The sequence below is a fragment of the Myotis yumanensis genome, unplaced genomic scaffold (assembly GCF_028538775.1).
Source record: "Myotis yumanensis isolate MYYU_CA2020_CCGP unplaced genomic scaffold, mMyoYum1.0.hap1 SCAF_2, whole genome shotgun sequence".
Classification (NCBI taxonomy): domain Eukaryota; kingdom Metazoa; phylum Chordata; class Mammalia; order Chiroptera; family Vespertilionidae; genus Myotis; species Myotis yumanensis.
In genome coordinates, this window is record NW_027223753.1 from 2,102,196 (window position 1) to 2,169,594 (window position 67,399).

The 67,399-nt window shown below is 59.6% G+C and overlaps 4 protein-coding genes and 1 long non-coding RNA gene across 9 annotated transcripts in view; 2 read left to right on the plus strand and 3 right to left on the minus strand.

Annotated features, from left to right (window-relative positions):
• Positions 1-4,051, minus strand: part of LRRC47 (leucine rich repeat containing 47) — a 6,591-nt gene extending 2,540 nt beyond the window's left edge. Inside the window, exons 1-3 of the mRNA XM_070403943.1 lie at positions 3,437-4,051; positions 987-1,427; positions 1-106 (exon numbers count right to left, since the gene is read on the minus strand). The exon at positions 1-106 is cut by the window's left edge and continues 11 nt beyond it. Coding sequence (XP_070260044.1) covers positions 1-106; positions 987-1,427; positions 3,437-4,051 — 1,162 coding nt within the window. The remainder of the gene's footprint in view (positions 107-986; positions 1,428-3,436) is intronic.
• A 3,135-nt stretch (positions 4,052-7,186) lies between these two features.
• CEP104 (centrosomal protein 104) lies at positions 7,187-28,872 on the minus strand. Of its 4 annotated transcripts, none has more exons than XM_070403945.1 (22): positions 28,723-28,872; positions 27,126-27,252; positions 22,848-23,021; positions 22,461-22,599; positions 21,469-21,531; positions 21,130-21,206; positions 18,958-19,126; positions 18,364-18,519; positions 17,051-17,275; positions 16,271-16,465; positions 15,041-15,208; positions 14,294-14,467; positions 12,450-12,626; positions 11,713-11,919; positions 11,253-11,381; positions 10,926-10,962; positions 10,649-10,715; positions 10,102-10,210; positions 9,708-9,846; positions 9,509-9,576; positions 8,466-8,556; positions 7,187-7,786 (listed from the first exon to the last, which is right to left on the minus strand). In XM_070403945.1, the coding sequence occupies exons 2-22, from the start codon at positions 27,236-27,238 to the stop codon at positions 7,671-7,673; spliced, it is 2,793 nt and encodes a 930-aa protein (XP_070260046.1). In that variant the 5' UTR covers positions 27,239-27,252; positions 28,723-28,872; the 3' UTR covers positions 7,187-7,670. The 4 variants fall into 4 exon arrangements, with proteins under 4 accessions (XP_070260046.1, XP_070260047.1, XP_070260045.1 ...); XM_070403946.1 differs by having other exon boundaries at positions 11,274-11,381; positions 27,126-27,255; XM_070403944.1 differs by having other exon boundaries at positions 27,126-27,255.
• Positions 28,873-29,069: 197 nt separating this feature from the next.
• DFFB (DNA fragmentation factor subunit beta) lies at positions 29,070-36,875 on the plus strand. Of its 2 annotated transcripts, XM_070403950.1 has the most exons (8): positions 29,070-29,237; positions 31,177-31,337; positions 31,796-31,809; positions 32,561-32,788; positions 33,644-33,723; positions 34,230-34,400; positions 35,056-35,156; positions 35,540-36,875. In XM_070403950.1, exons 1-8 carry the CDS (start codon positions 29,118-29,120, stop codon positions 35,769-35,771), a joined length of 1,107 nt encoding a protein of 368 aa, XP_070260051.1. In that variant the 5' UTR covers positions 29,070-29,117; the 3' UTR covers positions 35,772-36,875. The 2 variants fall into 2 exon arrangements, with proteins under 2 accessions (XP_070260051.1, XP_070260050.1); XM_070403949.1 differs by lacking the exon at positions 31,796-31,809 and having other exon boundaries at positions 31,177-31,303; positions 32,600-32,788.
• A 1,018-nt stretch (positions 36,876-37,893) lies between these two features.
• CUNH1orf174 (chromosome unknown C1orf174 homolog) lies at positions 37,894-46,578 on the minus strand. The gene is made up of 4 exons (XM_070403951.1): positions 46,472-46,578; positions 40,341-40,451; positions 38,942-39,385; positions 37,894-38,601 (listed from the first exon to the last, which is right to left on the minus strand). The coding sequence occupies exons 1-4, from the start codon at positions 46,484-46,486 to the stop codon at positions 38,494-38,496; spliced, it is 678 nt and encodes a 225-aa protein (XP_070260052.1). The 5' UTR covers positions 46,487-46,578; the 3' UTR covers positions 37,894-38,493.
• Positions 46,579-49,345: 2,767 nt separating this feature from the next.
• LOC139001598 (uncharacterized) lies at positions 49,346-53,839 on the plus strand. Its single transcript, XR_011470073.1, has 3 exons — positions 49,346-49,591; positions 50,402-50,635; positions 53,326-53,839. It is a non-coding gene; the product is annotated as an uncharacterized lncRNA (long non-coding RNA).
• The last annotated feature ends 13,560 nt before the right edge of the window (positions 53,840-67,399 follow it).

Consider the following 67,399-nt stretch of genomic DNA (forward strand, 5'->3'; position numbering starts at 1 on the left):
CCGGCGGGCGGGCGGTGTACAGCAGCGGCCTGCGGATGGCACGGAGGTCGTGGGTCGCGATGGTGGCCGCCGTCCGCTTCTCGCAGAGGTCCTCGTGCAGCTTCGTCTGCAACGCGAGATCGCGGGCGCTCAGAGCCAGGTGTGCGCAGGCAGGAGCTGCCCACCCACTCGTCACTGCCGCCTCCCGCCTCCCGCCAGAAGCATCCGGTGAAACCGCCCCCGGCAAACAGCTTCTTCCCATCACCAGGGCTTTCCTCGTCCCTGACGCTAGAGCACAATGTGGGAGGCGTCCGTCCGAGAAGCCACGGGAACGACACTCCTGGCTGAGCTCACAGCAGCACGACTCAAACAGGACCCCACGACGTTCCCCTGAACGCCAGCTCCGCGCTGGACGCCTGGCCCTGCCTCTGCCCCTCCCAGGGCAGGACTCCTGACCCGCGGGAGCCTCCGGAAGCCGCCTGTCCCCGGGCCACCCCAGGGCCTCCTCATGTCAGAGACGCGCCTGCTATTTTAAAAGAGGGGCACACGGCACGGGGCAACCCATCGGGACGTTTGTCTCGCTAAACCCTAAACAAACAGCACAACTGGCGTGGGACTGTGCTGGTGAGAGCTGCTGACTCCGACACCACCTTATGTGGAACCGAGTGTGATTCATTACGGAAACCAGAAACTCCAGCAACTCGGGAACTGGAGGAACACTCCGGCCCCAGGGCAACAAGGCGGCCCGCAGAAGCGCGGCTCACTGTGAGCTGTGGGCGAGGAGCAGGAGGAGCCTCCACCCGGAGCCGCCAGGCACACTGGTTGTGTGTGTGTGAGGCGCCCTCCATGTGCCCAGCACACCTGGCTGCCCACGGCCCACACGCTGCTCACCAATACCCAGGGCAGGGCCGCTGCGTTCCCATTTCCCAGGAGAGGAAACTGAGGCACGCAGAGGTGGTGTCTCCTCACCCCCCCCCCCCGCCCCCCCGCTGGCCGCCTGCACCCACCTGAGAGGTGAGGAAGCGCTTGAGTGCGTTGCCAGTCTGCAGGTCCATGCCCCTCACGACAGCCCCCACGAGGAACGGCCGCACGCCCTTGACCTCGGGGCCGGCCGTGATGGTCAGCGGGGCCGGGTTCTCTGAGACGTGCAGCACGCGGAGCAGCAGCCGGCTGGCCTCGGCCACCTCCTCCTCCTCGCCCTCCCTCTTCCTCCGCTCCCTCCTCTGGCGCCGGCTCTCCTCCTTCTCGGGGTCGGCCCTGCCCTTGGCCCGGCCTCGGCCCCCTGCCCGCAGGTACTCCAGGATGGACTTGGTCTGGCAGCTGCCCAGCATCTTCTCCAGGCGCCTGTCCTTCAGCTGGTTCCCGTGGAGGTTGAGCTCCCTGAGCTTGGGGCAGTCGGCCAGCTCCGCGGGGACCTCGCTCAGCTGGTTGTTGGCGAGGTCCAGCGTCTGCAGGGCAGAGAGCGCATCAGGCACGGAGCACCCCACGCGCCGGCGACGCGGCCAGGGGTCTCCATAAAACACCTGCCCTGACCCTCAGGCTCCTCGGGTCCCAGCTACAGCAACGTTTCAGGTGGACGGTTAGTGAGAGGACAAGGCAGCAAGGGGCAGGGGAAGGCGCAATCTACTGTGACACGTGGTGCTTCAGGGGACAACATGCCCCGCACAATGGCGCTGACGGATCTCTCCCCACACTGACACCCAGCACAGGACGCACTCACATCCGCGGGCACGGGGAACAGGGCTGACACTGCAGGGCCGTTGTCTGCCTGTAGAGCAGGGGCAGATCCTGCCCTCAAAACAGGAATCAAACGAAGAAATGGGGCCAAGGAAGCCAGACCGATCTTCAGTTCCCACGGCCCGAGCAGCGGAGGGGCCTCTGCTGGTCACCCTGCCACAGGCTGTCCCCACGTGGACGCCAGGCCTTTCTCCACTCAGCCTGGACTGGACCGGGTGGGGCGAGGCAGTCTCTGGCCCCAGGTGACCTGACAGCTCCTCCAATCAAGAGGCAGGGCCTGCACCGAGCCAGGAACCCCTATGCCCAGTGAAGGTGACAGTGGCTGTCCTGAGCCAGGCTGCATACCCCCCGCAGAAGCCAGCCCGGCCACCTAGACCAGCTGTCCCAGAAGCCTGGAGAGCAGGGCAGGGCTGATGTACCAGGTCAGGGTGGCTCTGAGTCCCTGGGCTGTCCAAAGGGGCAGTAGTTGGCCAGCTGCACCTGCGTCACCCTCATCCTGGCACCAAAACACGCTGGCTGGGTGGCTGGGACGTGTCTGCCTCCAGCATGAAGAGCTGGCAGGAGAGGGGGTGAGGGAGGGGCCCTGTAGAGCAGGGCAGAATGGAGGCACCCTCAGGACCCGCAAACGGTGCTGGGGCAGGAGGCTGAGCAAGGCTCTCCCAGGGGAAGCTGCGCCCCAACCAGAGGACGTGAAACCCACATTCCCTCAAAGAGGGATGAACGCGTGGGAGTGGCCCCCAGCAACAGCCTGGACCTGACACACGGGGAGGGGACGGGAGGGGACGGGATGGGACGGGATGGGATGGGATGGGACTCAAGTTGCTCCCTGCTCGCAGGTAACAACCCCCATGGGCAAAGCAGGCCAGTCTCTGAGCCCAGGCGGCGCCCTGTTCCCGCTCGGGACCTGCTGCTGGGAAAGGACCCTGAGCTCCTGGTGTGCGACCGAGAGCCCCCCCCCCCCCCCCCCCCCAGGGGTGCAAGGACCGGTCTTGGTTGCAACAGACGACTGAGGGCACCTGGGCCCCACCGAGTGAGCCCCACCTCCGGCAGCAGCTCAGGAAAAAAACCCACAAAAAAACAGAGGCAGGATTTTCTTTTAACTTCCATTTCTCTTATCACTGGACAGAGGGTTTCACTTCGGAGCTTAACTTCTCTCTGAAACCTGCCGTGGGGAGTCCCACACATGAGTCGCACTGGGTGACAGATCGACAGGGCTCCTGGCAGGAAGGCGGAGCCTGGATGAGTGGTCCTGGCTAAGGAACTGCGGCTGGTCCTCTGCCCGCCCCTCCCTGCATCAGTCCCAGGTGGGCAGCACCTGGGGTCCGGATAAGAGTCACTAGGAGCGCAGGCAGCCAGAGCCATGAGGGTGCCACCCCTCCTTGGCCTGCTGTGGCCCTGGCAGTGGGGCCCGTGACAGGGCAGAGAAGCCCATGCCACACTCTCAGGTCTCCCCGGGGGCAGCCAAGCTGATGGGTCAGAGGCCGGGGGATGGCAGAGCCCGGTGCCCCAGAGGGAAAGAGGTCAACAGCGCCCCTCTCAGCGTCCCGCCCCAGGCCTGGAGTGCGGGGCAGGGTCTGGGCCACCTCCTGGGCTCTCCCCGCTCTGGGGAGGGGAGTGGAAGAAGCCGAGGCTGGGGTTACTTGGAGCGGGGGTGGGGGGACGGATCGCTTCCCAGGCCCGGGCCCAGCCCGCCGCCCGCCCGCCCGGTCGCCCTGCTGACCTTGAGCGAGGCCAGGTGGGCGATGTCGGGGCTGAGCTCCCGCAGGCAGTTGTCGGCGGCCGCCAGCTCGCTGAGCAGGGGCAGCGCGCCGGGGCGGAAGAGCTCGGCGGGGAAGGAGTGCAGGCAGTTGCCGGTGAGGTTGAGGGTCTGCAGGCGCGGGGCGCAGCGCGCCAGGTCGGCGGGCAGCTCGCGCAGCCGGTTGCCGCTGAGGTTGAGGGTCTGCAGCTGCGGGAGGCCCGGCGGCTCGGCGGGGCCCAGGCCCTGGCCCGGCGGCAGCGCCTCCAGCGCGTTGCCCGACAGGTCGAGCACGCGCAGCGCGGGCAGCGGGCCGAGCTCGGGGCTGAGGCCGGGGCCCAGCGCGTTGCGCCGGAGCACGAGGCTCTGCAGCTGCGGGAGGCCCCGCGCCAGGCCCGGGCCCGGCTCGCGCAGGCTGCCGCAGCCGCTCACCTCCAGGTAGTGCAGCAGCGAGAGCGAGAAGAGCCGCGGCGGCAGCCGCCCGCCCGCCGCCCGCACCCGCTCCTCCAGCGCCGGCCCCGTCAGCAGCAGCTCCCGCCGCCGCTGCTGCTCCGCCAGCTCCAGCTCGGGCCAGGCCTCGGACACCGCCGCCGCCGCCATCGCGCTGCCGCTCCCGCAGCCCGCGGGGCGCTTCCGGGGCACGTGGCGTCACTTCCGGCGCGGACCGGAAAGAGCCACGCGGCCAGCGCTCCGGCGCCTGGACCACCTGGGCGCCCGAGGTTCCGGCCGCGCCTCTGGTCGGAGAGTCCGCCCCCGGGCCGAGCGCCTCCTGGCCCGCCTGGCGGGGTCCGCACCGCGGAGTCGCCCTCGCAGAGACTGGGGAGCAACAGGGACCGCCCCGCCGCCGGGGCTGTGGCTGGGACCCTGTGACAAAGGCAGCGTGACCTGCCCATCGATACGTGCCCCTCCCGACCCATCGGCGATGCCCGCGGAGAAGGAGTGGCCCTAGGAGGCTTAGAATCCGGGCTTCGCCGCGGTCAGGGGCGGGCGGGAGGGCGGCCCGGTGGCGCCCGTGCCCTTTAGTGAAGGGGCGACAGTCTGTCGGGTGTGCTGTCACCTCGAGTTTCCTCCCGACCAGAGCGCCCCCTCCTGGCCCCGACACTGGGAGGGGCTGGTGGCAGTGGCTCCTTTAGGGGGAAGTGGGGGCAGCGGGGTGCCGAGAAGGCGCCCCCCGCATCGGCGGGTTTCCCAGAGCCCACGGGTCAGAAGAACCCGTACACAACCCGGCAAATTTGGGGGGTCCTGTCGCGCTTCCCTCCAACGCGGTCAACAGGACATGGAGGAGGCCACTGCCGGATAGAACGGCTGCTGTTTACAGAAGCTTTAAAAGCGGGTGCCAAGAGCACACTCCAAAAAGGCGACGGAAGTACAGCAAACACATGCCAGCAGCAGTCGCCGTGGGCATCATGCGGTGGGTGGCACCCGCGTCCCCACAAGCCGCGGGGGGTGTGCGGTGCTCTCCGGGCACCGAGGCTATGACGTCACTGCCCTGCGGGCACCAAGGCTATGGCGTCACTGGAGACAGGCGTGTTTCCTTCCATCACGCTCTCCTGGGACCACCGTCCGCCAGTCCTCCCGAGAGGCCATTGCGGCACCCCTCCCCCCAAAGTAGGATAAGACATTGGAAGCCATACCCCAAGTTTCAAGTTGGTACCCATTTGTGTAAAGGAAAAAGCTGTACATAAGTTAAAATAGAGACAATTGTAAACTTAGCGACGCTGATGGAAGCTTAAACCCGCTGCCATGTTCCCCATTTGAAAAGCTAAGGGCTCACTGACTGGCTGGAGGGAAACAGGAGACTAGAGGGAAACCCGGCCCGGCCGCGCACCCCCCGGACACCCCGGTTCTATTCCACAGGGTAGACGTGGCTGGTAACTCCCTCTAATTCACCTGCAGTTTAACATCTTCGCTTCTTCAGCAGTAAATCCATTTTGACAGATAACTTATTTTAGGGCCAAACTCTCTCCTGGCAACTTACCATTCAGAGCCCTGGTCAGCCCCCGGCTGCCCTCTGAGGTGCCTGCCCGGCCTTACCCCCGTGTTTACAGATGGAAATAGAACCTACAAACTGCTTTTGAATTATCAAAATAAAAGTGAAATGTTCAGTGACCTTTTTATTATATGAATATTCTTGGGGTGAATTAACTAAGTCCTGAATAGCAACAAAAATATATTACTCAGATATTTTATAATTCTGATACCTGAAATAAAGATAAATAGAAAACTATGCTAAAACATTAAAAAATTGCAAATTTTCATTAAAAGTATTTACATTTGTATTCTAATGCCAATTTATACATATAATTCTTTTAAATTAGATTGATAGGCTATTCCGAAATATGAAAATAACAAATATTGTTAAATACCCACAACATACTCATAAATAAAAATTCAACTATTAATTACTGTTCCAAATTCAGATGCTTACGTAAGGCTGACAGAGCTCACAGTTCCTTTTACATTTTCACCCTGATTCTTGGTTCAATAGTACATAACTCTGTAAAGCTTTCATGGCCACGAACCACTGCCACGGATCATTTCACCACAAATGCATGAAGCTTCTGTAACCAGCAAGACTAACCTTATTATTTTTATTTTAAAAACATTTTTATTGATTTTTAGAGAGGGAGGACAGAGAGAAACATCTATTTGAGAGCAGAACATCAATCAGGTGCCTTCTGCACGCCCCCTACTGGGGATGGAGCCAGCAGCCTGGGCATGTGCCCTTACGGGGAATTGAACCGGCAAACTTTGGTGAATGGGACAACGCCCAACCAACTGAGCCACACCGGCCAGGGCAAGACTGATTTGTTTTAAATGCAACTAATTTTGTCAATCATTAAAAACTAAACATTTTTACAAATATTTCTAGGTTATAATATATAGAAAACATACCTATTTCTTAAAAGTTTTGATTGGAGAGAAAATAATTGCTTAGTTAACTTTTCTCATTATTGTTCTGCTTAAAAAAATGTTTTATCTGTATTTCAAAAATGGATTAGAAAACGGTCAATATCTTTTTGAAGCCGAAAAGGATCGTTTAGTGATCATTGCGGCAGCTGTACTCCGCTTGGTCGAGGAGCATTTTACCTCGTCTCCCACATTTCAGTATTTTTTTAAAGGTAATTCCGTTGGTCAGTCTCAGTATTTCCAGTCAACCATACGAGACGGTGTTAATTTACCAAAAATGGTGATAGATTAGTGCAAACTCATGGTTGCTAACGTGGCCGGGGAGTATACTGCTCAAATAGCTATTAGTTGACGTGTTCTTGTTCCCCAGGCTGGGAACTAGAAATAGCGATACACTAGCTGTGTGGTACAAATGTCATCCCTTCCGGCGGCATTCTGACAGCCTGCCGTACGCTCGGCAGTGGGCGTCGGGCCCCTGGCCACAGAAGGGGACGGAGGGGGCCACCGCTGGGGTGCTGTGGGGCACCCCCTGGACGGGAAGACCTGGGCGTGGCCTAGCAGGTCTCAGACACTGGCTTCCCCGGGGCGCCCTGCAGATGAGGCCGGTGGAACCACTGGTGGGGGAGGGGTTGGGCAGGAGCTGGGAGGAGACTGGGTTTGGAGGCTTGGTTGCGTCACTGTGAGTGATGTTTTGGGTTTAGGTATCTGGAGTGTTTGAGAAAAGTGCCTTCAACTCCAATTCCAGCCTGGCTTTGAGAGGGATGGGGACGGGGACAGGCCAGCCCAGATGTGAGTGCTGGAGGGACCAGTTCTCGGTGACCGCCATTGCCTTTAATTAACCTTTATTCTGTCACAGAGGAAAACACAGGCTCTGCAGCCGCTGCCTACGGAGAAGGCACGGGAGAAGGCCCGGGGGAGCTCGAGCCACCCCGCTCTCCTGTCCTGTGACCCGCAGTGACCACAGCTCTGTGGCCGAGACAGACCACAAGCGAGGTTACTGTGAAGGAAGAGGGTGCTGTGCCTGCTGACCCGACCCGGCACCTGCTTCCAGGTGCTTCCTCGGCACCGGTTTTGGGGTCTCTTCCAATAGCACGGCTACGTGTATGGCTCCCGGCCCGAGAAAGTCAGACCTGCCAGCTGGACACGGGAGGGAGCGCCGGCTGTTGGGGCCACCGCCTCGGCCAACCCCACACACACGTGAGGACAGTGGGCGGAGCATGGCCGCCGGCTGCAGATGGCTGTTAGGAGACGTGTGCACGACCGGGAACTGGCTCGGTCCGCTGGCACCAAGGGGCCTGGGCCCGTCGGGTCATCGCTTCCTGTAGGTCCTGCCAGAGCACCTGCTCAGGCCCCCCTTGGGGGTGGGGATCTTGCTTCCAGCCTTCAGCCCCGAGGTCCCTGGCTTGGCTGTGTCTGGGCCTTTGCCTGCGATGGACACGGAACATAAAGCACAGGCACCATGTCAGGAGGAAAGTGCCGCATGAGGGGAGCGCACAGCACCTGACGCTATGGAGGCGGCGTCAGCAGACACGGGGAGGACAGCAGGAGGACTGGGACCCCGGGCACTTGTCACAGGAGCTGGCCTGACCGTGTGAGGTCAGCAGAGGACAGCGGTCACCTGGTGGTGACCTCAGGTGGCCGCTGCAGACGCACTGGGATGGCAGGAGAGGAAGGACCCTGAGCTCAGAGGAAACGGCGCCCGAGGGTCAGAGGAGAGACCGAGCCATTTGCCTGCTTTTGGCTTCAACAGTTCAGCTCCAGAAACATAATGAGGAGCCATGTGACTGGGGTTTCCTCCCTGGAGTGACCTTGGCCCCCTCCCGCCCCGCCCCCCGCGTCCTGGTTTACAGGACGGTATGGGACCAGGGTGTGCAGCCCAGCACAGCGCCTGGCACAGATGCACACATGCTGCTTACGCCCATCCTCTCGCTCAGGGCCTCGCCTCTCTCACCCTGACGTAGGGGTGCACCCGGGCCTCCCGGCCAGAACAGTTTTCTAATGAAAAGCATTGCAGGTCTGACCAAGCCACTGCTTAAGGAACTGGCGCCTGCGGGAAGCCGTCGGGCTGAGTGGCCGTGGAGGATGCGACCCGGCCCATCCTCACCCTGCAGTGGGGCTGGAGCCTTCAGCAGCAGGCACGTCCTGCGCAGGTTCATCGTGCAGCCCACGGGGCCCATCAGGTGGACTTTCCACGCCTGAAACGAGAGGCTGCGGGTGTCACCAGGAGGCGGGGCCTCCGCTGCTGTCCCAGCCCAGGTGCCTGTCATTAAAGACACAGCCAGAGGCGGTGCGCGGAGTTGGTGTCTGTGGCCGGCCCCTCAGGGCTCAGCCGATCATAAGACGCAGCCCACCTCCCACAGCCCTCCCCAGGCAGCGCACAGTGAGACCTGGAAGGGTGTGCGGAAGGGTAACAGTTCAGGGAGGGCACGGTGGGGCCAGGGGACCGGGAGCTGAGAGCATGAGCGCAGCGCAGCCCCTGGCTGACAGCCGGCAGGAAAGGGGATCCGTCCTCTGATGACCAAGCAAGCAGCCCTGCCCGCCCTGGAGGGAGCTCGAAGAGGATCTTCCCTGTGGAGCCCTCGGGTGGGAACACGGCCCCCAATGCCCCGCCACCACCTGTGGGGCCCCAAGAGAGGGCCGGCGGGTCCCGTGCCGGCTCCTGAGCCACAGAGACTTCGAGGTGCTAAGGGTTTGGAAGCCATGCAGCGAGGTCACGGGTGCAGCACGGACGGGCGTGGAGAAAGCCATGGCCTCGGAGCGTGTGCCGTGAGAGGCCGTCAGCTCACAGCCGTGGGACGAGAGTCTAGGAGCACGGAGGCTGCAGCCATGTCTGCAGGGCTCGGGGGCGAGGAGGGAAGGCCCGACCCACTCCACCTGTGCAGCGAGGCTCACGCGGGGGAGGGAGGAGCGCCTGGCGTCGGACAGGAAGTAGACGCTCCAAACCCGACCAGCTGGCTCACTTTCATGAATCAAAGGGACCAGAATGTGAGCGAGGGTGGCCACGCCTCCCGGGAGGGCCCGCATGTAGGGCAGACGGGAACGGGCTCCCTCGGCGCGCCTGTGCCCGGGCTGAGCCTCCTCACGGTGGAGGGACACGGACGGCACTAAACTGCTCAGCCCCCCTGCGCTGGCCCCGGCGAGCCTCACCTCCTCTCCAGGGGCGAAGTTCTCGTGGCACAGAGGGCACCGGTTGGCCAGCTTCTCTGGTTTGGCAGCTGAAACGGTGTCAGTGAGACAAGACTCAGTTGCCCTGTGGGTGGCGGGTGAGGCAGGGAACCAGGGGGTGCCCGTGGACCTGTTGCTGGGCCTCCCTGGCGGCTGGGGCCCGGGCCCCGAGGGCACTCACGGTGGCAGTCCTTGGACGCGACGTGCCTGGGCAGCTCCTCCTTGGGGACAGCCTCGCTGCAGCGGCAGCACCTCCCGAACCCGTCCCTCTTGTCGCACTCCGTCAGCAGGTGGTCCGTCAGGCTGGCGATCTCCACCACCTGCAGCGACATGCAGGTCCTGCCCGGCCGCCGGCACCCCCCGCACTCACGCCCATGCACGGTCCTCAGAGTGCCCAGCGCCGAGGTGAAGGTCGGCACGTACTGTTACCTCTGGGACCCACCCCGCCGAGCTCGTCACTTAGCTCCTCGGCTAAAGACCCACGTCCTGCTCAGTCCCAGTCTTAAGGGCACTGCCACGCGCCTTGGCACCCAGGTGGCCGCTCAGGGCGGAGGGAGCGCGGCCGCGCGCCTGACCTGTCTGCAGTAGCCGCAGCGGGTCAGCATGAGGCAGTGCTTCCAGTAGTGCAGGTCCAGGCCCTCCTCCGTGAAGGCCGCGCTCCGCTCCCCGCAGAAGATGCACAGGCTGCAACGGGAGGCGGGCGTGAGGCTCGGTCGGTCTCGCTGGCTGTCGGCCTCGGGGGCTGTCTGCACTGGGGGCTTCTCTGTTAAACTGCCCTGAAGGGGCTCCACGGAGTTGGGGTGTCAGCTTCCCCAGGACCCCTTCCAGCGGGAAGGATCCTGAGTCACAGCAGAGGCAGAGACGTGCTTGGCTCTGCAGACCCGCTGCACCGCGGGAGCCTCTGCGGCTCTGACACTGTGAGCTGGGACCAGCACTTGGACCAACGGGCCGTCTGCTGGGTGCAGGGGCAGCCGCCTGCCTGGCTCAGAGTCCAGGCTGACGGTGGGGGACAGGTCCCAGCTTTAAGGGACTGAGAGGAGCGGCTGGTCTACAGAACCCGAGGCAGCGTGTACACGGTGAGTCCCCTGTCACTCCCCACGGGGCGAGGGCAGCTGTACGCACTTGTCCAGGCCCGGATTCTCGGAGGCTTCGGGGGGACTGCGAGGGGCCGCGCTCCGTCCGTCAGGGTCTGAGAATTTAAAGAGGAAGAAATTTAACTCACTTTTTGTGGAAACTATTTTCAAAGTTTTAGCAGCCAGTTTTTTAAAGTTAGTGACGTTTGATGTGAAATGTATTTAAAAACACCAGTTAATAGAGGATCTTCACAACCCGCCCGTGTGTGAGCGCCGCCTGCGGTGAGCAGAGGTTCCCCACGGCTTCAGGCCGCGCACTCACCTACCTGGACTCTTCGCCTTGGCAGCCTCGCTTCCTTTTTCCTAAAACAGAAGCAGAGGTCAGGCCAGTGCTCAGAGCGAGTCTATGCAGATGCGTCTCGATCCTGAAACTGTTCCTAAGTTTTGCTCTCGTTCCTGCCAACACGCTGACCCGCCTGCACCACCCCCTGGCAGCCATGTCCGTCCGGCGCACAGGGCGCTGCTCTGGGAGAAAGGCTCCATGACTCAAGCTCTGCGGCCTCCTCCCCGGGCCTCCCTCCAGGGCCTGCCCAGGACTCCAGGGAAACCCACCTTTGTCAAGGCCACCTCCCCCCCGCCCCCCAATCGCTCACCCGTCGCCAGCACCCACCCACCTGGGCCCCGGCCTGCATTTCCTTCAGGGCTGCCAGCTGCCCCTGTAGAGCTTTAATTTCTTCTTTCTTCTGTTTCTCTGCTTCTTCTGTGGCTGCTCTTTTCTGTGCCTGGTATGAAATGATTTTCCCGTTAAAACAGCTTTTTAGAGTCGTCTTTGAATTGGGAGACAAGTCACACGTGTCGGCTGTTTCTCGCGCTGTAACAGTCGCTACGACTGATCACATGGGGAGCGATAAAGGTCAGCTCCCAGGTGACGTACGAGCTTTTCCTGGTGGCCCAGACGCATGTCCTCACGCCATCGTCTCTCCGGGTGGGGAAAGGCCTGGCAGGCACAAGGGAGGCACGAGGCCTCGGGCGGGGCTCCTGCATCCCCTCGGCTTACTGCCCTGCCTGGCCTCCTCCTCAGCAGGACCAGACCGAACTCCCAAGTCCCCGTACCCTGATCTCAGCATCCGTGGGTCTGCCATCGATTTCAGCAAACCCCTCGAAAATGGTTTTGAAGAGGATGTTCTTGCGCGAGATGCTGTCGTCGGGGGGCAGGTACTCGAGCACGACGGAGCGGTGCTGCCGGTACAGGTCCAGGATCACGCAGACCGCCATCTCCCGCACCTGCAACACCCGGTGCTGCAGGGCGCACACTGCGAACTGAACGAGAGGCAGGGCCGGCGTCACCCCGAGAGCAGAGGGAACGAAGGGCCCTCAGGGCCCCGCGGTGAGGACAGTGCCCTCTGCGACGGCCTCACAGGCACGTGGCCTCGGGAGGGATGCAGAGCTGGTTTTGCTCTCATCCACGCCCTGTGTCCATAATCGCTTTTCGGTGCATCCTTCCCCACGTGTGACATCGCGCATCACACACCGTTAGGCAGAGGAGAGGAGGTAGGATCAGCTCCAGGCCTCGCCACCTGGGTTAGCCAGGGTTACAGGTTCTGCTCTTAGCAATAAAGCGCTGGCCTTCCTGGCGACAGGCTCCGCGGCCTCCCCGGAGGCAGGCTCTCTGGGAGGGCCTGCCTGTGCCTTCACCTCGCAGTGCACATCCCCGAGTGTGTCATTCTGAAGCCATGCTTTGAACACTTGTGCCTGTCATTTGTCACAACCCATTTAGCTGCGTTACGGCAATCTGTCCCAGACATGTCGCCAGGCACGGATCCCTCTCCGACGGACGCTCCCACGCTTACCTTCATCACGTTCTCCACAGTGAAGCCCGTGCTGTCGGTGCCCAGGTCTCTCAGCAGCCGGGCCAGCAGGGCCACCTGGCTCAGGGCCAGGTGGGCCGACGCGTTGGCCTTCAGGGGCTGCACCAGGTAGGACGGGACCATCTGGAGAGACTTCACTTCCTTACACAGGGCCATCTCCTGGAAGAGCCACACAGTTACCCATCCATCCACCGGTCCTGGAACTGCTGGCGGCAACTTAGTCCCATCTGATAGGACCCTCACAGGAACCAGGCAGGAACGCGGGCAGTGACACATGGTGTGAGATCACCGGTCCCTAATCACCCTTCTGTGTAAGACACACTAACCCAGAAACTAGAGCAAAACCCAACGGGGAAGAAATGAAGCCACGGTCGCCTGGAGCTTAGTGAGAGCATCAGAGAAAACGGACCCAAGACCCAGGGCTTCTCCCTCAGAACTTCCCAAGGAAGGAAAAGGGTTTCTAGTCTCTCGAATCCTGAAAGCAATCAGCTTTGCTTTGTGGGTCATTTCAGCATTTATTAAAGGCCGATCTGCGTGCAGCAACGGCCTGTAGCCAAGGGGCTGTTGATGGCTAAGATGGGAAATGCAAGCTCCGCCACACATTTACCAAGATTACAGAAGGAGACACGCCTGTCACTGAGTTACCCAGATCAGAGAAGAGGGGAAACACTGAGCTTGTAAGAGGCCACACGGAGAGCAGTCTGCGTTTAGTCGCCTGCAGGGCCCAGCCCCAAACACCCTCTCTCCACACAGCTCCCTCACGCTGAGCCCGCCAGAGACTCAGGGACAAGCTAGCCCCGTGCCCGGGCCCCAGCGGCCTCAGCAGAGGTGTCAGAGTCAAAGGGCTCAACCTTCCGAAGTGGACGTGTCCGCCCTCAACACGTCTCCCCAGGGGCCCCTCCCCAGCTCCGCTGTGTCCACAGGAGGCACCGCACGACTGGGCTACATGACCGGGGGTGACTGCTCTCACCTGCGCGGCAGGACTGCTTCCTCATTTACTGAAAGTGTAAGTTTACTGAGTCAGGAAGCTGACTCCTCAGAGGGGAGAGTGATCCCGGGGAGAGATCTGGAAGCTTTGGATCCCGTCCCGAGAAAGGCGTGCAGCTCACACGTGTGGATACACTCACAGGCCTTCGCTCCAGAACCCAGGCGAACTGAGGCGCCGCTGAGTTAAAGACGCAGCTGCGCCTCCCAGGGCGGCCGCGCTCCCAAACCGTCACAGCTCCCACCAGCTCAGCGCTCCCCTCGCCGGGCCTGGAGGCCGCACGCTCGTCCAGAGGGAAATGTTTATATCAAGATAGTGACACACTTGCTATCGTTTTTCCCGTGTTTTCTATTCTGATTTAGTTTGTCACATATTTTTGTTTTTTAATTTTTAAAAAATATTTCATTGATTTTTCACAGAGAGGAAGGGAGAGGGATAGAGAGTTAGAAACATCAATGAGAGAGAAACATCAATCAGCTGCCTCCTGCACACCCCCTACTAGGGATGGTGCCTGCAACCAAGGTACATGCCCCTGACCGGAATCGAACCTGGGACCCTTGAATCCGCAGGTTGACGCTCTATCCACTGAGCCAAACCAGTTAAGGCCATATTTTTATTTTAAAAGTCAACAGCGTGTGCTGACTTAGAGAAACACTAGAAAGCAGTGTCCCTTTCCATCAACGTTCACGTCAAAGACAAAACCGCCCTTTCAGAGCCCAGGGAAGTCCAGGAGGGGCCCTAAGGATGAGGCAGCTGCTCCGAGCAGAGGGGACCCGCCACGTCTGAACCGCGTCCGGCCCCGCAGGGCTGTGCCCCCGCAGCGCGCCTGCGCACGGCGTACCTGGATGAAGCTGGAAGCCATGACCCGCAGGCGAGCAGAGGAGTCCCCGGTCCTGGCGAGCAGCACGGGGACGGTCCTCTCCACACAGTGCGTCGTCTCGAGCTTGCTCAGCTTGTGCCTGGGGATGTACTGGGTGAGGAGCATCTTCAGCACCTTCAGCGAAGCCTGGAAGACCTGGGGAAGGGGTGGAGACGGGCGAGCTGTTCTGATTGAATTCGCTGGGAGGGAACAGGAGCCTTCCTCTCAGGGATAAACAGGAACCCATGCCATGCCACGCCGTCTACAGGGCTGGGACAGGCACCTGAGAACGACTGTCTAAATAGGTCGTCGCGGGCGGACACCCTCGCTCTCACTTCCTGGTGCCCCCGTGCCCGGGTCACAGAGCCCCGCTGAGTTGGGGAAGCTCCCGCAGACGTCGGCGCACCAGGGCGCTCATCAGGAGGCCTCGCACAGTTAGCTCAACAGCAACTCCCAGCCCCAGGTTCCTAAATGGTGAACTGGGCCCGGAAGCCCGTAAGTCCGGGAGCCCAGGCCTCTGTGACCGGCTCTGAGGGGCACAAGGGAGGCTGATCAGACCAGCGTGAATGACCGGACCGAGGGACAGGTGCCTGGCGCACGGACACTCCTAGCGTCTCGGTGCTGGCCCTGCGGAGGGAGCTGGCCATGACGGGGACTTCCTGTCTGCTCTCCCTCCTGGGCGCGGCCGGCATCGTGGCAGACACTGGCCCTGAGGGCCGGGACACTCACCGGGGTCACGATGTCACGGATGGACCTCCGGATGAGAAAGACGGCCGCGCGCAGCAAGCCCTTCAGGTCCTCCTTCGGGGTTCCGACTGGCGTGTCCACCAGCTGCTGGTGCAGGGTGAGCAGCGCGTCTTCCCGGAACGACCACGTCTTGGAATAGGCCTGAGCCACCTGCGGCGGGAGCCCTGCTCACTCCCTGGGTGTCGGGGACACCACCCCCAGCACCGTGCCACCCGAGCCTTCGTTTCAAATGAGAACAACACCTTTCCTACAACCAGGCCCTACAGAGCGAGCACGCACTGTGCGTTCAGAGAACCGCTTTTCTGTAGGAAACCTGACTGGTGAACCATGGCGAGTGCTGCGGCTGGGAACTGGGTACGTGAGCGCTGGGCTCCCTGTGCGAGGACACGCGCTGCCTGTCCCGCTGCTGTCGCTCCCGGGATTGGCTGGTGGCACAAGGGAGCTGGTTTCCCGGCCAGCTCTGAGCTCCAGGACACAGTGCTGAGTGAGTCCTCACTCGGGAGATCTGAAACCCTCGCTTAAACCCTCGCTTCCGTTTCCCTGTTTTGTACGCTGAGTAATCAGCACAAGACTCGCCCCTCCCACAGGGGATGAATTTGGGCAGATCCCTGAGGGCACAGACGTGCCATCAGAGAGGAGCTGAGCCCGTCCACTGCCTTGGACCCCAAGGACTCGGACCCCAGGTACTCGGTGCGGGTGCGGGAGCTGGACAGCGAGGGGGCTGCTGGGAAAACAATGGCTCCTCTGAAACATGGTGTTGGAGGAGGCTCTACGGAGACCCTGGACCAAAGACCAGCAAGAGGCTCCCCCAGCAAATGAGCCTGAAACATCGCTGGAGGCAACAACAAAGCGAAGCCGCCCTCCGGCGGACGCTGCACGAGAAGGTTGGGTTCTTGGAGAAAGATGGTCATGCTGGGGAAGGGAAGGCAGCAGGAAGGAGGGAGACCAAGTCTGCATGGACTGAGGCCATAACAAGCCACAGGCAGCAGGCGGCGGAGCTGAGCAGGGCCGAGAGGACAGGACACTGTGGATGTCACTCATTCACTCACGGGGTTGCCACGTGAGCGCGCACATACAAACACACACACACACACACACACACAGGGGTGCATGCGTGCACGCGCACACACAGTGGTGCACACACACACACAGTGGTGGACACACACATGCACAGGGGTGCGCACACACGCACACACTGTGGCATCCTCTTACCAGGGCTTCCCCCAGCACTTCGATGGCAGAGCTGGCTTCCCTCAGGGCCTTCTCTGTTAGGGGCTCAGGCTCGCCCGCAGCACCCGCTCGGGGAGCCTCGCTGGCGTCCAGGTCCCTCTTCTCCGGCTCCACGGCCGCCCCGGGCTGCTTGTGGACGGCGGGCAGAGGGCGCTCGTCATAGGGCAGGGCCTCGGGCTGCAGGGGAGGAAGGGGCTGCAGAGCTCCCGTGTGGACCCCGCCCGCCACCCGTCTACACGGCAGGCTCAGTGCCATGGCCTTCCCATTCTGGACGAGGGTACGTGCTAAATCCCAGTGTCATCAGAACAGGTTATCCGACAGCAGGTGCAACTGACCAAATGCACTCACGGTTCCTACTCCCCGACCCCATCGCAGCCTAATAAGCGATGCCGATGCTGCCTCCTACCCTTTACCTCCAGCGGGTCAGCTAACCGGGCAAGCAGACCAGTTTCCCTAGTCACGGCTTGGAAGTGTCCTGCCCGAGCTCATGGGCTTGCTGTCAGGTGGCCTCCACGTCTCCACCCGCCTCCTTGTAGGCGTGGGCTCTCTTGAGCCGGCCCGGGCCCTGGGCTGCTGCCCCCGTGGAGCAGTGGGCAGGAGGCCCGCCCCCCCGCTGACATCTCCCAGGAGACAGACATGCAGACAAGTCCACGTGACGCTGACTTCCAGGTGAGTGAGGCCCTGCCCCGGGACAGCGCCCCCCATGCCGGTGCCTGGCCCGTCTGCTGAATGAACCTCACCCCACGAGACTGAGGTACCTACGTGGGCCTTGTGGGAAGGGTGCGAGGGGGACAGCGGCTGGTCCGAGGGAGAGCGCTGAAGAGAAACGTCCAGGGAGTGGGACGAGGGCTGCTCCAGAGGGACGGGCTCTGCACGCTGGTTTTCTGTCACACTGTCGTCCTGCGGTGGTGGCAGTGCTGGCGGCAGGTGGCAGGAACTGCTGGAGTGAACGAGGGGCTGGAGCGGTAAATCCATCGGCCTTGGCACCTGGGGAGAAGGGACGCGTGATCCCCAGGCCACCACCCAGGCCCGCACCTTCCCCGGAGCACCCGCCTCAGGAGGCAGAGCCATCGCCGCCCGCACTGCCCGCAGGTCACTGTGTGGGCCACACAGGAGACACACGGCCGATCCATGTCATCACGAGCACGTGGGTGAATCACTAGCGTGGAGGCACACCTCGTGGCTGTGCCAGCGGAGAGGCACATGGGCTCCTGGTGGCCCTGAGGACCGCCGCCAGCCGGGCACTGCTCACTACCCCACGTCGTCCTAACAAGTGCGAGGCACTGGGCGGGTGGTCAGTGCTTCAGACAGATTAGCTCATTCAGTGCCCACCACTGCCCCCTGGCAAATGTGACGGGGAAACCGAGGCACAGGTGGAGCAGGGGTTAGTCTGATCACACAACTAGAGCGGCACAGCGGGGTCTGGACCCAGGCGGGGTCTCCCGTCTGCACTCAGCCTCGTCTCCTCATCTGCGGCGGGCGCACTCCTGCCCGAGTGGGTCTGAGGATGGGGCAGCGCCTCCATGGAGGTGTTCTCAGCAGCCGAGGCCCCTGGGGTTTCTTTCCCACAGCTCCCGGGAGCAGGCAACTCCTTCTCACCAACGAGGAACACTGGGGAGCAAGTGCCCCCCCAGCTCCGCCCCTTCCTGCTCTACTGTGAGGCCTGCCAGAGCCGGGAGGGGGAGGCGGAAGCCACAGTGGTGGGCACACAGGTGCTGATGTTCCTGAGCGCGGCCGGTCTGCCAGGTTTCACAGAACAGACGCTGGCGATGCAGACAGCACGGCAGACCCTCAGGGGCACCCAGCCCTCGCCCTAAGTCAGTGATGGCAAACCTTTTGAGCTCGGCGTGTCAGCATTTTGAAAACCCTAACTTAACTCTGGTGCCGTGTCACATATAGAAATTTTTTGATATTTGCAACCATAGTAAAACAAAGATTTATATTTTTGACATTTATTTTATATATTTAAATGCCATTTAACAAAGAAAAACCAACCAAAAAAATGAGTTCACGTGTCACCTCTGACAGGCGTGTCATAGGTTCGCCATCACTGCCCTGGGCCCAGCCGCACCTACCAGCTCCATGTCCACCAGGCTGTGCAGCTCCAGCTGCGCGTACACCTGGGCGCGGTACTGCTCCATCTGCCGCTTCTTGTGCTTGGCCAGGTCGTAGTCCTCCTTCTCCACGGCGCAGCGCTTCTCCACCTCGTAGCGCCCCAGCCGCTCCCCGACCTGCACACAACACCCGCTGTCTCCGGGCTCCGCCCGCCAGGCCGACGGCGGTTAGTCATGCCCACTCGATGGAGGCGCTGACCACCTACGTGTCCTGTGGGGACCAGGGGTCCCTGGAGCAGCCGGAGGCACGGCCGTACGGCCACGTCCTGCAAAGCGAGTGCTGCCTGTGGCCGCAGCAACGCCTGAGAAACCCCGAGAGTTTTGGGATGTCTAACACGTCTGCGATGTGTCCCTACCCGGCGTCTGGGGTGACGTCTGGAGAGGGACCCAGGGGCTCATGACAGGTTTGTCCAGGCGCTCGTCGGTTGCGCTTCTATTTTGCCCGGATCGTTGAGCCCACACCCACTCCTGCAGGCCAGGCACCGCCCACAGCTGGACGGGCATATTTAGTGCGAGCGCCGTGGCCGCACAGGGGACGTCCCTCTGGAGCAGTACCTTCTGCAAGTCCGCGATCGCCTGCTTCAGCTTCTTGGCGTAGTCGTAGCGCTCCTGCTGCACGGCTTCACGCTTCCTCTCGTCTAACTTTCGGATAATCTGCGCGACTTCCGGGTCCTGGTACATATCGAAAGCTAAGTCGTCCAGTGGGGAGATGTGGTCAGACTTCCTGAAGGAGAGAAATGGACACTTCAGCACCAGGTTCCCCTGTGGGAGGCGCACGGAGGGGCCGGCTCAGCGCGGAGGCAGCCGGGAGAGCGTCACAGCCTAGTTCCTGGAGGCGCTGCCCGAGGAGTCAGTGCGGCTTCGGGAGCACAGCCGCAGTGGGGTGGCTGCGCAGCTCACACTCCTGCCCGTGTCCAAGTACACGCGCTCGGCGTCCTCGTCCCCGCGCCCCACCCCCTCGTGCTGGCCGTGCCAGGCTCTCTAGGCACGTGGACAGCGAGTGGGGCAGAACCCAACCCCAGACCAATGCTGACCAGGCCCTTCACTGAGCCGACCTGATAGGCCAGGCAGCCAGGTGTCTGCTTCACACCAGCGCCCAGCACCGTGACTGGTGAACATGACGGCCAGGCAGTTGCTTCTACTGTGCTTTTCCCTCACAGGGTCCAATGCTGCCATCAGCCCTCCTGCCCGCATTTGAGAAACCTTCGGGGGACACGCATCTCAGCCGCACAGCCCGCTCCTGACCAGGCATCCGCTCTACTCTTTCTCAGTTTCCCCGCAGGCAGGTCTACTGCTGACGTCAACATTGACGCTGACATTGACAATGCCCGTCTAGGATCGCAGCAGAACGGTGACGGAGGACACCAGCGACAGGAAACGCCACTGTCAGCTTTGACTTCACATATAGGCACGTTTTAATTAAAATGGTATTTGTCCTCAAATAAATCGGTTGGAAAATTGTATAGTAATGAGTTCAAAGAGGACACAGGAGACGTCAACTTCTGAAGGACCAAGCCCCCCATTCTAGGCCCTGGCAGCCCCGAACACGGTCAGTGTGCCCAGCGGTGATCCACTGGGCCACCCTCTACTGTGTCCACAGGCCACATAACTACTTTCACCAAAAGGCAGGTTCCACGCTAAGTCTAAGTCACTCGGCCTTGAAGTCCCAGAGATGAAACAAAGACCTCATTTCATAATAAAAATCTAACAAAGAAAAAGTGAGGTCATATGATATCCGCCCAGGGCTCCAGGGCCGTCCTGTCCCAGAGCGCTCTCCACTTTCCCGGAAACCCCCTGGAGGTCAGCCACGGATCGCACGGCAGTGGTCAGTCACGTTTGCCCTCAGCGCTCACACAGCCCGGGCTCGCCTCAGGCTGAGGGGTGTCAGAAAGGCCAGCCTGTGGGGCAGGGCGGCCTCTGCGGACAGCGAGGCTCACCGCCCACACTGGGCGAGGCCCAGGCTCCTGAGCGGCCGCAGACGCTCTATCTGTGCAAACGCAGCAGTGGCTCGAGTCCCAATGGCTGTGCCGCAGCCCTGGAAGGCCAATCTCCTGCCACACCCACGTGCCTCCGGTTCCTGCGGGGGGCTGAGGGGGGGCGTGTGGTGGTTAGAGGAGGGGCCAGGTGGCCTCAGTTCCCTGTCCCTGTCTGGGACCAGCCCCTCTGCAGGGCCCAGCTGTGTAAACCGCAGGCAGGCCTGAGGTGCGGAGGCCGGAGCAGAGGGAGCAGGGCCGTGCGGAGCGGGGTCTGGAGCTCCCTCCACTCTGACCTACCAAGGCCCTGCTTCCAAACAAGAGGCAGCAAAACAAATGCGCACGTCCAGCTGTTACTGTGAAGAAGGGGGAGAGGACCTGGGAACACTGCACTTATAGACACAGAGGTGGCATCTACTTCTCACTTCCTTAAAACACGGTCTCAACGCAGACGGACGGGAAGCCTCGGTAACTGACCGTTTCACCTGTGCATGTGCCCGAGCCAATGAAACACCCCCAGGCGGCGGCAGGCCTTTCCCGAACGCACTAGAAACCTCTAGTAAGAAACCCCCAAGCCAACGAGAAACGGTCACCTCTGAAGGGCAACACCGGAGACGCCTACACCGGGCCTTCACCCAGCAGAAGTGTGGGTGGTCGCAGGGCACCCGGAGGCTGGGTGGCCCCCCTGGAGGCGATGCTCACCTGGGGGGCGGGCCCTGGAGCCCGGCTCACTGCCTGCGGGAGGGGCTCTTACCCAGAGCAGGTTCCTTCCAGGGCGGGGTCCTCCGTGCGCTGCCCCAGGTAGTGGTCAATCAGCTTCTCCCTCGAGGCCTTGGGGGTGAGAAGGCTGGTTAGCATCTCGGAGGAGAAAGGAGCAGCACAGAACCGTAACGAAGGGCGACCGGAGGCCAGCAAAGGGCCAGCAAGCGCCAGGGCCAGGCTCCCCGAGGGGCGGCCTCAGTTCTCGCGTCAAGGAAGTCTAAGTTATTCATCCGTCACGTCTGCACAGATTTTACGACGCCTTTTGTGACGACAAACCCTTCCCTCCTGATAGAAATAGTCTCTTCTGTAGAAATGAAGCTCCCACACTCACAATGGTGCTCTCATCGCTGCCGCCCACGGGGTCCCCGATGATGTTCATGGCAACCAGGGCGACCTGGGGAGGCAACAGAAACCACGGATGGGAGGGGGCAGCCATCGTCTTTGTCACAGCGCCATGGGAGGCCGCGCACGGAAGCGCGTCCCTGGTGAAATGCTGCGCTAATGTGCAGGGGTACCAGTCAGCACCGTTGTAAGTCACATAAGCTGATATTCTAAGGCTGAACCAAACGGCTATTTTAATGTTTAGAGGATATGAAAACAACAGCTAAAAGCCTCCCAGTTTTTTTAAAAAATAAATATGACTTTATTGATTTCAGAGAGGAAGGGAGAGGGAGAGACAGATAGAAACATCCATGATGAGAGAGAATCATGGATCGGCTGCCTCCTGCATGCCCCTCACTGGGATTGAGCCCACAACCTGGGCATGTGCCCTGACCGGAATCAAACCCGGGACCCTTCAGTCCACAGGCCAACGCTCTATCCACTGAGCCACTCTGGCCAGGGCAAGCCTCCCAGTTTTAACCCAGCCTCTCAGGGAACCCTCTGCTCGAGGCTCATGTGGGTCACCCCAACATGCTCGGTAAATTAGACAAAGAAATGAATGCCAAGGTTCCCACGCCTCATCGGTCTGATTCTCACCGGAGGGGGAGGAGCCCCTTCCCACCCACTTCTGGAGAATCACTGTAGCTGAAGTAGGAACCCACCTGGATGTCAGTGGTGAAAACATGTGGGGGGAGGCGTGTGGAGGAAGGATGAGGTGAGGAGCCCTCCAGCTCCCCCTCAGCTCCCCCTCCAGCTCCCTGCCTGCGGTGGGACCAGTGGGGCTCCCTGCCTGCATAGCAGCCGGGCCAGCGGCTCCCTCTAGGGGAGCTTAACATTCCCCATAGAGATGCCACCGCACAGAAGACTGAAAATGCCTCTTTGCAAAGACACAGGACACAGGACCTAACCGGAGCTGGGGGTCGGCACGGGGAGGCGTGTCACCTGATTGTAGACATTGTACTTGTTGGCGTGATTTTGGTGAAAAACGAGTTTCAGAAACTGCCCCTCGGTGTCCACATAGACCGACTTCAGCTCCCGCGCTCTGCAGCCCGTCTTCTCGTTGTCGCAGAGGGAGACATAGCTGTGAGGGCACAGCGCAGGCTCAGCTGGGGGAGTGTGGTCAGTGCAGCCCCTCCCACCTATGCAGGACTGGATGGGAGTGCGGCCTCGTAGGAAACCCAGGGAGAGAGCCGGGGCGGGGGTGGGGGGGGTCCGGGACCCGCATCCGAGTGTGAGGCCCGGGACCCAGAGGAGGGGCGCTCAGGAGAGCCTCGGGCTTTCAGGAAGGGGTCCCGAAAGTGGCCCTCACACTCCCACCCTCCTGCTCACCCGAGTCTGCGGAAGCGCTCCCCCTGGAACGGGGGCAGGTACTCGGGCAGGCAGTGGCTGACGTAGAACTCCACCTTGCTGGGGATCATGTACTGGTGGGCCAGCAGCTGCAGCTTCCGGATGCGGCATCGCTCCACCATCTGCACCACGATCTCTTGTGGGAACTGGCAACACCTGAGAGCAGATGGGCTTTGGTTCTGCAGGACGCCCGCCCGGCGCCGCTCTTCCCAGGTCCTGGTGACGGGACTCGGGGGACGGGACACCTCTCCTGCCCTCCCGGCTCCTTGCCGTGGGACCGCAGCTCGGAGCGAGGGCTGGATCTGACCTGCCTGCCAGCCGGGGAACAGCAGCGGGGACACGGCTCCAAGTGAAACTGAGTTTATCACAAGATCAACACGTGCCTCTAAGAGGCTGTGCGGGCAGGCAAGCCGGTGCCTCCGGACTCCCCTCGGGCGACACACGTCTGGAGCCCTGGCGTAGAGGGTGGTCCTGCCACTCGTGGCAGCAGCCTTCCTGTTCAATGTGTACCCCCTGCGCGGGCACAGCGGCCTGGAGGCGGCGCCTGCATCGCCCATGCTGAACCTGCGTCTTTATGGGAAGTGACGCACACTCAGCCCCAGAACCACAGCGCCAGCCCCGCCTCACGGGATGGGACGTGACACGGCCACGCAGCAGGGCCAGGACGGAGGAACCACGTGCGTTGGGCTGGCGACACTGGGCTCACGGCCAGCACGCAGGGCGTCTGGAGCAGGGGACACGCTGCTAGTCACTGCCTTCGGCGTCCCTGCCCACTGGCCACACCGGCCTGTCCCTCACCCCCACCTCTCCTCCCAGCAGCTGCTCTTCACAAACCCAGCAATCCCACCGAACCCACCAGAGCCGGGGCCCCGGGCCAGACCTGCCACCTCTCCTCCATCATTCCCATCAGGACTCAAAGACTCTCGAAACCCCCAGGTTAAGAAAAGCCTCTGTGGCCCCTGCCCCCTCCAGTTCCCAGCATTTCTGAGCTGCCCCTGAGCCAGCGTCAGGCAGGAGCAGGAGCCACTCCCTGTGCCCACACGCAGGGCCCTGACCCCACGGTGCCGAGTGAGACCTCGCTCAGCCCACTGGCCTCCCCGCCCGTGACCTTGGCTGTGCCCTGGGCTGGGTCCCAGACTCCTCCTCTCTGCACTCACCATGGGGGTGAACTGTCAGTCATGGCTTTAAAAACCTCCTCTGATCAAGGCCCCCAACTAAACATCGCCCTGGGCCCCATCCCCTAATCCAGCTGGTGACTGGCCATTCCCAGCAGACATCTGAGAGGCATCAGGGGACCACGACCTCGGTGGCAGCAGCGGCGGCGGCACCCCCCAGCGGCCCAGCCTATCCTGAGCTTCTGACACAGGGAGCAGGCCTCCCCCCTCCAGGGGCTCCGCTTGGCTCCCTGCTGGGTAAGCCCGGCACCACACCAGGCTGATGCCAGCTGGAGGCGGGCTCCCTGGGGACAGCGGAGGAGGACAGTGAAGGGTGTGAATGTGGGAAGCCCTTGCGGCCGCAGCCGGCGCTGAGCCTGCGGGTGTTGGTCCTCCCACCCCTGCCCAGCGAGAGGCAGCCACTCAGGCAGCGGGCCCAGGCCAGGTGAACGGTCACCACTACTGGCTCAGCGGCTCTGACGGTCGCTGTGATGCAGTGATGAGGGTGGTCCTGTCTCGGGCTCCTGCCCAGGGCCCCCCAGAGGCTCCGCTTTCCCGGAAACTCCTCCCTGTGGGTCGGAACACGTTTTCCGCTCTGTCTTCCACCCACAAATCCCACGCCGCTGCCCTAACAGGCGCTCATCCTGCTCCGTGGCCGGAACCCTCTCGGGCCAAGGCGAGACGCAGAGGAAAGGACCCCTTTTCCCCCCTCAGGTCCCGGGGGATGGGAGAGTCGCCCTCACCGTGGATCTCTGCAGCCTCAGCACAGGATTTTCTTACTCACGAAGGCCAGACCTTGCCCCGCTCACCCACAGGAAGCACCTTACGGCTTCCCTTGGGCACCCCTGAGCTGCCAGCAGCCCCCCTGAGTGCTGGGCCTGTTGCCAAGGGAAACCAGGGCGGCTGGGACACGAGCGCCGAGATACGTGACTGGCGGGCGGGGAGTGTCCACAGTGCGGGACGCTGGACAAAGGGATGATTCACGTCCCTGGGACAGCTCAGGATTGCATCACGCGTCTCAGAACAGCAGGCAATTTTAAACGTATGCCCTGTTTACTTCTGGAATTTTCCATGAAATATTTTCATTCTGTGGTTGAACTGAGACCTGGACGAGTGGGGACGACTGTATGTTGAACTCTGAGGGACATAAAGGGACGAGCGGGGGAGTGAGACGAGAAAGGGGGTGCTTGGCGCCCAGGGGCCGGATCGGACGGGCTCTGGTTCGGGGCACATCGCCTGGCATTTCCTGACACTGAGTTTTTGCAAAGCAGAGGTCGAGAGAAGTGCCCGTGGGAAGGAGGGCGGCAGGAACACGGGAAGCAGCAGCTGTGACACAGACCCTCTCCCGCCCCGTGCGAGTCAGGAGGAAGCGCACTCTCTGCGGTGAGACCGTGCGGGGCACAGGCTCTGAGCAACCCTCGGGAGAACCTCCAGCACCGCAAGCCTCCACAGCTGCTTAAAGGAAACGCAGACAACTGACAAAGAGTTAAAGTCCTTTACAGAGTCTAGGATGCGGCTGTTCAAATGCAGGTTACAGAGTTCATTGATGAAGCAAACAGAGCCTCCAGCCCACTGCACAGGGAGCCGCCTCGGGGTGGCAGACGGCTTAGATCCCTTCAGGCCCCAGGCTCAGCGCGGGTGGGAGCTGCCTGCCGCCTCAGAGCCGCCTCTGCCCTGAAGCTTTCAGACTCAAGGTCTGAGGTGGTGGCCGGTCACAGAGGGGCTCCCCGTGCCCGGGTAGGACCCGAGCCCCACCCCAGTCTGTGCTGCAGACAGGAGCCCCCAGCAAGCCCAGTGTGAGCCCGTGTGGCGGCAGCGGGTCCACGTCTACTCGCTGTGCTGCAGGCTGAGCCTCACCACTAAGACGAGTCTGGGCTACGCCTGAGACAAACGTACGCCCGCGTCAGGGCCCAGAAGCGCCGCATTAGCTACTTCCATGCGGTGACTTCTCCCCACAAACGGGGAGCAAGAGCGTGAGCACCAAGGACTCTGCGGAAGGGAGAGGAGGGTGGGGGTGGGTGCCTCTGCAGGACACGGGGGCCCAGGGAGAGCAGCACTGGGGTGACTGGGGCCTGGGGAAGGCACAGCCAGAGGCGTCCCTCCTGCTCCCCTCGCAGCTGACAGGGGGAGGCGGGCCTGGCCGTGGGCGGCTGAGTCCTGCGCCACTGACTTGCCTGCAGACACAGCCCTGCACTCCAGTATCAGCCTCACCCACAATAAAGGAGCCATTTCGTCTAGGAATAAAGGAGCCCCCCTGCACGACTCGTTCATGTCTCAGCTCCTCCAGAGCTCAGGCGGGGACGGGAGACTGGCTTATTGGGTCCCCTCAAAAAAATGCCAAGAGGAAAAATGTTTTCATTTACAGTTGGACCTATATTCACCTTGTCAGCAGTACAGTGAGTCGCAGGCATGTGACGGAATTTAGACTGTGATACATGTTACATGTGTGTGAGTTAGGAGCAAGCAGTACCTTCTGCTCAGACGGGGACAAGGAGCAGGGACACTGAGGAGGTGACAGGGCTGGGGGGACAGCCACCCCAGGGCACTGATGATGCTGAGAGTCTGACCCAGCTCTCAACAAGCACCCCCAGACCTCTGCTGAATGAAGACCCCCCGCCCCCGTGTCAGAAACAGAGCACCCAGTATCACATCACTCCAGCAGCGAATACGCGCGTAAAGGCACACAGACGTCAGGACAAACCCCCAAGCCTTCCTTGGCTAAAGCTTGGTGTGATCTCCGAGCGGTCAGATGCGAACCCAGGAGACCTGCAAACCCAAACCGCAGCTCAGAACAGACGCCGGCGTGAGCTGGGGCGGACGGCGGGGCACGCGCTTCGACACCTGGGCGGGGGTCTCTGTCTTCCTCCTCCTCTCTCATATTTGCACGTTTCTTAAGTGGACGTGGGTAATGTTACGAGGCAAAAGGCCCAACAAGTTCTCTTTAAAAACCTAAGCCGCAGGAACAAGACGCACCACACCAGGCAGGTGGGGGCGCAGCAGCAGCTGACAGCCCGCGGCTCTTGAGTTCTGACACGTGAGAAAGAAAGGAGCCCGCCTGCCCGCCAGCCCCCCTCCCCCCCCCCCCGCGGCCCCTCGCCCAGCCCACCTTGGCGACCTCCACCCGCGGACGGTCGGAGCGTGGATCATTAGTTCCCGGGCGCTGAAGCCGTCCTCGTGCCCAGATGAGCTGACGACGACGAATCCGATCTTGTGGGGCATCCTGTGCGCTGGGGCTGCTGGGAAGAGCAGGAAATGCTCCTTTAAAATACGGGAACTTAGTAACATATTTATAACAGCGATAAGTTATCTGTTGGAGCTGCTAGTTCAGGCCTCGCTCACACACAAAGTAATTCTCAACGTCTTCACAGTGTCTCCACCGCTGGGCCAGAATTCTGTTTCTCCTTAAGCACCTTTAATAGTCGCATCCTTTAGCCACACCCCAATGTCTCACGTAACACATGGCGGTTTATAAAGGGGGCCCTCGGGTACAGGTGGAAGGGCTCTGGAAGGGGGTGGCCAAAACGCAGTCCTTCTCAGACACCCTGGGAGGTTGCCCCTGCCGTGCCCAGGCATTTCCCCCGCCTGGTCCCTAAGCGCCAGTCCTGTGTTTTGGATTTATGGAGGCAACGTGGTATCGTGGCCACATCCTCCCCGGGGGTTTCACAGGTCCTGTTTTTCAGTCTTAGCGCCACAGCGGAGGGTGTTGGAACCTGACCACCGACAGCTGGTCACGGACCCTGCCTGTGTGGCTCGAAGCTGGGTGACCCTGGCCTGGGCCTGGCCGTGCCTCAGTTTCCCTGTCTCTGGAGTTGGGGGGACGGCTGCCCGTGTCCACTGTCATGCAGGTTTGAAGGACAGGCCCTCAAGGCCTTGCCCACCGTAGTGCCAAGTGCGGAGAGGGAAGGAGCGAGTCTACCGTGCGAGGAGGACTTCAAATCTGTATGGATTTGAGATCCACCATCGCACTCAGCCGAGAACAGGGAGACACCGGCTAGGAAGCAGCAGGTCCTGCTCCTAAAGACGAGGCCGGACCTGGGGGTCCCGAGCTGAGGGGTGCAACTTTGATCCCCAGAAAGTGTGGCCGGGCAGGGCTGGGGTGGCACATTGGGTGCGGACACGAGGTTGGCCCAGCCACCTGGATGGAGGGCCTCGAGGGGTTCCCGAGTCAGGACCGGAGGCCGAGACCCGCGCTGGGCTCTAGGAGGGCTCATCCGGGGAGCACAGGCTCCATAAAACCACCGATGATTCCGGGAGCACCGCCGAGCGCTCAGAGTGGCCCCGGGACCCCGACTGCCCCGTGCAATCACCCCCAGCCAGCGCCGCCTGCAGGCGGCTCCCAGGCTCCCCCACGACACAGGCCGGTCCCGCGGGGAAAGGTGACGCCGGGTCCCTTTCCGGAGTCTGCTCTGGGCGCGCCTTCCAGGGGCACTGGCGTCTCCACAGCAAATGGACACATTTTAGCGGCTTCCGGACGCTTCGCTACAAGAAGCTGTCTGTGAGCTCGCTTCCATTCTCCAGGAAACCTCCATGTCGCACAGCGAAGGGGTTCGGAAGCGAGGGGACCCCAAGTAACTAAGTCGGGGCCAGGACGCGAACCGAACCTGCGCGGGGCAGCGAGTCACCATCGCCGGGCGCCCCGCACAGACAGGTCGGGACACCGGGATGCGGCATCCGGCGCGAACCGCCAGGAACCGAGCGCCCACCTGTCAGGACGGAGGGCCGCCGGACCTCGGCGTCCACACGACCTCCGCGCCTTCGGCGGGGCTCAGGTAGCGCCGCCTCCGCCGCCCCGAGTCGCAGCGGCGGCGACCAGCGCCGGGGCCGCCGCTCTCATGACAACCAGACCGGGCCCGGCCCGGCCGGCCTCCGCGCCTGCGCGACCCTGTCCGCGGCGCCGCACTGGCGCACGCCTTCCCAGGCCTTCTGGGTAACGGAGTTTCCGGGGTGGCGCATGCGCACAAGGACAGCACCGCCCCTTTCCCGGGCCTTCTGGGAAGTGTAGTTCCCGGGGGGTGGCGCGCGGCTGTCTTCCTCTCGGGGTGAGGACTCCCTGAGCAGCGGGCCAAGCAGGTGCTGCCCGCGGGGCCGGGCCCTGAAGATGTCTGTGCCCCGGAAGCCCAAGACGTTCAAGCTGCGGGCCTTGCACAGCCCGCAGAAGTTTGGGATAGCGGGGAGGAGCTGCCAGGAGGTGCTGCGGAAGGGGTGCCTCCACTTCCAGGTGCGCGGGACGGGGGGGCGGGAGCCTCCACTTCCAGGTGCGCGGGGCGGGGGGCGGGAGCCTCCACTTCCAGGTGCGCGGGGCGGGGGGCGGGAGCCTCCACTTCCAGGTGCGCGGGGCGGGGGGCGGGAGCCTGCACTTCCAGGTGCGCGGGGCGGGGGGCGGGAGCCTCCACTTCCAGGTGCGCGGGGCGGGGGGCGGGAGCCTCCACTTCCAGGTGCGCGGGGCGGGGGGCGGGAGCCTGCACTTCCAGGTGCGCGGGGCGGGGGGCGGGAGCCTCCACTTCCAGGTGCGCGGGGCGGGCGAGGATGGCCCCGCGAGCTTGCCCGGAGGCTCTGGGTGGGATGGGACTGTTTGGCCGGTCATCTGTCACCATCAGCACCGGCGGACCCCGTGTGACATATGACCCGGGAGGCGGGGACCCCAAATAGGACCTCGGTCGACCCCCGGGGGCGGCACCGTCTGGGTTCCCACGTGAACTGCCTCGGGGTCCACGACAAAACCCTGCGATTCTGTGCTGCCGCCTCAACTTCAGGGCAGGAGCCAGGTGGCAGAGCCTGGAAGGGCGCGGGGGTACTGCAGAGTGGGTGGAGTTGGAGTCCGCAGATTTCTGGGGGTCCTCAGACTCCCCCCGTGGGCGCAGAGGTGCCGCGTCTGGCACCCAGCGTTAGCGAAGCCTCTGCCCTGCTCAGGTACTGACCTGCTTGGGAGAGATTTGGGAGAATCAGAGGTGCAGCGTCCAGGGTGTGTGTGGGGGCGGGGGGGGGGGGGGGGGGGGAGAGGGGGTGGGCCCAGGGAAAAGCCATTTCCTGCCATTGGTCCCTTGAGGCCCTGAAGAGGAACTTCCTCCTCCAGCTCCTCGGGGTGCAGAGTGCAGGCCTGTGGAGGGATGGGGGCATCTTCCCTCCCTTGACTGTGAGGGTCCTGACCTCTGGCTTGAGATTCAGGACCGTTTCCTGTGCACACCTGCCAGTTCGCTGCGAGCTAGGACGCAGCCACTTGGCCTCCCTGGGACTCAGGTTCCCCTCGTGTAGGATGAAGGGTTGGGCTGCGAGGCCCCTCAGGCCCCGCAGCACGGATGTGGCTCATCGGCTGTTGCTCTTGTTCTCACTGACGCTGTTTCCATGGCTGGGCCTAGACCAGCGCTGGGGTGTACACGTGCGGTGGGGGTGACACAGGAGTTGCCCTAAAAATTCACAAAATGGTCCAGTGTGGAGCCACAGAGCGCCCACCTCCGCCAGGGAACGGCCCTGGGTGCAGGTCATTCTGGACGGAGGCCGGCGTCATTTTCAGCGAGACGTCCTCCTAACCAATCGGTTCCCCGGGAAACCAGGCCCACGCCAGGCCCGTGGTCCTGGCCCGTCGGGCCATGTGCCCTCACGGGTGGGGGTGCGTTTGCTGGCTCCGGGGCAGCAGTCACGTGTCGTGTGGGGACGGGTTTGGCTTGTAAGTGCTCTGAGCAGCAGCTGGAAAGGTCCGTGTTGTGCCTCCCGCAGAGCGGGGACCACTCTGTCTTAGAACGACCTGCAGGAGGTGCCTGGTTCCGACAGGCTGATTCTCTAGAGCAGGGGTCCTCAAACTATGGCCCGCGGACCACATGCAAATACAAATATTGTATTTGTTCCCGTTTTGTTTTTTTCCTTCAAAATAAGATATGTGCAGTGTGCATAGGAATTTGTTCATAGTTTTTTTTTAAACGATAGTCCGGCCCTCCAACGGTCTGAGGGACAGTGAACTGGCCCCCCGTTTAAAAAGTTTGAGGACCCCTGCTCTGCTTGCCTCTGGTGTGCGCCCGCTGGCGTGCAGGCAGCGTGTTGAGCGTGATTCTTGTTCCTCGTGAGGCTGCTATGGGGAGCCCTCTTGCTGCTGTGTGGAGGTGGGCCTGCCTGAGGCCCTAAGCGAGCGTCCCGCCCTCTCCTCTCCTCTCCGCTCCGCCCAGGTGCCCGTGCCCGGCTCCCGCCTGTGCCTCTGGGAGGATGGCAGGGAGCTGACTGCAGATGACTTCTGGAGCGTCCCCGACAACGCGGAGCTTGTGCTGCTCACCCAGGGCCAGGCCTGGCAGGGCTGTGAGTGGCGGGGCCTGGGAGCGTGGCGGGGAGCGTGGCGGGGAGCGTGCCGGGAGGCTGGCGGGCCCTGCGCGCTGAGGGAAAGGGAGGGTCTGGTGCGCATTCCTCCAAGCAGGATGTTCGAATAGTCCGTCCACGGGTGACAAGATGCGCGATCATTAGCCATCGGGGACGTGCAGACCGAACCCAGGGTGAGACTGCACCTCACCTGCTAGCGGACAGGGACTGGGGAGGAGGGGGAGGAAGTGGCCCTCACGCTCTGCCCGTGGGACGTCAAACGGTGCAGCCACGTGGGCCAGTCTGGTGGTTCCTGGAACCGTAGATGCTCCCCAGGTGACCTGGCAGTGCTCCCCTAGGTGCGTACCCAAGAACAGTGAAAGCATCGGCCACACAGAGGGTTATGCCAGGGGTTCCCACCGTGGGTCATACGCTCACAGGGGGTCCCAGAATGAGTTATTAACAGTGAATTTTTTGCATTTCTTAATGTTCTAGGCACCTCATAGATAGTATATAAACATATGTGTGACATACAAATTTCAGTTCTCTAGTATATGTTCTGAAACTTTATTTGCTACTTTTTCATATTGCTTCATATTATTATTTTTTAAACAAATTCTGAGTGATTTCTTCCTCAGGACTTCAACTGTCTTTTCGTTCTTTTATTTTTCTCTTTCATGGATGCCATGTTCTTTGGAAGCTTGTTTAGACCAAGTTCATGGCCTTTTAGGCTTCCTCCACGTGACTAGGGGTTAACTTAAAAAAAAAAAATTTTATTGATTTTTTTACAGAGAGGAAGGGAGAGGGATAGAGAGTTAGAAACATCGATGAGAAACATCGATCAGCTGCCTCCTGCACACCCCCCACTGGGGATGTGCCCGCAACCGAGGTACATGCCCTTGACCGGCATCGAACCTGGGACCCTTTGGTCTGCAGGCCGACGCTCTATCCACTGAGCCAAACCAGTCAAGGCAGGGGTTCACTTTTTGAATAATAAGAATCCTATGTCATGGGGGTGGGGGGGGGCATCAGGATGTTAGAGATGCTCAGATGGGGCGTGGCCAGAGGAAGGCTGGGAACCACTGGGTTATACCCAGATGTGCACAGCTGCTTTATGCCTAATGGCCAGAAGGTGGAAACACCTCCGTGTTCATTGGTTCAAACTGGGATGTTATTCTACCGTGAAAAGAATGAAGTCCTGACTCCAAAACATCACGTGGGAGGCGGTCAGCGCTGTGTTGGCCCAAGGCGGTGCCCAAGGACTGATGGCTCTTCTGTTTGTCCCCCTCCTGGTGGCAGACGTGAGTGACATCAGTCGCTTCCTCAGCGTGTTCCACAGGCCGCACGTGGGGGTCATCCAGGCCGCCCGGCAGCTGCTGTCCGACGAGCAGGCGCCGCTGCGGCAGAAGCTGCTGGCCGATCTGCTGCACACGGTCAGCGAGAACATCGCGGCCGAGACGAGGGCTGAGGACCCGCCCTGGTTCGAAGGTGCCTGGGAGTTGGGGCCTGGGGAGCTGGGCGTGGGAGGGTTCCCCAGAGCCGGACACCCTGGGAGAGGCCGGATTCTATTTCAGTTCCCAAAATAGGGGCTTCCCAAACTAGGGGCTCCCCAAACTAGGGGCTTGCAGCCTCCCTGATCATGGTGGGCTGGCCCCAGGCAGCCCAGGACGGTGGTGAAGTACATATGACATACAGCTCCCCATCCTAGCCATTGGTAAGGGCGCAGCTCGGCCATTACATGCATTCCCATTGCTGTGCAGCCCTCCCCATCATCCGCTCCAGAACTGTCCATCTTCCCACACTGCACCTCTGTCCCCACAACCGCCACCCGCTCCCCCCGCCCCTGCCACCCACCCTTCCTTCCTGTCTCTGTGGACCTGACTCCTCCAGGGACCTCACCGAGGTGGTCAGACTACTTGCCTCTGCGACTGGCTGCTTTCCTGAGCCCCCCATTTACGAGGTCCCTCCTGGCCGTAGTGGGTGAAACCTATTCCACTGTGTGGGGACCACGTGTTCTTGATCCGTTCACCCGCCCATGGACGGACACCTGGGTGGCTTTGGACTAGCCTGTTGAGCAACCTTGAGATGCTAGCATCTTGAGAAGGTGGCACCAGGCAGGAGCCCTGGCCCAGGGTGGCAGCTGAGATCCCCTCCTGGACAAAGACTCCCCAGACACGCCCGGCAGGACATTTCTCAGACGAAGCCCTGACCCCCACCTCCCGGCCCCCCTCCTGCCCAGGACGGCATGGACTGCAGGGTCCCCTACCTTCCTCTTCCCCACCCCTCCCCCCACCCCCCCCCAGGACGGCATGGATGCAGGCCCTTGCCTGGCTCCCCCTGCAGGTCTGGAGTCCCGGTTTAGGAACAAGTGCGCCTACCTGAGGTTCAGCTGTGCGAGCAGGATCCGGACCTACCTGAGAGAGGTGGGCCCTGCACAGAGAGGGTGGGGGGACGTGGGGCTCTGCTGTGGGAGGTGAGGCCGCTCGGCTCGGGCTTCCTGGAGCTCCTGGGACAGCACTGGACCCCCAGCCCCGCAGTGCCTGGTGCTGCCTTTGCCTGGGGCAGCTCAGGAAGGGGCACTGGTGCTGGGCACAGCCGGGAGCACCCCTGGGGCCAGTCTCCACCTGCGCTTGAGCGGGCGGTGTGGCAGGCAGGCGGGCGGGCACGCAGCACGATGGTAGCTCCTCGTCGGCCCTCTTCCCCTCAGCCTCCTCCTGGGCTGCAGCGGCCAGTGCGGAGCCCAGGGGGGTGGGCAGGGGGTCCGGAGCCCGAGTTTGTGTCCGCTGCCTGTGATGTAGCCCCGTCTGCGGAGACTTCCCGGGTTGGACAGCAAGGGCCCGTCTGAACCCCGAGGGCCGTGGGCTGACATGGGCGCTCGCTGCGGGCTTTGGCATCGCACCAGCCCCCGCCCCGTCCTTGCCGCCTCCAGGTGAGCTCGCACGCGTCCGTGGTGGGCGCGCAGGCTCGGGAGGAGTACGCGCGGGCCGTGGCCGCCATGGCCCAGAAGCTCAGGGCGGCGCAGTACAACGGCAGCTACTTCGACAGGGGCGCCAAGGCCGGCGGCCGGCTCTGCACGCCCGAAGGCTGGTTCTCCTGCCAGGTGAGTGGGTGCCCTTTCCCCGGGGTCCCCAGGCCAGTGCTGAGCTGCCCTCCCACGGAGGTGGGCCCTGGGCCTCCGGCCAGCAGGCCTTGGACCCCGAGCTGCTGAAAGGCTGCTGGGCCCACCCAGGGCGCCTGCTCCAGTCGTACGGGCCTGAGAACCTGCTGGTCGGGGCTCCCCGCTGATGGGGCGAATCACAGCTCGCCAGCATCTGGGAGCACACCGTTCCTTTTTGGGGGGGGGGTTGGAACGAGGAGGGACATCAGGTGCCTCTGGGAAGCAAGCATTTTGTCCCCCTGGGCAGCTTCCTCGGTGACAGCGCAGGGACGTCAGGGTCTGTGCCACTGTGACGTCTCGGGCATTGGGTAAGCCTGAGTTCCGGGCCGGGGGCATCGGCCAGAGCCGGCACTCTGAGCTGCGCAGGCAGACCCCGCAGGAGCCTCCCCATCACCCGAGGGATCCCCGGGCACTGCTTCCCCAGGTGCCGCCCCTCGGAGGACAGCGGGGACTCCGTCCCACCACCGTCCTGGCCTTCACCTCTGTGGGGTGTCAGGTGTGGTCCGGCCTCAAGTGCCAATGACAGAGCTGGGTGGGGACTGAGGTGGCGCCTCCTGACCCCAGCGCGGTGCTCACCTTGCTCTCTCTCTCGGCGCAGGGTCCTTTCGACATGGCCGACTGTGCGTCCAGACACTCTATCAACCCCTACGGCAGCCGGGAGAGCCGGGTCCTCTTCAGCACCTGGAACCTGGACCACATGTGAGTCCACGGGTTGGGGGCTTCCCAGTGTTTAAACAGATAGGCACCACCAGGGACACAGGTAAAGTTGCCATCATCAGGCCTTGCCAGGCAGCTGACCCGCAGCTGTGGCCATGCTCAGTGCGGCTCAGGGTCCAGTCTGTGAAGCGACGTCCCCGAGTGCTCGACCCGGGACAGCACCGAGCCTCCCACCCTGGTGCTGCTCCTGGGAGGCGGCCCAGTGTGGTTCCCTCTGAAATCGTCATTTCCCAGTTACCTTCTCCTGTGAGCGGCCAAGCGCTGTTCCGTGTGAGCTGCCTGAGCCCGCGGTGTCGGAGCCTGTGCTGGAACAGGCCGTGCCTCGGGGGCGCCAGCAGGCCTGACCGCCCTCCCCTCCCTTGCAGAATAGAGAAGAAGCGCACGGTGATCCCCGCGCTGGCGGAGGCGGTCGGCGCGCAGGCCGGGAGGCAGGTGGACTGGGAGTACTTCTACAGCCTGCTCTTCACCTGCCAGAACCTCAAGTTGGTGCACATCGCCTGCCACAAGAAGACCACCCACAGGCTCAGCTGCGACCCGCGCAGGATCTACAGGCCCCAGGCCAAGCCGAGGAGGCGGGCTGCGCGCAAGCGCCCGTGACTCGGGCCGCGTCCTGGTGCCGTGCGGGGTTTTAACTGGTGCTATTTTTCTGCCACTGCAATAGCTTCTGAAAAACACGTTTACAGAATCTCCCTAGATCTCTGGCCTCAGCACGTTTCGGCATGTTTCCTGCGCCTGAGAGCTGCGGACACCGGGGCCTGGGGCCTGGTCGGCGGGTCAGGGACCGGAGTCCTCTGACTTGACCCAATCTGCTTGCTTGTGTGGCACAGTTGCCACGGGAACGGCGTCATGGCCAAAGCCGCCACCCTTGCCCGAGGGACAGCTCTGCCGGGTCTCCACTCCCCAGACCGAAGCTCCATCCTCTGGACTCTTCCAAATGCTGGGATCGTGACCCTTTCCGGGTGAACTGCTCACACCCCACAAGGAGCACAAGGGTGCTCGCTGCTGTGCCATTGCGGCCGGAAGCGGGCCTCCCACGCCTGTCAGAGGGGCGTGGCGATCGTGGCCCCGCGCTCAGCCATGAGATCGCTGGCTTCTAGGCCAAGCGGTCAGGTGTTGATTTCACGGTTCAACCTAACACGCGTAACGAGGCCACGCTGTGCAGCAGCGCAGGTGTTTGTGACTGGACACGGGAGCTGCCTGTTAAATGCACCGGCAAGTGGCCTAACGCTAAGGCCACGAGTGTGTCACACACGTGCTAGTGTGAGGCAGCTCGTCTGTGCACAGCAGTGATCCTGGGGACGGTGGGTGCGACGGTTACAAGGACTAATGTTCTAAACCGTGTTTTATAAGAGTCGGCCCTCGTGTCCACCGGCTTCGTGTCGCAGTTGGAATCCTCGGATGCGGAGGGCCGACTGCATGCACTGCTCTTCCTCGTTTTACATCAGGGCCTGCGCATCCTCAGGTTTTTGGTGTTGGGGTGGGGGTTCTGGAACCAGCCTCCCGCGGGTACCGAGGAACGCTTGTACTTGAAGTTTTAAAAATGAGCATTTATTTCAGAATTTTTAAAATTTAGTTTTTTACCTTTTGTAACATTGAATTTTCACATTTGTTGTAGAACCAGGAAAAGCAGTAAAGGTTTTTCACAAATAGACGTGTCAGAAACGTTTGCACTCCCTGACAATGATGGAAATGAGGATAAAAAGTGGGGTCAGTGACTTTTAAAAACCTGACCCAAATCGTCCCATTCTCCTACTGGAATATGGGAGCGCCGCGGACTGAACCAGGCCTGCGGGGGACGAGCAATCTCATCTCGCAGAGCTCACCTGTCTGTCAGGCAGTGCGGCAGGGCCGTGTCCCCTCTGACTGTGCGTGGAGGGAAGGTCGGGGGCTGCCAAGGTCCTTGCTCTATGCGGGTGGGTTTTGGGGGTGGCGGTTCCATTTCCAGCCACAGAAGTGGGGGTTTCCTGCGTGTCGGTGTGGGCAGCCTTCTTGGCGGCGGGCGGTCTTAGAAGAGGTGTTCGGATGCTCTCCTGCGACATAGCATGGGTGACCCTGCCGCCCACCCGGCTGTGGACACAGGGCTGTGTCCCTACCGCAGCAGGCTCCGTGTGTGACTGTGTGTCACTTTGCAGGCCAGTCTTAGAGCCTTTCCTTCCACTGGCAAGAATGCGTCACAAGACACTCCTTGTGGCCAGGTGCCTAGGAGGTGTCATCTTGGGGGGGGGGGGGGGCAGCTGTGCCTGGTAACAGCTCCACCACGGAGGCCAGCTCAGAGAGCGCAGAGAAACACGCTACTGGTTTAGGTAAAAGGTTAGACGCCAACAGCTCAGGAAGAGGTGCACAGGGCCAGGTAGGCGGGACCCGGTGTGGAGCTTCCGGCCCAGGCTCACCAGGCTCACAAGGCTCTCCGCGTGTTCACCCACCAGCAGGAAGGTCTCCGAGAGAAGACCAGCGAGCTGTGCGGTCCTCCGGTTTCAGTGTGGCTTCATCACAGTCCAGACCGGCACGTTCTGTCCTTGGCCATTGGTGACAGATTCAACCTCCAGGCTCTTCTCTCCCCAGAGGCCCCACCCTTACGGCCCAAAGCCACCTGGTTACCATGACGACATCAACCAGTGAGGAAACTCCAGGGGTTGCAGAGCTGTGAGCAGGAGCCCAGGATGAAGATCTTATAAACCACAGGATGGCAGCGCCCACCACAGGTGAGGAAGGTGCTGCTCACCCACCTCATCCCCCCCGCCACCCCCGAGCCCTCAGGCCGCAGCGGCCGGTTAGAGGGTTGGCTGGGTGAAGAGGCTGACCTGGACTCCGGGGCCAGGCAGGGCAGGACCTGCTTTGTCCCAAACACTTTAGAAAGGAGCACAGCTTCAGGGACACAGACTTCTTTAAAATATTTTCAAAATATATTTTATTTTTTGCATATAACTCCTGCAAAAAGTCCATGGTCAACCTCAGCCTCACACAGAGACCGGGGTTCTCGAAACCGCCCGAATCAGCCCGAGGAGGGTCAGCCCTTGAGGGGGAGGGGCTGGCACATCACAGCTAACACTTACGGAGCGTTTCCTTTGCAAACCTCTCTCCTTCACCCCGGCCCGCGGCCGCCTCAAACCATCCTCACGTCTGTACAGACGGAGACCAGGCGCCTTGTGCAAGCAGCAGCAGCTTCCTCCTGCCAGGACGCCCGGCTCCCAGCGGAGCCCCCAGGAAGTCTGCTTAAGGACACATCCTCCAGAGGATGAACTTCCTAAGTCCCATAACCTTAACCTGTCCACTGTTACCGCACTCAATACGCAAGGCAGTCACCGTGTGTACTTTATTCCTACATTTCTGCGTCCTCCTCGTCGTCGTCATCTTTGGCTCTGAAATGCATCTTCCGGAACTCCCGTCTGCTCACGGAAGGACAAGACGAAGACGCCGGTGGGAGGTCCTGGGGGGAGAGAACACGCCCTCGTCAGTCACCCACCCTCTGCCTCAGCGCCTGCGTGGGCCACAGCGCAGCCCCCCCTGCAGACAGTGGGACCACTCGGCCCATAGGGAGGAAAGGCGGGAAACGAGCCCAGGGCACATGGCCCACCCCACCCCCGGCGCAGGCCCTGCGGGGACGCCGCCCAGCAGCCATGCTCCCCGTGGAGGGGCCAGGGTGGCGTGCCCAGTGAGGAGCTGCCATCATCTGGGCTGAAAGATGACGGTGCACCTGCTACTGCACTGAGGCAGTCCTCACATGCAGCCCCCGGAGCCCCCCGGAGGGGAGACGGCGCCCCACTCACCTGCATGAGCTCCACGTTCCCGAAGAACCGGCTCACGGGCATGGGCTGGTTGCTGTCGTCATCCAGGAAGGCGCTGCCGTCCATCTGCAGCACGGAGCCGGCCCCCGCGGCGGAGCTGCTGTCGGACTCCCCGCCGGGGAGGGCGCGGGCCAGGCCGTCCGCAGTCCTGGCCGAGCACGCGTCACTCACCACTCGGCCGTGACCGAAGGGAAGGCCTGCGGTCCCCTGTGGAGCGGGGATGCCGGCTGCCTCTCCCAGGGGGGACGGGCCGTCTCCCTCCAGCGCCAGGGGCTCATGTCCACCAGGGCTGCCCGGCGGCGCTCGGGGCGGGGCCGCACTCTCGCTCTTAGGGACCAGTTTCTGTGATTCTGACTTCACAAGCTGACCTCGGTCACACTTGAACTTCTTGGAAGTTCGCCTGTCCGTGGCTTTGTGTGAGGAAGTCTGTTGAGGAAGAAAAATGCCGGGAAAGCAGGCCCGTCTAGGATTATGAAGCGGACGGCAAACAGAACAGTCCCACCCCGAGGCCCCCTGCCTCACACCTCAACCGGGACGAGCTGAAGCCCCGCTTCCACGGCTGGGCCGGGGCCAGGTCACTGCTGCCACCCAAGGGACAGCGGGAAGAACCCAGACCCCAACCCGCCCCGCACGCCGTGTGCTCCAGGCTGCCCACTGCCGAGGCAAGTTCAGAAGCCCGTCCTGACGGACTACAGACTTGCAGCCAGAGAATCCAGTTTCCGTTCGTTTCTGCTGGAGTGTGAGCAGCTGAGGGCAGGGACGGGGAGGTGCTCTGCAGCTCATACGTGGCTCCAGCCTGGCTTCCACGAGCCGCACGGGCACCGAGTCCCAGCCGGTGCCGCCGCACTGCACGGAATGCGGACACGCTGGCTCCTCTCCCCAGCCCATGCTGCCTTTCTCTCGAAGCCTTAGGGGTGGACAGGAGGGCGCTATGCCACCATCACTCAAAAGGCTGCATTGAGCCCTGGCCGGCGTGTTCAGTGGTTAGAGCCTCGGCCTGTGCACCGGAGTCGCCAGTTCGATTCCTGGTCAAGAGCAAGTACCTGGGTTGCAGGTCCGACCCGCCCCCCCCCCCTCCCCACTGGGGTGTGTGCAGGAGGCAACAGGCCAATGTGTCTTACATCAGTGTTTCTGTTTCTCTCCCCTCCCCTCCACTCTCTCTGAAATCAATGGGAAAAAATCCTTGCTCCTTGGTGAGGATTAAAAAAAAAAAAAAAGGCCGCATCAAAGGCGACAGGACCTGAGCCAGGCCTGCTGACGGCCAGACACTCCCTGGAACCAACGTCCTGCTCCAGTCCCCAATCAGCACACCGCAGAACGCACGCTGTGTAGACTCGGACACCTGAGCCCTGGCCCCCGTGTCTCCCTGGTGGAGGCTCACCTGACATGCTGTCCTGCCAGACGGGGCGGTCCTGCCTTCCTGGGCAGAGGTCAATTTGGCTGAGCAACTCCGGGCTCTCAGACGCTCTGAAGACCGCACTGCCCCTGTGAGCTGGACGGAGGCAAGGCTGTCAGAGGCTGTGCCCTGAAATGTGGGCGCGGAGGGGCTTCCTAACTAGGGAGGACACTGGACACGGTCCCCCACTTTCCATTGTGTGGAAGGACACTGGACAGGGTCCCCCACTTTCCATGGTTATGGAAGGACACTGGACACGGTCCCCCACTTTCCATGGTTGTGGAAGGACACTGGACACGGTCCCCCACTTTCCATGGTTGTGGAAGGACACTGGACAGGGTCCCCCACTTTCCATGGTTATGGAAGGACACTGGACACGGTCCCCCACTTTCCGTCGTGTGGAAGGACACTGGACACGGTCCCCCACTTTCCATGGTTATGGAAGGACACTGGACACGGTCCCCCACTTTCCATGGTTGTGGAAGGACACTGGACACGGTCCCCCACTTTCCATGGTTGTGGAAGGACACGGGACACGGTCCCCCACTTTCCGTCGTGTGGAAGGACACTGGTGGCCTGAGTGTGGGAATCCAAACAATTCTGGGTTTAAGATGCAAGACCCCCTCTCCCACTGTCTTGGGAACTTGGTGACTTGCCCTATCACACGGCTCTAGGAGCCTCCGTTCATAAGGTCACTGTTCTGAAACTGAAGCAGCAGCACACAGCCTCCCTCAGAAGCTTCTCCAGCTTCCATGTGTGCCAGGTTCTGGGTGAAAGGCCACATGAACAAGCCCCCCAACCCCGGACCCTGAGCCCCTCAACAGTAAGAAACTGGTTGCCTCCTATTTACTCTGGAAGCTAAAGACGCCTTCTAATAACAAGGAAGAAGTTAAAATGAAAGCGTGAAAGAATGGTACTTAGGAGTGGGTTTAGGCCCTGGTACAGGGAGTCCTGTGCGCGCTGCCCTCAGCCGCCCTGACGTCACACCACTGCACACCGGCCCCTCGAGCAGCTCGCCTTGGACAGCGCTGCTCACCGGGCGGCTGGCTTCCCCGGAGGTGCGGCAGCTTTTCCTGTGAATCCCCTTTCCTGGCCCAGACGCTCAGGAACTGATGGGAGCGAGTAATAAAGAGAAGGAGCAACCCAGGGACACTGGGTGACAGGCTTGAGGCTGTCCTCACACGCCCTGGGGCTGGGAACCCACAGGGGCAGAGGAAAGGCCACAGAGAGGGAAAGAGATCAAAAAGGAAGAAGGTCCTTTAGAAACTCACAGTAGCATCTCATCCATCCCACCCAGGCTCCTGAGGGCTCATGGCTGCTGCCACGCCCCTCCCCGAGCCCAGCTCACCTGGCTGCTGCCACGCCCCTCCCCGAGCCCAGCTCACCTGGCTGCTGCCACGCCCCTCCCCGAGCCCAGCTCACCTGGCTGCAGCCACGCCCCTCCCCGAGCCCAGCTCACCTGGCTGCTGCCACGCCCCTCCCCGAGCCCAGCTCACCTGGCTGCTGCCACGCCCCTCCCCGAGCCCAGCTCACCTGGCTGCTGCCACGCCCCTCCCTGAGCCCCAGCTCACCTGGCTGCAGCCACGCCCCTCCCCGAGCCCAGCTCACCTGGCTGCTGCCACGCCCCTCCCTGAGCCCCAGCTCACCTGGCTGCAGCCACGCCCCTCCCCGAGCCCAGCTCACCTGGCTGCTGCCACGCCCCTCCCTGAGCCCCAGCTCACCTGGCTGCTGCCACGCCCCTCCCCGAGCCCAGCTCACCTGGCTGCTGCCACGCCCCTCCCCGAGCCCAGCTCACCTGGCTGCAGCCACGCCCCTCCCCGAGCCCAGCTCACCTGGCTGCTGCCACGCCCCTCCCCGAACCCAGCTCACCTGGCTGCTGCCACGCCCCTCCCTGAGCCCTCAGCTCCTGGAGCAGGGGCCTCACACTGAGGCCTGTCCCTGTCCTGGCTAAGTGGAGCCCTGGCTCAGACGTGGCCTGGGGGACAGGCAGCATCCAAGCAGAGCTCTTCACCTCTTCCCAGAGGAGCTGCCTTCAGTGCCGCACAGTGGGCAGCCCGGCCTCAGGGCTCCCAGGGCAGTGGCAGCCGGGGTCCTGGAGCAGCTCCTCGCAGGGGGGACCCCTGGGACCCGAACAAAATCAGGCACTTGCTTAGGAGCTATTCCCTCAGAGAAGCCAGAATGTGACTGGATTAGTTTGTGGAGCAATTTATGCCCCAGGTCACAGCTGAAAACAACTGAGCAATCAGCCGGCTTACCAGCTGGGTGGGGTCAGAGAGGAAGGCAGTCCTAGAAGCAGTCATCTGGGGTGACTGTGGGTGACCCAGTGCTGCTCTGGGGGAGGGGAACAGACTCTAACAGCACAACCCACCACGTCACTCTACTAACAGCGCACCGACACTAGCAAGCTGGGAGGTCAGCACCCAGGATAGCGGCAATATGGCATCTAAAATATCCAGTTTCAACAAAAAGGTATGGCATGCAAGGAAACAAGAAAGCAGATCCAGGCCCTGGAATAAAAGCAGACAGCACCGCCTGTGAGAGGCCCAGATCTTGCATTTACCAGAAAAGATTTAAAGTAGCTGTTATAAACATGTGAAAAAGAGATGAGAGAGACCGTGAGTTAAAAAGTAAAGGAAGATCTGATGATAATGTTGCATCAAATACAAAACATCAATAAAAAGAGAGAAATTATAAAAATGAACCACATGGAAGTCCTGTAGTTGAAAAGCATGACTAAAATGAAACATTCACCAGAGGGCTCAACAGTGGGATGAACTGGCAGAATAAGAATCAGCAAACCTAACGACAGACTGATAGACGTGCGGCCCTGAGAGAAAAACGAATGAGGATCTTAGAGAAACGCCGGGCACACAACATACATGTCATGGGAGTCCCACCAGGACAGAGGAGCAGGAGGCGAGCCAGAGGAAGGATGGCGGGAAACTCCCCCAAAGACTGAAGATGGCCACCTGCACACCAGGCGTCTCCAAGAACCCAGTTCTGAGAAGGACAGATGTAAAGAGCCACAGACATCACTGTGAGAAAGCCAAGAGCCAAAGACAAGGAGACATCCTGACGCAGCCAGAGGACAATGACCGGGCTTACGAGGGCACCAGCTGCTGATTCACCAGCAGAGACCCGGAGGCCACAGCACAGCGGGTACATTCAAACGCACTCAAAGTTCCCAGAGAAAAAACATTGCCAGCCAAGATCCCACAATCCAGCAAAGCTCTTCTTCAAAAACGAAGGCAAAATAGACGCTGTCGGATAAACAAGCACCGAGAGGACTTGCCGCCAGCACACCCACCTTACAGGAAACACTGAACTCTTCAGGGGGAAAGGAAGCGATCCTGGATGGCAATCCAAATCAAGGGAAAAGAAAGCCCCTGTGAGTGCACCTGTGTCCTAAGTGAACAGCAGTCCTTCTCTTACCCGACTTAAAAAGCAATCACACAATAACATGCACACAATATATGCAGAAACGTGCTATCCTACCTAATAAAGAGGGAATATGCAAATTGACCGTCACACCACAACAAAGATGGCTGCGCCCACAGCAGAGGTGGGGATTCCGTAAGGAGCCTTAGTGAGCAATCAGCAGGGATCTGAGGCTGCACCCCCCCACCTGGTGGGGCTTGACAGGGGACCTCAGGCCATGGCCCCTGCCCCAGCACCAGGCTGGAGGACCTCAGGCCACGTCCCCTGCCTGGCGGAGCTTGATGGGGGACCTCAGGCCGTGGCCCCTGCCTGGCAGGGCTTGACAGGGGTGGGGCTGGCTGGGTCTGGATCTAGCCCAATGGGGGTGGGGCCGGCCAGGTCCGCGTCTCTCGCAATTTCAAGGAGTATGTGGCTGGGTGGGGACTTGACTCTGGTTCCCGTGGTGTGCCCCAGACTCTGACAGGAGGAAGATTTTCATATACAGTTTACTAAATTTCTTTAATCTCTGACACTTCTATTCTAGAGAAAGGGCAAATAGCAATCCTATATAATAAAGAGGTAATATGCAAAGTAACCATCACACCTCACAAGATGGCTGCCTACGACCAGGCTGGCAGGGGTGTTAGTGAGGGACGACCAGGCTGGCAGAGGGGAGCAGTTGGGGGCAACCAGGCCTGCCGGGGGGGCAGTAAGAGGCAACCAGGCCTGTGGGGAGGGGGCAGTTAGGGGCGACTGGGCTGGTGTGGGGGGCAGTTGGGAGTGACCAGGGCGATGGGGGGGGCCAGTTAGGAGCAACCAGGCCGGCAGAGGGGGGCAGTTGGGGGCGACTAGGCCTGCAGGGGGTGCAATAAGGGGTGACCAGGCTGGTGGAGTTGGGGGGTACTTAGGAGTGACCAGGCCGGCAGGGAGGGGGCAGTCAGGGGTGACCAGGCAGGCAGGCAGGCAGGCAGGTGAGCAATTAGGAGCCAGCGGTCCAGGATTGTGAGAGGGATCCCGGACTGGAGAGGGTGCAGGCTGGGCTGAGGGGACACCCCCCCCCCCCGACCCGTGTACAAATTTCGTGCACTAGGCCTCTAGTATTAACATATTTCCTCTAATTAATTCCCTTTTAATGTGCATGAATTTTGTGCACCGGGTCACTAGTTTGCAATAGCAGGGTAAAGGAGGTGAGTGGGAGAAGGCTGTACTGGGCTAAGAAATGGCTACAAATGGAAAAGCAGGCATGACATCGCACTACTGCGCTTGAAACAAGAAATGTAATATTCATGACAGCACACCATGAAAGCGGGTAGAGAACCAGAGCTACCCAGGCCTAGCATTTCTGCACGTGCGGAATGAAGCCGGTACAGATCTGAAGAGGATTCTGCTGCTACGAAGGACACATTAAACCTACAGGGCCACCGGAAAAGAAACTTTTAAACCAGGGGAAAAATCATTACTGTTATATTAAAAAACATCCACTTTGCCCGGCTGGTGCGGCTCCGTGGTTGAGTGTCAATCTACGAACCAGGAAGTCACGCTTCCATTCCTGTCAGGGCACGTGGGGGTTTGCGGGCTCCATCCCCAGTGGGGGCGGGGTGTGCAGGAGGCAGCTGATCTATGATTCTCTCTCATCGTTGATGTTTCTCTCTCCCTTCCTCTCTCTGAAATCAATAAAAACATTTTTTTAAAATTTTAATAAAAAGCATTCACTTTAACCCATTGAAATGAGGAGCAGAACAAAACAGAGACCACATAACGGGAGCAAAAGGAACACGGCATAGGTGTGTGCACCCAACTATACCAGTAACGTTACATGTGAGCTGCTACACAACGTAATCAGGAGCAGACAGGTCAGCCTGGGGCCCACCACCGCTGCCCGCAAGACCCAACCACACGCCGCCTGCAGGGGGACCTCAGGCTTGAAGCCGCTCGGGGTAAAAGGAGTTGGGATCCGCTCCTGAGCAAACCGGTTGAGGCAAAGCTGGAGAGCCCAGGTGCAGCGCCCCCTCCGCCGGAGGCCTCCCCCCCGAGACGGGTCCCCCGGGGTCAGGGGTGACTTGTGTCCCAGCCCCTTGCCTCAGTTCACACACTGCGCCCGTCACCAAGTGCCAGGAACCGGGCATCTTCAATCCTCACCCCTCTCCGGGTGGATTCCACGTCACCCCACTTTGCACAGGGGATAACTGGGGCCAAGCCGAAGGTCACCCAGGCTTGACTCGTGGCAACAGAAAAACACGAACCCCTGGCATGGCAGCACCGGAAACGCCCAGGGTCCAGACCAGTTCCGGAGAGCCCTCTTCCCCATTCAGGGATATAGCCTGCAAGACCCCTTCCCGGAGGCGTGGTCTTAGAAGGCGTGGCCTGCGAATCCCCCTCCGGGAGGCGTGGCCTGCGAGCCCCTGCCCGGGGGCGTGGTCTGAGAGGAGGCGTGGCCTGCGAGCCCCTTCCTTCCTCACGTCTGAGAGGAGGCGTGGCCTGCGAGCCCCTGCCCGGGGGCGTGGTCTGAGAGGAGGCGTGGCCTGAGAGCCTCCCCGCCGGGGAGCGTGGCCTGAGCGCTCACAGAGGACCAGGCCCAAGCAGAGGTTCCCCCCTGAGCCCGAGACCTCCCTCCTCAGCTCCCAGGCCACCGGCGGCCGGCGCCCTCGCCTCGGTCCCCGCCGCACCGACCCAGCTCCCGCCCGGCCGCGGCCCCTCACCTTCCGGCTCCTCATGAGTGTGAGAGGCGCTCCGCACCGCCAAGCCCCTGGCTCCTGCCTAACGCTTCCTAGCGCCGCGGCAGCCTCCAGCCCTCGGCCCGCGCGGCGGCGTCTGACGTCACCAGAGGGCTGGCCAATCACAGCCCGGGGCCCTCCGGCACGTGACCCAACAAAATTGGCGCCTCCCGGAGCGGGCCGGTGGCGGCCGTGATTGTGACGGCACTTCCGTCGCTGCTCTGCGCCGCCATCTAAGAGGGGCGCGGCCATGCTGGTGAGGGCGCCTCCCTGCGGCCCCGGGCCACGTGCCGGGAGGAGCGCGGGGGGTGGCCGCGGGGGCCTCGGGCCCGCTTCCCGCGAGCTGTGCCGCAGCCCGTCCGGCCGAGGCCGCTTCCCGTCGGTGGGGCGGCGGCCCAGAGGTCCCGCACCTCCCGCGGGTGGAACGTGGCGGGGGGCTCCGCGCCCTGGGCCGGGCTGCACCCCGCGCTGCAGGCAGGCGAGGTGCTGGGGGCCGTGCGGGGTGTCGGTGGGGCCCGGCCCAGGACCCGCGTGGTTGCCAGAGTGAACCCAGCCGCCGGCGCCCGTTGCTTAGCCTTTGGGGGAAGGACTGCAGCGGCCCCTCCGCCACTGGCCCCCACCCCGCCCGGTGTCCACCTAACAGCCTCCCCTCCCGCGGGCCTGCGAGCCGGGAGGTCACGCTTAGGTTCCGGGGCTGCGGGCTCCATCCTCAGTAGGGGGCGTGCAGGAGGCAGCCTATCGGTTCTCACTGATGCTTCTACCTCTCTCCCCTCCTCTCTGAAATCGATAAGAATATATTAAAAAACAAAAGGCCTTTCAAAGCCAAGGAGGACCAGCATTTATATGCGACCGAAGAATGGCATTTGGGAAACGCGGACTCGGTGTGCGGCGCCGTGACAGGCGGGGCGTTTGTGCGAATGGGAAGGGGGCCATCGCATCTATGGGGGCAGGCGTTTCCACAGGTGCAGGTCAGCTGACACGGCGATGCTAATGGCGTGTTTAAAATAAATACAATTTCGTTGGTTTCAGAGAGGGAGAGAGAGAAACGTCCATGATGAGAGAGAGTCATGGCCCGGCTGCCTCCTGCACGCCCCACACGGGATGGAGCCCAGGACCCCGGGCCTGTGCCCTGACGTGGGATCGAACCCTGACCTCCTGGTTCACAGGGCGACCGCTCAACCACGGAGCCAGGCTGGCGGGGTGACGCTGGTTATAGACACGGTTTTAACTCTCAGCCCTGTAGCCATCAGCCCCTTGGTCATAATGTCTGTATTGTCGCCCTCTTTGCACGCAGTTCTCTGGGACACGAGCTTAAGCCCCGTCCAGAGGTTATTTCGCTCCATTTTAACATCCCAGGGGCTTGAGGCACAAGACGTGCAAGGCAGTTTTTCCATTTTAAAAGAGGCTCCGATTGTATTATGTTTTACAGGAGGGGACTTAACCCCTTCACCCCCCATCCCTCTCCTCACCCCTCCTGTCCCTCAGGGACACCAAGCCAAGCCGCCCCCTTTCCACAGCCCCTGGTGATTGCTGCTCCTGTCAGCCCAGGGTCAGCGTTTGACACTTTACAAAGGTGCCATCCAGCCTTGCCCTCAAACACCCCAGGCCCCCAGCTCCAGCTCCTGGGCTCAGGGACGTGCCTCCAAAAAGGACACGTTGGGCTCCAGGGCCCGTCCAGGCTGACGGACCCTGCCCCCCTGCCCTGAGCGCAGAACCAGCCCGTCCAGGCTGCAGGACCCCCCTGCCCTGACTGAGCGCAGAAGGCTGGCTGCTGCTCCGGGAACCAGCCGTGCTCTGCCAACAGCAGAGCCTGGGCTGCCCTTCCTTCTGTTTTCTCTTCCAGGTGAGAACATTGAAATCAGGCAGTTTTGTCAGAAGCATCAGCTTTTCCAGTTAAAGCTGTAAAGCTGCTGGAGGGCCCCTCTGCGCATTGATTCCCTGGGAGGCAGGCGAGGCGAGGCGCGACTCACATCCTCCCCTGGAAGCTTGAATGTTCGCTGCTCGCGGGGCATGACTCCCTCAGAGCCCGCTACCGCCGAGGCCTCTTCAGGGCAGAGTAAGTGAGGGCACCTGAGGACCTGCCAGCTCTTCCCCCTGCAGAGAACCTGCAATTAGACGGCGCGTGGGTCACTCTTGGCAGTGAGTGAGGGCACATGCAGTCTTTGTGTGTACACATGCATGCACACGCGTGTGCGTGCACACACAGAGGCATGCCACGTGTATACACCTCCCCCCGCATGCACATGCACACACACATGTGCATGCACACAGGCAAGCATGGACACACAGCCACCTCCCTGGCAGTTGCACCCTCTCCCTCCCCAGGCCTTGCTTCTCCGTGCTGTTTCCCACGGCAGACCGGAGGGAGAAGGCGGCTGTGGCCTGGCAGGCAGCCCATCGGACAAGAAGCCAGTTGACTGCTGGCTGTTAAGAAACAAACAAAGCAAAACCGTGTTAAACGCCACCCGCCCGTTCGCACTGGACCTGCCTTCAGGACCGGCTGGCGCAGTGGCTCCACAGTAGTAGCTCCTTCAGAGCTCAGTCCCCATAACCAGCGCGGGCTGCCAGCAGGCAGCTGTGTTCGCCGTTGTTTATGGCAGTGTCTGCAGACAGAAGCCCAGCTCTGCCTCTGTGCCTGGCGGGGCCCCCCGGAGCTCAGCCCCCTGCGGGGCTCCTGACTGCCCACAGGGACCCGCCCCCCTTCCCATCCCAGGTACCTGAGTGTATTTCCAGCTGCTCAGGCCTGACACTCAAATTTGTACTCCTCTCTCTCTCCCCATCTCTCCCTCTCCCCCCCGCCCCGCCCCAGCTGGTACAGGGCACACAGGAAGGCTCAGCAAACATGTTGCCTGAGTGCACGAGTGAATCTGAGAAAAGAGCATCTGCTACCAGGTCCTGACGTGTCAATGGACGCACCCAATCAGCAGCCTCTCCTGCCGGCTCTGGGCTGCAGAGCGTCCCAGCTTTCTCCTCCCGCTCGAGTGCCCATGGCAGCGGGTGACCCCTTACCGGTGGTGGCCTGAGCCCGGCTCACGCTCCTCAGGGCCTCCCCACATTCCGTGGTCAAGACCAGAGGTTGCAGCATGACCGGCAAGGCCCAGCACGGTGCGTGTGTGTTGAGGGAATGTAGACCGGGCCCGTGAGGTTGCCCCCCGGCCCCTCCTTCTGACGCACCTGGCCCCACTGCCCTCCCCTCCCTCTCTGCACGCTGTGCCCTCTGCCCCGCGCGCAGCCACAGAGCCCTTCCCCCTGCATGCACTGCTCCCTCTGCCTGGTTGACCCTCCTCTCCCTCCTCCATTTTACTGGGGAATCTATTCTTCAGACCTCAGCTCAGCTTTAAGTTAGTGTCCTGGGGGCATTACCACAGCCCCCCCCCCCCCGCCCCCCCGCCCACACACACACAATGAAATCTGCCCATTCTCGCTTTCTTTCCATTCGGGACTTTCCCTTTAGGACATGGGAGCAGGTGGCTCTGTTCTCCCAGGCTCACTCACTCACTCAGCACGTGTGCTGAGCTCCCCATGCGCCTGGCCCCAGCTGGGCCCGGGGTGATGGTGGCAGTGAGCCCCAGCCGGACTCCGGACCCGCCTGGTCGGTGCTTGTTTTCTAGTGATGAGGAGAAACGAGCGAGCATCGGTGGGATCATCTCAGTGGGAGGAGCCACAGCACGGGCCGTGGACCCACCAGGCATCAGACCTACGCAGGGAGGTCAGACCAGGCTCCGCAATAAGCGACAGTGGGAGGGGACCCGGAGTCGCCTCTCCCTCTAGGATGCTGGCAGGTGTTGGTCAGGCGTCATTTGATTCCGGGTCAGGGCGGCAGCTGACTGATGCTTAGTTCTCACGTCGATGTCTCTCTCTACTTCTGTGGCACCTTCTAGATCAGACACTCACATCAATTTATTTAATCTCCAGGGCGACTTGAGGAGACGGTGCTCACACCTCCACGCTGCAGGTGAGGAGATGAGGACCCCGAGAGGCCTCCACAGGCACAGAGAGCTGGGCTGGGCTGTGGACACGCCTGTCCCATGGAAGGCCCGCCTCCTCGCCGCCATGCCAGGCATACCCGTCCTTTCCATCCAGACGTGTCTTGGAGAAATTCTGGAGGGAAGAACAGCGGGTGCCATTGGGCGGGGCAGACAGACGCAGGTAGGTGGTGTCTAGAGGGACAGCTCTGACAACGCCTGCCCCCTCTGCCTCCGGAGGTCACCTGGCAGATTCCAGAGGCAGTGCCGGAAGGGAGTCTGGCTTTTTGGAAAGTGGCTAATGGCTGGGAAGTGGCCAGCGGCACTGTTCCCAAGCCCCCAGCCGGTGGGCTGTTGTCCAGGGGTCCTGTGGGAGGCGGCAGCAGCGGCGGAGCGCCTGGCCCAGGGGTTCTGCAGTCAGTGGGTGTTCATGGCAGGAGGATGGTGCTTGCTTCCTTCCCAGGCTGGACACGCTGTGGCTGTGCTGCTCTAGATTCAGACCTGGCCCTGTGCCCGCTGGGCCGGAGCCTCCTGGTTGATCTGAGGTCGCCTCTCTCCAGAGAAGGCAATTCGGTGCACATGCTGTGCAGTGAGGAAGGACGCCTCCCCTTTCCAAGTCCTCTTCGGGCAGAAACACCTCAGGCATGTTGCAGGGGCAGGCGAGCCCCTGACCTGCCGGTGCTGCTTGTTCCAAGGGGAGGGGCTCGTCTGCACGGCATCTGTGCCTCAGCACCTGTGAGTGTGGTTATGGACGTGAGAGCATGTGGGCGTGTGAGTGTGAGAGAGTGTGCGCATGGGTATGAGAGTGTATGGGTGTGTGAGTGTGTGTGAGAGTGCATATATGTGTGTGTGAGTGTGAGAGGATGTGCATATGGGTATGAGAGTGTGGGAGTGTGTATGGGTGTGTGAGTGTGTGTGAGAGCGTGTGTATGGGTGTGAGAGTGTGCATATATGTGTGTGTGAGAATGTGCATGGGTGTGAGAGTGTGGGAGTGTGTATGGGTGTGTGAGTGTGTGTGAGAGCGTGTGTATGGGTGTGAGAGTGTGCATATATGTGTGTGTGAGAATGTGCATGGGTGTGAGAGTGTGGGAGTGTGTATGGGTGTGTGAGTGTGTGTGAGAGCGTGTGTATGGGTGTGAGAGTGTGCATATATGTGTGTGTGAGAATGTGTATGGGTGTGAGAGTGTGGGAGTGTGTATGGGTGTGTGAGTGTGTGTGAGAGCGTGTGTATGGGTGTGAGAGTGTGGGAGTGTGTATGGGTGTGTGAGTGTGTGTGAGAGCGTGTGTATGGGTGTGAGAGTGTGGGAGTGTGTATGGGTGTGTGAGTGTGTGCTTGAGCGTGTGTATGTGGATGTGAAAGCGTGAGTTGTGTATGTGACTGTGAGAGTGTACATGCGCGTGTATGTGAGTGTGTTTGTGAGTGGGTATGGGTGTAAGTGTGTGAGAGCATGCATAAGTGAGTGTGAGAATGTGTGTATAGATGTGAGCATGGGGTACATGGCATTATGGTGAGAGAGAGAGAGAGAGAGAGCGAGTGTGTGTGTGAAGCAAGGGAAGACCATCGAGGCACCATCACAGAAAAGCAGCTGCAGGCCTGGGACTGAGTGTAGAAGTGAAGGAAGGCGCTGTCAGCCAGTGGGAAAGTTGAAGGATGATGGCGGGGGTGGGGGGTGGGTTCCCTCTACCTGTCCTGTCAGATCCTCCCGCAGCCCCCTGAGTGCCCAGGGAATACCTGGAGGCTCAGAGAGGCCACGTGTGAGTGGAGGGGGCCTTATGAGGGAGAACTGCTGAGCTCTCTAGGGACCAAGGGCTTAAACCAGTGGTTCTCAACCTTGGCTGCACATTAGAATCACCTGGGAATCTTGTGAAAATCCTGATTTCTGGGCCTCATCATTAGTCACAAAGAAACAGAATTTCCAGAGGATGAGGCCCCGAAATCAGGATTTTAACAAGATTCCCAGGTGATTCTAATGTGCAGCCACGGTTGAGAACCACTGGCTTACACTAAGGCGGACGAGACCCCAGTAGGGAGCACGTGACCTAACATGTGGCCTCCAAGCCAGTCCCCGGGACATCACGAGGGAACAGGGCCTTGGTGGTGAGCCCCTCGCCACTCTCCTCACCCTGACCCTGCGCTGCAGGAGGCCCGGCGCCCGCAACCAGGGAGCCCGTTTCCTGCTGGAGGCTCCCTTCTTGGAGCTCATAGCACATTCAGACGGCGCTTCCCGTGGCTCAGGGGCGTGGGAGAGTGGGGGAGCACATCGTGAATGATTTAAATGTTCCCACATGTTCTTTCAACCGATTTCGGATCCCGGCCTCTGGTTTTGCTGCCCCAGAAACTGTTCGCGTCTCAGGCTAACCATTGAGATTCAGAACGAGGGGCCTCTTTAACTGCAGGGCTTCTGGATGGTGTGGGGAGTTTACCAAGCACGCTCATAGCCCCTCCATCTCTCTCGAGCGGCTCAGATGGTGGAGCACACGGTCTGCTCCTTGCGCAGCCTTGGGCCAGCCCTTAAGTTGGGGGGCGGGAAGGGGGTCTGAGCATCTCACCTCACAGAGCTGCTGTGAAAATGGAGAAAGAAGGCCTTGCGGGGGAGGTGTTGGGCATTTGCCTTTTTTGTTGTTATTTCCGTTACCGGAGGATATTTTTCCCATTGCTTCTCAGGGAGTGTGTATGTGTGTGTACGTGTGTGTGTGAGGTGTGTGTCTACCTGTGTTTCCCTGGCTCTGTGTGTGCCTCCATCGAGCTGTGTGCATGCATGTTCATTGTCCCTGACAGGTGACATCCTATCTACATGGGGATTCCTGGCGGGGAGGGGATGGCTCCTCGCCCCTCACCGCCTCCCTCAGTGCCTCCGCCTCTCCTGTTTATAGGCCTTCTATCCCTCTTCTGGAAACTTCCACCTCAGCTCTGCACTTAGTTCCCGGACCGCAGTGACTGGCTCCCCGCCTCTCCCCACGCCTCCCGAGGCCTTGCTCTCTGCCTCGCTCCCCGCCCAGGGCCGTTTCCTGCCAAGGTCGTGTGCGTCGTCTGAGTGGCAGGAGCTTCTACGGGGCCTGCACGTCGCTGGCAGCCAGATCCTCTTCATTTCATAATTGCCCGTTCTAAATGGATTCATCTAGGACGAGCCCTAACCGCTGGAAACAGAACTCTTTATTTGTCCTCTCTCATAAAGAAGCCGCTCGATTAATTATGCCAACTTGCATTTTATTAAGTGTGGCATTCATTTTGATTTAAGAATATTTTTACCTCTTCAAGTGCTTTTAAGAAAGGTTATGGCCAAAAAAAAAAAAAAAAAAAAAAAAAAAGGGTCTATTCATCTCTGCAGTATATTTGGTTGCTTTTCATAAATTGTCTAGATTGCATTTTAAGGGAGTGGAAATTGAATCTAGTCTTTTTTCTTTAAATTGCTGAAGCCAATTAGCAGCTAATGTGTTCAGGAGGAGAGAAGCACTCAGATCTATAATTGAGCAGAGCCTTCCGAACGCTGCATTTCAGCTCAGTCCTGCCCGCTCTTTCCGTCTTCCCCCAGTCGCATTTCCCAAAGAACAGTTTCCCTTACCAGCCCCCCGTTGAGACCTGGGCCACTGGGAGGAGAGTGGGGGGCGTCAGAGCTGCTCTGCCCTCGGATGTCAGGGAGGGATCAGTCCCTGGGGATTGGCTCCCATTCCTCCTGTCTGTGGCCCCAGGAAGACGGCCTGGGGAGACGGGGGAGAGAGATGCCCACTGGTATCTCGAACCTTCTTTCTTTTTCAGTTCTTCTAGTTGTCAAGGATGTAAAGCAGGGATGGGCAAACTTTTTGACTCGAGGGCCACAATGGGTTCTTAAACTGGACCGGAGGGCCGGAACAAAAGCATGGATGGAATGTTTGTGTGAACTAATATAAATTCAAAGTAAACATCATTACATAAAAGGGTACAGTCTTTTTTTTTTTTAGTTTTATTCATTTCAAACGGGCTGGATCCAGCCCGCGGGCCATAGTTTGCCCACGGCTGATGTAAAGCAAAGCTTACGAAGTTCAAATCGCAGGAGAACTAAAAAAACACACCCTTTATTGACACACAAAGCTGGTTTCTTACTGGGAAGTTCCTGGGGAGTTGTGATCTGACCACACAACCAGAGACACCCCTAGATTTCCAACTGTTTGACACCCCTCACCCCTTTCTCAGCACTGCTTCTAACTTAAAGTAGGTGTTAGCAAACCACAGCCCACAGACCAAATCTGCCTTTTGTAAATTACATTTTTTTTTGGGGGGGAGGGGACTTAGCCACACCCATTAATTTAGCGGCTTTGGGCTACAAGGCAGAGTTGAGTAGTTTTGACAAAGACCGTAGGGTCTGCAAAGCCAACATATTTACATCTGGTCTTTTCAGAAGACATTTGTTGACTTCCAGTTTAAAGCATTGAAAGAAAAAGTGTGTAATTTAGATTTAACTTCCCCCTCTTTTTTGGGGGGGGCGCGGGGGAAGTAGTTAAAACTCTCTTTTAGGAAACTTGGAGGAATCCAATGACCTTGCAACCTGGTGCGCTGTCCACGGTACTGAACTTTTTCAAAGCCCCTTGGGGGAAAAAGCCTGGCGCTGTCCACGGTGCTGAACTCGCTTGGCCTTCACTCGTTAAAAGCATTGTTAACGGGAGAGAAGAGACGATTTCTAGGCAGGTGGAGACCAACCCGCATGCGCTTCGTGTGGGAGGACACGCTACTTATGCTCAGCGTCTCTCCAGGCTTCTCGCAGTGAACAGGCGGAGGTGGCTCTTGTCGAGGGAGGGTTCTGTATGTCTCTGCTTTTTAATGAAGAGGAATGGCTTGGAGAGCGCGTTCCTAGCCAGCGGATATTGCATTGCTGATGAAAGGAGACTCCGATCCCGGCGAGTCCGCGCGTGCCATCTACTTTAGGTGCCTGAAGGTCAATTAAAAGTATGTTTATGTTTTCACTGCCGCTCTGTGACAGGGAGGTATAACATTTAGACAGCGTGGCTGTATTTATGTCCGAAATGTGGACATAAACTTCCTGTTTTACACGGGAACTAAAATCAATAATGACACAGAGCAGCATTTCATCAAATGAATTCTGAAAGGTTCCTGAAGTCGATCCAAATTGCAGGAAGAGAGATGAATGTAGTAAAAAAAAAAATATTCAGGCCAGCTAATTTTGCCAAGTTTGGGAGAGGGTGTACATCATAAAAAATAAGGGTAGTTCTGGGGTTTCTTTTAATAATTCTGGTCTCTTAAAATTGATCTCTCTTTCTCCGAGGTGACATATGGAACGGGGCGTCACCACGCTCTGCTTATTTTGATATCAAACCTGCCAGAATGTAGAGAGAGGCAACCTGAAATATGCCTATGTTGATTTTTTTGGTTAGAAGATATATAAAAACTTGGTTGTCTAGCCTCAGAATTTAAAAAATCGACACATAGCAACATTTGACACCTCATTTCCTAATACGCTTAAATTATTGCTGTATTCCTAGGGGAGAGCTGGGACTGGGTGTTACTCAATGTCTTCATGACCTAGAATTTCTCAGTGGCTGCCTCGCCAAGGTCAGGGGGGAGGCCATGTTGACGCTGTTGGATGGTCTCATTTGAAGGAATAAAATGCTATGGTGCAGGTCGTGTGTGGAGGGGCAGGAAGGGAGCCCAGTGAGAGTGAGGTCTTCAGGGTTTGCTGCTAGAAACAGGATGAGGTTTCTGAGCAAATCTTAGCATTTGCTGCATGACCTGCCCCCAGGCTGTTCCAGACACAGTGATAATCCTGTAAGAACTGGGTCAAATAGGAACAATGTGGGACTATTCCAAACAACTCTTTTATTGTTGAGATATGTAAAAAAAAATAGCCTGCCTCTCTCTCTCTCTCTCTCTCTCTCTCTCTCTCTCAAAAGGAAACTCCAGGGTCTAGTCTTGCATTTTTTTTTTTACCACTGTTTAAAACTGCTCTCTACAACCATTTGAAACTTGAATTCTAAAGTACAGATAGCCAGTTGATGTGTCTACATTTGGTGAATCTCCTACAAGGACCAGGGTGCTGTGGGAAGCTCCAGTCTGCATGCAAAAACCTTGGGGAAAGATTCTGTTGAACCAAAGAAATGGAAAGATGATGAATGAGTGGAAGGATGGGTGGATGGATGGGTGGATGGATGATGAATGGATGATGGATTGAAGGTGAATGGATGGATGATGATGGATTGAAAGGGAAGGATGAATGGATGGGTGGATGGATGGATGGGTGGAAGGATGCACGGGTGGATGGGTGCAAAGAAGGAATGGCTTCTTTGGTGGACTATAGTAACTGTATTACACCCCAAGGTTCTTATGAAAACCTGCAAGTCCTCGACTCCTGCCTCTCTCATTGTGTTTCTCTTTTGCTCTGAGAAAGTGCTTGCTGGAGGCTCAGCTGTTAGCATCTGATAAGCACTGACCTCTGTCGGAGGAGGGCAACCGCCTCTGCTCAGTGGAGGCTCCAGCAGAGAAGGGGGGCTTCTGAGTAGGCTCACTCAGCTTCCCTTAACCTGGTCACGGTCTAACCTGATGAACTTGGCATTTTCAGAAGCATCATGTTGTGCCAGCTGATGTCTACATGCATGTCACTGACAAGAGTTGTTCATTGTGGGGGGTCAGAGGCTTGGGTGGCATTTGGTTGTGACAGGCCAGAGAGAACATGAAATGTTAAGATATTTTAGGTTATGGCTCTAATTATTCCTGGGCTCCTTGACCGAGGGGGTGGTGTGTGTGTGTGTGCGCTTGCACATGCATGTGTGAATTTACAGTGGTGGGGGGTGGCGGAAGACTGAATGCTTAGAGGTCAGGGGCTCAGTCGCTACAATGAATGTTTTCTTTTGGTGGGGATTGGTTCTGGTCCACTGGGATCTGGGGCTGTATGCCTGGATCCTGGGGAACAGATGAGCCCTAGCCCTTTAAGACAGAGAGGTAGTGAGCCCTACTTTGAGGAAGATGTGAGACTTCTGGATCATGGAGCTAAGAACTGAACGGAGAATATCCTAATAACAGTGATCCAGGGTTTCGAAATCTGTTTTTGAGAAGTTGTGTTTTGAGAAGAAGGGATTGAAAGAAACAGCTTAACTTCCTCGGGGGTTAGAAATGATAAAAACAATGCATTTGTGAGGTTTTCATTTCAGTGGCCTTCCCTCAAGGGCCGTGAGGTCCATGGGAAAGACACCACTGTCCCTGATGGGTATGGATAAGGAGATGACTATGATGATGATGATGATGATGATGATGATGATGATGGTGATGATGATGGTAATGATGCGGGGATGATGGTGAGGAGGATGATGATGGTGAGGAGGAGGGTGATGATGGTGATGATGATGAGAGTGATGACGGTGATGATAACAAAGGTGATGATGGTGATGATGAAGGTGATGATGATGGTGGTGGTGATGATGGTGGTGATGATGGTGATGATCATGGTGATGATGAGGATGATAGGATGATAATGGTGATGATGGTGATGATGAGGGTGATGTGATGAAAGCAATGGTGATGGTGATGATGATGGTGATGATGATGATAGGTTGTAGCTACTCTTTAGTGTGGATTGTGTTCCAAGGATTGTGCTCAATAATCACCATACCTCATTTCAGTTGTGTCTCAGGACAATTCTATGCTTTTATAGAAGGGAAAGCAGAAACTCAGAGTGTATCTATTTATTTCTAACTTTATAAATATTAAGGCATCCCCACAACAACCCTGTGAAATCGGTATTCTTATCATCATCACTTTCAACTTATAGATGAGGACTCTAGGGCAGGAGAAGGTGGGTAACTTACCCAAGGTTACACAGCTGGTAAGTGGCTGAGGCAGGATTGGAATCTTTGCCCCATGTGCCGTCTGCATGGGTAGACCGGCTCCTGTCCCTGCTCGGCCACCTTGTGCTGGCTGGCTCTGCTCAGCTCACTTGGCGCCCCACGCCCCACGCCCCACGGCGTATTCCTCCCAGTGGTTCTAATAACCCGCTCCTCCTGCCTCGCTTTAATTAGGTTCCGTAAAACATCTCCTGCTGTGAGTTCTGGTTCCATAATTACTTCATGTTTCAGCTTCAAAGAAACCTGGATCTGCCCCCTCACTAATTTAAGAGGACGCTTCGCTCCGTGAGCTAAACGCCCTCCAAATCCCTGAGCCGGCTCCAGAGGAGCTCCGAGGGTTGTGTTTTCACGACCCGAAAGAGCAGCTTTCCTGTTCCTCTCGCCAGCCAGTGTCTCTGGATGCAGCACTGGGCCTGGCGTCCCGTGCAGGCGACAAAAATCCCCACGCCAGCAGCATAGCCCGCGAGCTGTGGCCGCACCTCCCACTGTGCACCTGGGAGCCGGGACCAGACCCCCGCTGCTCTCCACAGGGCATCCCCGGCGCAGCGGGACCTCATCCTTCCGGAGCCTTATCCTTCCGGAGCCTTATCCTTCCGGAGCTTCATCCTTCCGGAGGCGATGCGCTAGGAAACCGACTCACTGCCTCCCGTTAGAAAGCGCCCTTCCGGAGGCGATGCGCTAGGAAACCGACTCACTGCCTCCCGTTAGAAAGCGCCCTTTCTGAACGCCGCGGATCCTTCTGGAAAACCCTTGAACCCGAGGACAGTCGGAGACCCCCACGAGCAACGTGCCTCTGGGGGCGGCAGAACCTCGAGAGATTCCTATAATGTCTAATCCTCATGTCATTCCAAATCAATACCAAAGGTGCAAGCACAGCAAGGAATTCTCGTATTCTCCCTTCCTAGCCAACCATTGTGCCCGTTTTGGCTTTATCATCTATCTATCATCTATCTATCATCTATCTATCTATCTATCTATCTATCTATCTATCTATCTATCTATCATCTATCTATCTATCTATCTATCAATCACAATCTATCTATCTATCTATCTATCATCTATCTATCATCTATCTATCTATCTATCTATCTATCTATCTATCTATCTATCATCTATCTATCTATCTATCTATCATCTATCTATCTATCTATCATCCATCTATCTATCATCTATCTATCTATTTATCATCTATCTATCTATCTATCACCTATCTATCTATCACCTATCTATCTATCATCTATCTATCATCTATCTATCTATCATCTATCTACCTATCTATCATCTATCTATCTATCTATCTATCTATCTATCTATCTCTACCTACCTACCTTGATATATAGACATATATGTTCAAATTCCTTCAACTGTCCCAATAATGTCCTTCAGACCCGCTTGATTTTCCACAGACCAGGGTCTAATCCACCTCACGCAGTGCATTTGGTCACCATCTAGTTTAGTCCCCTTCCGCCTGGCTGAGTTCTCAGGGATGTTGACCTTGACATTTTAAAAGACAATAGGCCAGTGGTGATGTAATGCCCCTAAGTGTGGGTTTCCTACCTTTCCCTCGTGTTTGGCTTTGGGCGATGCTTTCTGGGCCGAGACAACTGAGGCGATGCTGGGCTCTCACTTCCCCACAGCAGAGGCACAGCGACCTCAGCCTCGGTGACGTTGACCTTGATCCCTGGGCGCCCACTAGCTCTTTTATTACTTCCTGTAAGAGACTCCTTCCCCTTTATACTTAACAGGTCATTTGCGGGAGACACTGAGACGGGTAAGTATTGTACTTCCACACTAAGCTTGGTAGCCACTAGGTTTTTGTTGTTGTTGTTAAACCTCACCTGAGGCTATTTTTTTCATGATTTTTAGAGAGAGTGGAAGGGAGGAAAGGCGGGGGGTGGAGGGGATGGGAGGGTGGGGGCCCGGAGAGAGAGAAACATTGATGTGAGAGAGACACATGGATTGGTTGCCTGCCACACATGCTGACTGGGGCCGCTGATCGAACCTGCAAACCTGGTATGTGCCCTTGACTGGGAATCGAACCCTCGACTCTTCGGTGCATGGGCCTGCACTCTAACCACTGAGCAACACCAGCCAGGGCTATGTCCTCTAGTTTCAGCGTGAGTCGGTGACTTCTAATTCCAGTGCTCCTTCTACACTGAGTAGCAGGCATTCTCCCTGGAGGAAGCAAGCCCTCTCTTCTCTCCCATTAATTTATTAAAATTACACATTAGTAGTTATTAAATCTGTTTATGCCATCTAAAATTTTTATGTAGTTCATTTATTTTTTCATTGATTTATATGTGTATGGTCTCCTGGCTTACCTATGTGTTCAATGGGCTCTTATCCGTTCTTATCATTATTTTTCTGCTCAGATTGTCCCAGATTTGGCTCCTGGCGGGGACCGCCCGGAGGGTTCAGTGATCTCTGCCTCGGGCAGCAGGATCGGTGGGAGAGCGTTTGCAGATCCCCAGAGCGACTGACGGTCCGACTCGGGGCTGAGGCTCTGGGCGCCTTCACCGTGAGTCGGCTGCCCAACCCTCCACGGTCTGGACGCTGGACGCTCCTCGGTGTGACCCCCTCGACTCGGACCCTCCAGGGTCTGCAGACGTGTCGCGCCGACTGGCTCACCGAGAGCCTCGAAGTCCGGGTGGTGTTCATGCACCGCGACGGGCCCGGCCGTGGCTGTCCCGGGTCTGGCTTCAGCGGGTCTGCCCGGGCCGAGTCCATCCCATGCCGGACATGTTACACCCGCCCTCCTGAGCCCTGGTCTCTGACCTGGTCGCTGTCCCCTGGTCGTGGCTGACGTGGGCCTGTCCCCCCCAGAGGGCACACCCTGCGTGTTTGGAAAAGTGCCGGGGTATCTGTGTGGCCCCGTCACCTGTGGTGCGGCCGGCTCCCCTTAATGGATCCTGAGATTAAAGGGTCAACGAGCAGACCCTGGTTCCACACAACACGACCCCCTATCACACGCTCAGTCACAGCCAGACCGAGGGGCCCAGAAACGAAATCTTGGCTGAACCAAAGCGCGTTCGACAAGTTGTCAAAAGTAAAAAATACGCGTCGGGGTGGAAATGACAAAGCCGCAAACTGACGGTGTCAGGATACGACGTGGGCGAGGGGGACGGCGCGGGGAGTGAGGCTCGGTGCGTGTCCTGGTCCCACGGGAGAGGGAGCCGAGGTGGCCGCCCCCCATCCATCCCTCCTGCCAGTTCCCATAGACGGAGCGGAGCGTGAGGGATGTTGAGGCTGTGGTGAGTCAACATCACACCCCTCACCGCCCCCGAGCGCTGCAGTTCACTCCCCTGAGTCTCAAATGAAGACAGATCACCTGGTGGCGGAGACGGCGGGCCTCCCGCGGCCCCAGAGGTTTCAGATAAATGGAGAGAAAATGTCCGCAGCTTTTTATAGCCTCAAATGTTCAGCCTCCAGCTGGGGGAGGCCCCGGGCCCTCGCTGCCCTTCCCTGGCCACGGCCCCTCTCCCACCCGGCACCCGGCGCAGCCACCTCGAGCGGCTGTTTCCAGGCCCGTTTCCCTTCCCGCGCGGCAGGTCATCTCCAGCCCCGGTGCCCAGCAGAGCGCCCCGCACGCGGAGGGTCTTTAAGAAATGGTGGTTTGTGCTCCCCTAGCGTCACAGCAGCACAAGTTACAACAGCTGAGATCCGGACACAGCCCATCAGTGATGAGTGGATTAGAAAACTGGTACATCTACACGATGGAATACTATGCTGCTGTAAAAAAGGAAGGAACTCTTACCATTTGCAACAGCATGGATGGACCTGGAGAGCATTATGCTAAGCGGAATAAGCCAGTCAGAGAAAGACAAATATCACATGACCTCACTCATTTGTGGAATATAATGAATGACATAAACTGATGAACAAAAACAGACCCAGAGACAGGGAAGCATCGATCAGACTGTCAAACCTCAGAGGGAAGGCAGGGGAGGGTGGGGGGGATGGGGAGAGATCAACCAAAGGACTTGTATGCACGTGTATAGGCGTAACCCATGGACACAGACACTAGGAGGGTGAGGGCATGTGCTGGTGGTGGCGGGGAGGGGGTGGGAACAACCAGGGAGAGGTCAGTGAGGGGAAAGGAGACATATGTAAAACTTTAAACAACAAAGAAATAAAAAAAAGGAACAGTTGTTTGGCCGGCTGGCATGGCTCAGTGGTTGAGTGAGCATCGGCCTATGAACCAGGAGGTCACAGTTCGATTCCTGGTCAGGGCACAGGCCCGGGTTGTGGGCTCCATCCCCAGTGTGGGGCGTGCAGGAGGCAGCCGATCCATGATCCTCTCTCATCATTGATGTTTCTATCTCTCCCCCTCTCTTCCTCTCTGAAATGAATAAAAATATATTTTTTAAAAAGAAGCGGTTGTTTAACGAAGGACTGAGCAATGGGTTGAAAGGGACACAGTACTGGGGGGACATGAAGGGCAGGAAGGCCCCAGGTCCAGGCGCTGACATGCACGTGTGTGTGTGTGTGTGTGTGTGTGTGTGCGCGTGCTCACGTGCCCATGTGTGTGGGTGCCGTGGTCTTAGTGTTTGCGTCTCCCCAAGTTCATATGTTGACGTCCCCCCCTGCTGCCCAGGGTGATGGCATGAGGCAGTGAGGCGTCTGGGAGGAGATTAGGGCACAGGACAGGGTGCTTATAAACGGGGTTCGTGCCCTTGGGAAAGGGACCCCGAGAGCTCCCAGCCCTGCCCTGGAGCACAGAGATCCCACCGGCTCCACCTGCCCTGGGCTCCGGCAGCCGCACCTGTGAGAACTGAACCCTCAGTTCACAGCTCCCGGCTGCGGTGTCTGTGAGCCGCCGCCGCGGGCAAAGATGGTGGTAAATGCGCATCATGTGAAAGTTGCCGTTTTAACCATTTTTAGGGAGCAGTTCGGTATTAAATACACGCACGCGGTTGTGCAAACAGCACCGCCACCCACTCCCAGGCCTTTCCCATCATCCGCAATGGGAACTTTGTCTCATTGAAAATTCACTCTGCTCCCAGCCCCCAGCCCCTGGACCACCATCTATTTCCTTTTAAAAAATATATTTTATTGATTTCAGAGAGGAAGGGGCGGGGAGGAGAGATAGAAACACGAATGATGAGAGAGAATTATGGATCGGCTGCCTCCCACACACCCCACACTGGGGATTGAGCCCACAACCCGAGCACGTGCCCCGACCTGGAATCGACCTGGTTCACAGGTCACTGCTCAGCCACGGAGCCACGCGGGCCGGCCACCATCTGTTTTCTGTCTCTATGGGTCTGACTCCTCTAAGAACCTCGAATGAGGGGCATCAGCAGACCCTACCCTTTGGCCTCGGGCTTGTTCACGGGGCAGTGTCCTCAGGGCGCATTTCTCTGTATCGCACCAGAGCCCCTTCTCTGTCAGGCCAAGCGCCATCCTGCCAGGGGTTGAAGTGCATCCACTGAACCGAGTGAGCGGCCCAGCCGCTGGCCGCAACCTGAGCAGTTGACGCACGGCTCCTCGGGGAGTGAGGCTGACAGACCTGGGAGCTCCCCGAGCCCCGAGACATGGGCAGAGGCCAGAGGCTGAGGTGCTCAGGTTCCTGAGGGGAGGGCGGCTGGGCCCCCGGCCCGTCTGGGCCCATCGAGTGGAGTGGAGGCAATAGCGAGCTAACGCAGAGTGAAACGGGCCTGCCCTCGCCGACGTCCGCTCCAGGCAGCTGCCCTGGTCCGCCCTCCTGCACTCGGGCCTCCCAGCAGCGGCCACGGGACCAGCTCCGTGTCCCACCTCCCGGCCACGCCCGGGCCTGCCCGCGCCTCCTCAGGAGCCAGGCGTAGCGACTCTGAGTGACAGCGTTTGGGCCAAGTGAAAACCAGTGACCTGCACACGAGGGCCCGGATCCCACCGCCCGCCCCCAGGGGCCCCGCCCTCCTGCTCGCCGCCCCGTCAGGCCTGTCGTCAGCGGTGGGAGCCGCTGGGTGGTGGATGGTCACGCGGCTGGGCACCCGGCACCATTTTCCAGGCGGATCTGTCTCCTGTTCATGAAAGTTCTTTCTCTTTAAAGTCATTCCCCACGTTGCCCGCTCTTCCTGTCCCTGGCGCGGATGTTCTCATTGAAAGCGAAGACGGGAGCTGTTGTCGGCCCAGAGGCGGATCAAGGGGCCGCACACGCGTGTCAGACGCGCCGTGGCGAATCCGGGCTGTTTTCCTGCAGATGTTTGCAGGCCTGGACCCAGTCCGGGCGGCTTCAAAGTGGGAAATGTTCAAAGCGCCGTCATGGTCTTTGATATGAGCAGCGTCTCCTTGGAGTCTGACGGGCAGCCTGGCGGCGGGTGACGGGCTGGCAGTGGGTGACGGCTGGCGTGCGTGTGTGTGTGTGTGTGTGTGTGTGTGTGTGGCGATGGGGGGGGCGGGGGCACTGTGGAGTCCAGCGGGCTTCCTGGAGGAGGGTGCGGGCCGCTCAGTCCCCTGCAGCCAGGAGGCGAGGCCAGGCTGCCTGCTCTGTGGTGGGCCTCTGTATGACCTTGGGCCATGACCTTCCTCCCTGGCCCTGTCCCCATCTGTGCCATGGGCGGCTGGTGACTGAGGGTCTCAGCTTTGTGCTGACCCAGTGCCAGGCCTGGGGGCAGGGAGGACCCTGATGCCTGAGACACAGCTGTGCCCACAGAGGCCAGAGCAGGCCCCGGGAACCAGAAACCAGGACCCTGGGGGCTCAGGGCTCCGGGTGGGGCCGCGGTGGGCCTCACACTCCCTCTGTGGGTCCCGTGAGGTTTCCAGAGCTTCGAGCTGCAGTTCAGCCAGCACACTGAGCACGTGCCAAGGCCCTGGGGCAGAGGGCCCGCCCGTCCTGCCCACTGACTCTGGGTGGATGGCTGCCCACTGCCCACTGCCCACCTGCCCTGCTGGGCACTCGTGGTCCTTGGGGGCAGGGGGGGCCAGGGCAGGCCTGGGCCAGGTGCTGCTCCTGCAGAAGCTCCGGGAGTGAGGTGTGGCACTCGGGTGCGTGGCCTGTCTCCCGGCTGGAGCTGCAGCTCAAGGCTCTCCCGCCAGACAAACTGGGCTTCTCGCAGGGGTTCCTCAGAGAGCCAGGGGGCAGAGCCGGGGCCCCTGTGCATGGGGATTCGGGTCCCCTGGCGTCTCTCCCACTGCACTGCAGGGATCCCAGGCTGTGGGTCTGAGTGCCAAGTCTGACCCACAGAGGGTTTTTCATACATGCATATACATACATATATATGCACACACACATATATATACATATGTATATATACATATATATATCATTCTGTGTTTTTAAAAATTCAAATAATTTTCCAGCATTTACAAACCAAAACAAAGTCTATATTTTTGTTAAAAGGAAGGTCTAGCCACAGTGGTCTGTGTCCCCCCGCGGCCCCAGTTACCTGACCTGAGAAGCAGCTGTGTCCTCCCCGCTGGATGCCCACTCTGGTTCACATGCAGCCACTGCCCCATGGCACCCCCAGGTATCCCCAGGCACCCCCATGGCACCCCCGGACCCCTCATGGCACCCCCATGGCACCCCAGGCACCCCCATGGCACCCCCATGCGGAGCCCATATGTTGCACATTATCACCTGGCCTGGACCTGTCCTTGGCGTGGCCGGCTCTGTGGCCTGTGAGCTCTCAGCTCTCCGTAGTGGAGTCGGGGTGAAGCTGAGCTGCCCCGGAGTCCGAGGGCCTGGAGTCTAATTCTGCCGAGAGCCGGTGGGTGAGACCAAGGACACATCCCTGACCTTCTGGAGCCTCAGCCTTCATCCGCGCAATGGCCCCAGGCTCCCACCGCAGAGAGCTGGTGGGATACCTACGTGAGACCATAATTGGTGTAAACAGTTAGTCTTCTGTCTGCCACATGGTAGCTATGATAACTGTGTATTATGGTTATCGTTAACCACATAATTTATGCGGTAACACGGCAATACATAACAATTACAATGTGATGACATGATTTATATGATAATTACCTGACATACAACATAGTAATTGTGCTACATCACATAATGCGACGTGAGTGAGACTGTAACAGCGGCAGCCATGTGGGTGGGCTTCCTGAGCTGGCGCTGTCCTGGGTGCTGGACCCGAACTCACTCATCCATTCTCCCAGTGGACCAGGATGCGGGTCCCATATCAGCCCCCTCACCCCCATCTCACAGATGATGCCGCTGAGGCCCAGAGAGATGAACATGCTTTGATTGTCATTGAGTAGGAAGTGGCAGAGCTGGGACTTCAACCCAGGCCTCTGTACCCTTGGCACACACTCACCTGTATCCCAGGACCCAGTCCCTCCGCTCACCTGGTTCTGACCCATCTGTAGCGTCTGGGCCACCATGTCACCTGTATCCCAGGACCCAGTCCCTCCGCTCACCTGGTTCTGACCCATCTGTAGCGTCTGGGCCACCATGTCACCTGTATCCCAGGACCCAGTCCCCCGGCTCACCTGGTTCTGACCCATCTGTAGTGTCCGTGGCTTGAAGCTGTCCAGGGTTTCCGTCCAGCTTGGTGCTGGGTCCCAGGCTCTGGACAACCCTGAGGGGCTGGGGTGGCAGAAGGCGGGGTGGTGTGCAGAGGTGGGTGGCCTGACCTTCAATGACTTGACCTCCTGGGAGAAGCCAGGGCTCTCAGTCCGTGCCATCCCCCCCCGACCCCCCCCCCCCCCCCCCCCCCCGGGCCCAGCCTGGGCTCCTGCAGCCCCTCCCCCACTGGCCGCGACAGCGTTCTCCTGTCTGTCCGGGTGATAAGCAGGATGGTGGACGCTCTTGTCGATGGAGCTCCCAGGTGCTCGGCTCTCCAGCCTCTTGGGCTCCTCCCCGTGGACGCTGGCCTTGCAGGCACGAAGCCCGTGGAGCGCCCAAGAGCCCGTCGATCCTGTGACAATTCACAGATCTGGCACCAGGCGCCTGCTTGGAGCCCGCGGGAACGGCCTGCAGGCCGAGCGTGAGGCTCACATCACTCTTCGAGGCAGTGCTGAGGGCACTCGGGGCAGAGGCAGACGGGGCGTGTTTCCTGCAACTTCACGGGGGGGCTGGGCTCCCTGGGACGCGTCTCCTTCCCCCGCGCCCCCCCCCCACCCCCATGTGCGGAGAAGAGGCACACCTGAAAGGGAGAGCTGTGCCTCACCTGGCCACAGCTGGGCCCTCCTC

Coding starts and splice junctions, on each gene's coding strand:
- CUNH1orf174 (XM_070403951.1), bottom strand. Junction 39,386..40,340: donor CTGGCAGGACAGCATGTCAG/GTGAGCCTCCAC, acceptor CTTCCTCAACAG/ACTTCCTCACACAAAGCCAC. Junction 38,602..38,941: donor GGAACGTGGAGCTCATGCAG/GTGAGTGGGGCG, acceptor CTCTCCCCCCAG/GACCTCCCACCGGCGTCTTC.
- DFFB (XM_070403950.1), top strand. CDS start 29,118: ATGTCTGTGCCCCGGAAGCCCAAGACGTTCAAGCTGCGGGCCTTGCAC. Junction 32,789..33,643: donor GGACCCGCCCTGGTTCGAAG/GTGCCTGGGAGT, acceptor CTCCCCCTGCAG/GTCTGGAGTCCCGGTTTAGG. Junction 35,157..35,539: donor ACCTGGAACCTGGACCACAT/GTGAGTCCACGG, acceptor CCTCCCTTGCAG/AATAGAGAAGAAGCGCACGG.
- CEP104 (XM_070403945.1), bottom strand. CDS start 27,238: ATGCCCCACAAGATCGGATTCGTCGTCGTCAGCTCATCTGGGCACGAG. Junction 19,127..21,129: donor CTGGAAGGAACCTGCTCTGG/GTAAGAGCCCCT, acceptor TCTCTCCTTCAG/GAAGTCTGACCACATCTCCC. Junction 10,963..11,252: donor TGGGTGGGTGCTGGCGACGG/GTGAGCGATTGG, acceptor CTTCTGTTTTAG/GAAAAAGGAAGCGAGGCTGC.